At 33.6% G+C, this 60,948-nt stretch overlaps 6 protein-coding genes, 1 long non-coding RNA gene and 1 other non-coding gene across 14 annotated transcripts; 4 read left to right on the top strand and 4 right to left on the bottom strand.

Moving 5' to 3' along the window:
• Positions 1-2,031: 2,031 nt before the first annotated feature.
• Positions 2,032-4,094, bottom strand: LOC118057087 (probable 6-phosphogluconolactonase 4, chloroplastic). The gene is made up of 3 exons (XM_035069542.2): positions 3,770-4,094; positions 3,350-3,485; positions 2,032-2,682 (listed from the first exon to the last, which is right to left on the bottom strand). Exons 1-3 carry the CDS (start codon positions 3,931-3,933, stop codon positions 2,212-2,214), a joined length of 771 nt encoding a protein of 256 aa, XP_034925433.1. The 5' UTR covers positions 3,934-4,094; the 3' UTR covers positions 2,032-2,211.
• A 958-nt stretch (positions 4,095-5,052) lies between these two features.
• LOC118057086 (6-phosphogluconolactonase 3, chloroplastic) lies at positions 5,053-9,799 on the bottom strand. Of its 5 annotated transcripts, XR_012168026.1 has the most exons (6): positions 9,352-9,799; positions 9,100-9,235; positions 7,996-8,629; positions 7,747-7,841; positions 6,681-7,632; positions 5,053-5,821 (listed from the first exon to the last, which is right to left on the bottom strand). XR_012168026.1 is itself a non-coding variant. In XM_035069541.2 (3 exons), the coding sequence occupies exons 1-3, from the start codon at positions 9,702-9,704 to the stop codon at positions 8,165-8,167; spliced, it is 954 nt and encodes a 317-aa protein (XP_034925432.1). In that variant the 5' UTR covers positions 9,705-9,799; the 3' UTR covers positions 7,946-8,164. The 5 variants fall into 5 exon arrangements, 1 of the variants encoding a protein (XP_034925432.1); XR_012168023.1 differs by lacking the exon at positions 5,053-5,821 and having other exon boundaries at positions 6,253-7,632; XR_012168025.1 differs by lacking the exon at positions 5,053-5,821 and having other exon boundaries at positions 6,253-6,812.
• Positions 9,800-13,062: 3,263 nt separating this feature from the next.
• On the top strand, positions 13,063-15,011 carry LOC118057084 (ubiquitin-ribosomal protein eL40 fusion protein). The gene is made up of 4 exons (XM_035069540.2): positions 13,063-13,276; positions 14,225-14,327; positions 14,653-14,719; positions 14,806-15,011. The coding sequence occupies exons 1-4, from the start codon at positions 13,087-13,089 to the stop codon at positions 14,830-14,832; spliced, it is 387 nt and encodes a 128-aa protein (XP_034925431.1). The 5' UTR covers positions 13,063-13,086; the 3' UTR covers positions 14,833-15,011.
• A 3,002-nt stretch (positions 15,012-18,013) lies between these two features.
• Positions 18,014-18,932, top strand: LOC118057156 (NAC domain-containing protein 41). The gene is made up of 3 exons (XM_035069663.1): positions 18,014-18,185; positions 18,506-18,783; positions 18,861-18,932. Exons 1-3 carry the CDS (start codon positions 18,014-18,016, stop codon positions 18,930-18,932), a joined length of 522 nt encoding a protein of 173 aa, XP_034925554.1.
• A 1,289-nt stretch (positions 18,933-20,221) lies between these two features.
• Positions 20,222-23,442, bottom strand: LOC118057083 (pyridoxal reductase, chloroplastic). 2 transcript variants are annotated; one of them, XM_035069538.2, is made up of 8 exons: positions 22,949-23,441; positions 22,522-22,612; positions 22,249-22,372; positions 21,713-21,814; positions 21,444-21,595; positions 21,255-21,348; positions 20,634-20,815; positions 20,222-20,550 (listed from the first exon to the last, which is right to left on the bottom strand). In XM_035069538.2, the coding sequence occupies exons 1-8, from the start codon at positions 23,298-23,300 to the stop codon at positions 20,547-20,549; spliced, it is 1,101 nt and encodes a 366-aa protein (XP_034925429.1). In that variant the 5' UTR covers positions 23,301-23,441; the 3' UTR covers positions 20,222-20,546. The 2 variants fall into 2 exon arrangements, with proteins under 2 accessions (XP_034925429.1, XP_034925430.1); XM_035069539.2 differs by lacking the exon at positions 20,222-20,550 and having other exon boundaries at positions 20,630-20,815; positions 22,949-23,442.
• Positions 23,443-23,702: 260 nt separating this feature from the next.
• TRNAL-UAG (transfer RNA leucine (anticodon UAG)) lies at positions 23,703-23,782 on the bottom strand. The gene has a single exon. It is a non-coding gene; the product is annotated as a tRNA-Leu (tRNA).
• A 30,261-nt stretch (positions 23,783-54,043) lies between these two features.
• LOC140954593 (uncharacterized) lies at positions 54,044-54,732 on the top strand. 2 transcript variants are annotated; one of them, XR_012167980.1, is made up of 3 exons: positions 54,044-54,151; positions 54,317-54,518; positions 54,611-54,732. It is a non-coding gene; the product is annotated as an uncharacterized lncRNA (long non-coding RNA). The 2 variants fall into 2 exon arrangements; XR_012167981.1 differs by having other exon boundaries at positions 54,047-54,165.
• Positions 54,733-56,316, top strand: LOC118057152 (uncharacterized). Its single transcript, XM_073404992.1, has 6 exons — positions 54,733-54,823; positions 54,899-55,170; positions 55,441-55,671; positions 55,745-55,820; positions 55,932-55,968; positions 56,103-56,316. The coding sequence occupies exons 1-4, from the start codon at positions 54,733-54,735 to the stop codon at positions 55,748-55,750; spliced, it is 600 nt and encodes a 199-aa protein (XP_073261093.1). The 3' UTR covers positions 55,751-55,820; positions 55,932-55,968; positions 56,103-56,316.
• The last annotated feature ends 4,632 nt before the right edge of the window (positions 56,317-60,948 follow it).

The raw sequence follows: 60,948 nt of genomic DNA, 5'->3' as shown, positions 1-60,948 counted from the left end.
CCCAATTGTTCCTTTGTGCCATCATCCTGCTAGTCTTCAACAGTTTCATTACAAACTGTTACATATATAAAAATAGTACTGTGTGGATGATCCTTCAACTAAGCAAGTTCCCAGGAAAGATTTGGAGGGGTCACAACGGTCCCGCTTAAAACCCAATCTCCTAGACAGAACTTCTTAGAATGTATCTATCCACCGTACTGCCTTTTTGTATATACAACCATTTGCTAGCTTTGTTGCGGCTTTCCTTTACAAGTGATCTGGGGTATCCCGGTTTTATACCTGACTTCTCAACATCTGGCGAGACTACCAGTGCTTAGATTCGACAAGATTGGTCTTCATCAGTTTTCACTCTACACCTCAAATCGTCCACATCTCGGGTGTCCTGAGTGTCCCAATTTTGCCTTCCATCAAGGCATTAAAATTTTCCCATTTAACAGTTCAGCACATGTAATTGGGTAAACATGTGCACCTTCTTCTTCTTCATCTCCATCGACCACCAGGATGACCTTCAGATGCCTCCTGATCGGGCAATCTCTCTTCAATAATTCACCACTGCCATTTTCGGTCTCAAATCTCAACGATCGGACCGTACCATTGCATCCGGAATGATCAAATTAGCTGGAAACATGTCTTGAATCGTCCAAATCGCACATCAGACGGCTACGATTTGATCAAAACAATTCTGGCCTAATTAACGGCTCAGATTCAATCTTAGATCCGGTTGCACGTAGGATCAGCTACACTGGATCCTATCCCTCGGCTCACGGCTCGGCTCGGCTCCAATTCGGCTCGGCTCGTGGCTGATGACGTGGCAGGTGGGCCCCCTATGCTGACATGTCCGTTGACTAGTCAATGCTTTTGCTGACTGTGTATGCTGATTTCATCCTTACATCATGCTGATGTCATCCTTTACATGGCACGTCACTGTTCATGTCTACTGTTCACATGGGTCGGGTCAACTGGTATTCGGGTCGGGTCAACTCATCCGGGCGAAGAAGACGCGTGGGGCGCGTCTGCGCGCGTGGCCCGCCACCTCACCGGAGAGTGATGGAGAGTGCGGCCATGTCCGACGTCCGATTTTGACGCCGTTTTCACCAGTGGCTTCGTATCGTCCTCCTCTACACGATGGTATGGTCAAAACATAATTTTGACAACTTTCATTTTTGAGCAAAAATCAAACACCACTTCAAACCATATGCTCTGATACCAATTGTTGGGAATTCCGACCGGTGATGTTCTGATATTTGCCCATTGGAGGCTAAGCACACTGACACAATATTTAACGTGGTTCGGCAAACCGCCTACATCCACGGGAGAAGCCATTTGATTATATAGGGAGAGAACAAGATTTACAACAATAGAGGAGGAGGAATCATCCCCTCTTTGGCAACTCTCAACCTCACTCTATTTCTCTCTTCTTAGTGCTGCAATGGCAGCTACTGTTGGCTGACTTGGCAGCCCACTCTCTCCTACATTTCTCACATCTTTCTTTCTCTCAACTCTCTCTCATTTTGCTCTCTACACTTAGTGCCTATTTATAGCAGGAATGGTGGCTTCTCTTCTTCATTTTCCAGCAGCTGCAGCTGCAGTCAATGGTGGCTGCCATCTTCTTCAACAAAGGCTGCTGGTCAATGGTAATGTTAGGCACATTAAATGGCAACACACCTAACAAACCTAACATTTGGTTCAATCTTTAATACTGAACAGGCAAGAATCCTGGAGGACTTTCCCGTTCAAATATTAGCATCCCGGCGGTCTCGTTGCAATCAGCAGTGATGGGTCTATGCATAAACAGAATCGGATACTGATCAGTTCCAAAAAGAAGCAATGCATGCTACAAAATCGTCCCCATCCCGAGATCAGGGCATTGCAGAAATCTTAAAATGGGGAAGAACTACCCCGGTAAAAGAGCAAAATGGTAATCTTGAATTCGTTAGGGAGGAAAAGGAATCGGATGAATGCCGACAAATGGAGAAAAGGCAAGAAAAATGAGAACTAGAGAAGATTCTTTTAGCTAAAAACACATCAAGCTAGCTTCAAACGATATTTCATCATTTTTTTTTATTAAGGCCACCAAGAAGACATCCCCAGTACTGTTCCTCAACAGTTACTGAGATTTTATTACAATAGCCATTAGTAAACATACTGATCACAGTCAGCGAAGCATACACAAGATGCTAGTCTTATTGTAAATAAAGCTAGGGAATCATTTCACTCCTGCAGCTTTGAAGCTGCAACTTTGTCCAAAAACCACCTCAATTCTTCTTCTGGTGTCACCCTCTGAACAGGCAGCAATTCGGGATTTGCAGTCTTTCCCAATGCTTTGTAAACCGCATCAACTTCACCAGGACCGCACACCACCATGGCTATATATGCAGATGAATTGATGACAGGAAAGGTAAAGGTAATTCTCTGTGGAGGTAGTTTTGGTGAGTCCATAATGTGAGTAACCCATTTCACATTTTCCTTTAGAAGTGGATGCCCAGGGAACAGAGAAGCTACATGTCCATCCGGACCCATCCCCAGAAGCATGAGATCAAACTTTGGGAATCCAGTCACCGATGATTTGGCTAACACCCCGGTATCAACCAAATGCTTGAGAACGGTTTGGTAATCCTCAGCTGCACCTTCAGCTGACAGGGCATCGTTGATGGCATAAACCTGACCGGCGGGGATCGGTACCTACGAAAAACCGGGAAGAAGTCAGGGTTTTTCTGATTAAAAAACGACAGGAACCAGCAACATTAGGAGTGGAATAAGCATGAGGAATACTCTGAGCCTTTAAGGTTTTATATACCACCATTTCAACATCAACTGCATAAAAATTGAAGGACTCTGCGCCTTCGAGACATCGCTGTTACTGTGCTCATAAAAATTAGAGTGTTCTCTCTCGTACGCACCAGAAGAAATCGATGATGATAACATCACAGCTAAAGAACATTCAAGAAAATGAGCAATAACAATCTTTCCAATTCAGCTTCAATCAGTTCAGTAACAAGATCAATCCACTTTAAGAAGGCCATTTTTCAAAATTATTTGACTGGTTAAATATTTTTGTTCACTTATCAATCATCATTATTTCTCTTCTCTATGCAAAATAACTAAAACAATAACCAGACAAGCCTTTCCCCTTTCACTCAATATCTCCATTTTAGATTGTTTCCTTGGGACTTTTTCTGTTAACAAATTTGCCTTTACTTTTGCAGAACCAAGAGTTATAACATGGAAGCTCATTCATCACAATATTCACATTGATTCCTCAGTTAATATTTAGGCAAAAACCATCAAATGTATGATTCCACAGCAAAATGTTAATAAATTTGAGAGAAAACCAGCAGAATGTTATTACCTTGGAGAGAAAACCATCAAAGGCAAGTTTATAGTTACTGTCAACATGATTCCTAGGAACAACTCTCTCATCCACCCAGAAAACATGCCATTTTGACCACTCTACCGAATCAACATAAGGCGGCTCTGTCAATTTCCTGAAAACAAAAATCCCAACCCATTAAACACCATGATCAATTGCCAAAATTTTAAAAAACTTCAAACCCACCAGTCACCAGCTAGCTAGATCAAACTCAACTCACACATGAAATCGCATAAATTAAAATTCTCATAAATCCCCTAATCCTAACATTAAATCCTAGTCTTTTGACCATACAGGAAACTTGTACCGAAACTAGCTCTCACGAAAAAACTAGATCACATATATTCAACATTTCCAAATAAGAATATGATCAAATCAAGTGAATGATCAGTAACTAACCTGATGTTGTCAATGAGATAACCTCCAGACAAAACAACAGTGAAAGACCCTCTCTCTTTAGCAAATTTAGCCGACAAATCGGCAACATATTTGGCCAAGGAAACAGCCACATCCTGTTCCGTGTCATACACCTTCACCACCTTCTTGTTATTCTGATCAGCCATGAATGATGATGATGAAGACTTTGCTTTGCAGCAGCAGACAAATCTCTTGAACAGTTGAACTCTGTGCCAGTAACCACAGAAACAGTCCTGCGCTTATTGGTTTCTTGGAAAGAAATACAACGTAGTGTTTTGTTATTATAATGGGAATATTTAACGAGGTTTTTGTCTGAAGAATGTGGAGAAAGTTTGTGATGAGGTTGCCGCCATGGAACCACGTGGTGCTTGTTTTTATCTCTAGCCGTCGAACTTTGATCAATGGTTGAATCTTCTTATTAACAAGATTGGACCAAAAAAATACAGGGTTTGGTCCTACATTCTTGAACGTTGAAACATTTTGGCCAAAAATGCATCAATGGCGGACATTTCAATGATTGATATCTTCTTTTTTGGTAAAAATCTATGATATAATTTTTTAGTGAGATTATTTGTAATGATTATCCATGTCTATGTTTATATTAAAAAAATTATTGTTAATAATTGTTAAAAAGTTGCTAACCCGATCTTACGTTGAGAAAATTCTTGCACTATATGATAGTATTCTTTTTTCTTTTTTTTTTTGATGCCTTTCACATCCGACTTATAGATGAATGACACATCAAGTAAAAAATACTACAAGTTTCACATCCACGCATATATGAAGGGACAGGGACTCCCCCACACTTGTATCAAGATGAAAAATCCACTCACACCTATGTCCAAATAAAAGTTAAGATATATATCACATTTTCAAAATGCCATGATAGAAATTGAATTTAAGACATTCAAAACAATTCCTTTTCATCATCATGGTAAGGGCATTATTACAAACACATTCGTTGTCTGAATTGATGGGTGAACTAATTTGAGGAATAACGTGTTTATTTGTGCAGTTGAATTGTGTTTTTTAAATTTTTTGATTTTTTTTAATTTTGAATTAATTTTTTTTTATGGTTTGGATATACTAATATTAAAAATAAATAAATAAATATTATTTTAATATATTTTCAAATAAAAAATACATTGAAAAAACTCAATAATTGCTTCACCTGAATATTTCCTCATGTTCCAGTATCCAATTCCCTCATGAAAACCTGGAAGGACTTGGTTAATATGAAAATTTTCAGAGTCTGAAAACAACTATTTAACATCTAAATAGATGAGAATATTTCCTTTTTTTCCATGGTTGTTTAGAGTTTTGATTCAAAGCACATCAAATTTGAAATGTAACAGAGATGTCTCTTGCTTAATCCAATCTCTTTGTTTTTTCGTTTTGATGAAATTTCTCTGTTTTATCCATGGTCAACCTGTAGATAAGCAGTGCGTATACTTCTCTTCTGAGGAAGAGCCGGCAAATTCTCTTCCTCGGCGGCCAACAACCTTGAATCTTCTCTTCTTTCATTCATTATAATTCAGGTCAAACCTCTTCTGTTCTACTATCAACTTTGGCTGCAACAAAGAAGTACCAAACACTTGTGTATAAGAATCATAATTCTGGAATTTTAACATAACCATCAAGAAATTATAATAATTTTATTTATTTTTAAGATAAAGTTATTCTTGGACTAGCTTTCGGATACCGAGAACACGGTCAGTTCTGCAGTTGGCCGTGTTCCCGAACAAAGCATCTATCCCTCAAGCTATCCACATCCAGATTGATGCATTCACACTTTCTTCAAGTCTTCCCTGGAAGCATGAATCTTGAGAGGATGTAGAATGAGGCGTAAAGCTAATAGTGACACTTGAAGAAAAGGAATAAATGAAAATCACGCATATAAAGCAGAAGTAAGGAGAATAGCATCAACCAATAGGGCATCTATATAGTTGCAAATGCATCACCGTTCTTTGTTTCACTTGAATGCAACCGTGGAAAAATGACTTGAAACTTGACCTAAAAACAATAACAGAGAACCTGCCAAGATAATAATAGTAGTATAAGAACGAGGAAAACGAAGCATAAAAAAGATAAAGAGATGGAAGCATGAAGCATAAAGTGTGAAGCTGATTACAAACAAAGATAAAGCACGAAGCACAAAGCTAACACAACTGACCAGACAAATCACTATCGAATAGATACCAAGGCCACAATCAGGTGGGTCAAGATTATTTTAGAATATCAAAAATCAATACACGGCAGTCCAGCTACATACTAAGTTCTGCGGTTGATAGGGTATGATGATAGTAATTTGTGCGGCATCTAAGAACTATAAAGAGCTCATTCTTGCAATAAGAAGATCTGGAAGTCCAGGAAGTGTATAATATCAGAAGAACCAGTTCATAATTACAGGGAAAAAAGATAGAAGAGGATATCATCACAACTTAATCTTCGTGGACACCAAGCTCAGAAATTGAAGGCACATCCACGTTTCTTCAACAGATTTTCAATAATCCTTCGATCATATCCAAAAGAATGTTAAACAAGATACTAAAAATCACTTGCTCATAATACTAAGACGTTTTCATTCTACAGCTTTGAAGGTGCATCCTTGCCTAAAAATCACTTTAATTCCCCTTCAGGTTAAACATTTGTACAGGCAGCACAATAGAATTTTGACTATTTCTCCATGCTGTTTGCACTGCACCAGCTTTACTAGCATTGCACACAGCAAGGGCAATGCATGAAGATGAGTTGATGACTGGGAAGGTAAAGTAATTCTCTGGAGGTGGTTCCGGTGAGCCTTTAATGTGAGAAACCCATTTCTGATTCTCTTTGAGAAGTGGATTCCTAGGGAAAAGTGAAGCTACATGTCAAACTTTGGGAAACCACTCACTGATGATTCGTCTTCACCCCAGCATTAACCAAGTGTTTGAGACAGGTTTCATGACTATCAGCAGTCAGCTGCTTCCTCGGCTGACAGTGCATTGTTGATGGCACACATGTTTCCGGTGAGAATTCTTACCTGCTGAAAATTTAAAAGTTTATCTAGTTGAAGGACATAAACTAGCATCAGAAGTCTTAATATTCACAAAGAAAAGGACATAAGCTCCCAAATTAAAACACAAACACCATGTTTTGTGAGTCAGTTACTTGGACATACAAGTTTCAACAAGAGATTAAGATTGTTATGGCGATAAAAGGAAGTTCTCTCATATCCATAACAAAAGAAATAAACCTGCCTCAATTTTCAACATATTTACTTTCAACATCAAAATATTAGCATTAACAATGACTAAAAATTCAACATCAATCAGAGGCAGCTTCAATTTTAAGGGTTTCATTTGTTGCGCTGGAAGATAGATTTGTAAGACCATTTTTACTTTCATGTCAGAATCTTTTCATAGCTTTTCCATTTGTCAGAGGAACACCTCTCCGTTGTCCAATACTTTAATGTCAAACAAATAATTACCTGAAAACATGACTTTTCTAGACTACCCAGCAAACTCAACTGGAGCCTAACAAAGAAATCATTCAAATTGGCAACAGACATCTGTCCAGACATGAAGTAGACAATTCCAAATTGAAAAGATTAAAATCCTAAGCCCAAGAACAAGGTAACTTGAAGAAATGATCACGTGACATGAATTGATGATATCAATATTATCTTTCAGGTACACAGACCATGTTATTACTAAAAAAGAAAGAGATATCCCTTTGAGAGAACCATCAAAAGCAAGTTTGTAGTTAATGCCAGCATTATCTTTAGGAAGACCTCTCTCATCCACCCAAAACATATGCCATTTGACATATTCATTGAATCCGCAAAAGGTGATTCCACTAATATCCTAAAATGAACAAAAGATTACAATAAACCAACAAGAACCCGTCGTCCTCAATTCAAGGCAAGCAAAAAATGATAGAACTTTACAAATTTAATTAAGTGGGAGAGAGCGACAGACCTGAATGCCTTAATTAGAGAACCAGAAATCTAATCCTCAAGAATGAAATGCCAGGATTTGCCTTGAGAATAAAGTGCCATGACCTCTGGCTCTTTCTGCATAGACAGGTATTTATCAGGAAAAAAATTATTAGAACTCGACAGAAACTATAGAATCAACAAGTTCAATAATAAAAATCTGTGAAATACAAGCATGATCGTATCCGCAAAAAAAATTCTCTTTAAAAAGCTGCTTAACAACATTCCATACAATGTAAGTCTTTTGATTGACCAAGTACAAGAACAAAATCCCCACTGATCCAAAACTATCACTGAGATTACAACAACGAGTAGCACATCTACTGATCAACAACATAGCAGAAACAATCATGCAGCTCGTGACTCTTATTTGTTGAACTCATAAAGTTACATTCGCTCTCCTACAGCTTTGAAGCTGCATCTTTGTCCAAAAACCACTTCAACTCCCCTTCAGGTGAAACCATTTGAACAGGAAACACCTCAGAGTCTTGACTCTTTCCCAATGCTGTCTGCACTATGCTAGCTTTACCAGCACCGCACACCACAAGAGCAATTTGTGCAGATGAGTTGATGACAGGGAAGGTAAAGGTAATTCTCTCTGGGGGTGGTTTTGGAGAATCTGTGATGTGAGTAACCCATTTCTGGTTTTCCTTGAGGAGTGGATGGCCGGGGAACAGAGAGGCTACATGTCCATCTGGACCCATTCCCACAAGCATGAGATCAAACTTTGGGAACCCGCTCAGTGAAGATATATTTATCACACCAGTATGAACCAGATGTTTGAGACAAGTTTCATAATCATCCGCAGCACCCTCAGAAGACAGGGCATCGTTGATAGCATAAACATTACCTGGGGGTATTGGTACCTGCAAAAAATTAAGGAGAAAAAAGGCGTATCTGGTTAAATTAGGACACAAACTAGCATCAAAAGTCTGATATTTATGACAAAAAGGAACTAGATTTGCAAGAGCATTCCTACTTTCATGATCAGATATTTTCAGCATTTCTCCATTTGGTGGAATACCTATCTCCAATGTCTAATAATATAATATAAAACAAATAAAAAAAATGACTTTTTTAGACTTCTCAGAAAAATCAATTGGGCCACCTAAATGATCTATACTCATATTTCTAAACTTATGATAAAAAACAGAAATGACACCATTCAAACTGACAATAGACAATCAAACCATCATCAATAATTTCCTAAGGGAAGATCATGATACTAAGAACAACATAGCTTGAAGTGTGACCACATAACATGAACTGATGATATCAATGTAATGTTTTCAGCCAAAAAACCACAATGTTACAAAACAAGTAAAGATAAATATACCTTTGAGAGGAAACCATCAAAAGCAAGTTTGTAGTTACTGTCTGGATGATCTTTAGGAACAACTCTCTCATCCACCCAAAACACTTGCCATTTTGACCAATCTATTGAATCCACATAAGGTGCCTCCACCAATTTCCTGAACCCCGCAATAAAATCACAAACCATCAAGAACCCATCATCATCAATCCATTAATGAACATCAAATTTATGAACTTGACTGGTTTAATCAAGCAAGACTACAGTGACAAATACCTGAGGGACTTAATGAGAGAACCACCAGATACAACAACAGTGAAAGCCCCTCTTTCTTTAGCAAACTTATCAGATAAATCCGCAGTGTATTTTGCAAGAGACACAGCCAAATCCTCCTCCGTATCAAACACTTCCACTACCTTCTTGTTATTCTGATCAATGGTGGTGATCCCAGAAGAAGCCATGGATGATGCCCTTGTTGTTGTTCTTTTTGATATCTTTAAAGAAGAACTGATAGAGAGTTTCTTGAAATAGACTGATACTTGTGGTGGTGGGGTTATAGAAATGGAGTAGGGTCTGCAAAATTTTGGCAGGGAAGTGGAGAAGGTGAGAGATGAAGAAGCAGTAGCCATGGAAAGTGTGAGTTATTTATTTCTAGCCGTTAGATTGTTTGAAGCACTTGTGATTCTCTGATGATCTGGATTGATGGTAGGTGAAGGATACAGTTTGGGATTTTGGGTTTTTTTTTTTTTATGAGATGGCGTTACAAACTATGCGGAGAAAGGTACACGTGTATCATTGCAATGTGTGGGTCTCGCTGTGAGAGCTTGGAAAGCCGTGATTGGTTGTTTCTTTTACAAGTCCACACGTATAGAGTGTTTGTTTTTTAATTTAGCATGATTTTTAAATTATTTTTTTATTTAAAATTTTTGATATTCACATGTTGAAACAATTAAAAATATCTAAAAAAAATAATTTAATATTTTATTATATAGATACAAATTTTAAAAACATATTGAAACACCGTTACTAAACAGAGCTTTAAAAATTAAATAAATGAACTCCAGAAACTATATAAGATGGTGAGATGAGAAACTCTTAACTTATGCTCTGTTTGTTTCAAGGAAAACGAATTCCTGGAATTCGTTTTCCTTACTTTCCATGTTTGGTAACAAACTGAAACAGTAAGTCAACGGAAACTTAATTCCAATCAACATACAATCACTGCTTTGAGAAAGGAAAGTGTTTTCCTTCGGTTAAAGAAAGGAAAACACTTTCATTTGGCGTGCAAGTGAATTATAATTCACTTAGCAGCGAATTATAATTCACTTCTACAGTTTCACTGCTACTAGCAGCGAATTATAATTCACTGCTACTGTAGCAGTGAATTAAAATGCAAAGATGACGAATTATAATTCACCACTACAGTTCACAGTTACTGTAGCAGCGAATTATAATTCATTGCTACTGTAGCAGTGAATTAAAATGCAAAAGTTATTTTATTTAAGTCCCAGGTTTTTTATTAATTAAGTCCTTAATTCTTTAATTAAACTCTTGATTTCATTAATTAAAATAATCTAAAATTTAATTAAATCAATTTCCAATTAAACCCTTGATTTAATTAATTAACCTAGTCAAGAGTTTAATTAAATCTTTAAACTTCCAATCATGTTGCCCTTAACCCAAATTTTAATTCATCCTTCATTTATTTTATTTTTATTTTTTATTATTTTTTTAAATAATAAAAATAAAAAAGGTCAAAATTGGGTTATGACAATTGTAAGTGATTAAATATTTTATATTAAATATTTTATATATATTAGATAAACTTGAAAAAAAATTTAATTCATTATTAAATTATTTTCCAGTTCATTTTCCATAACACAACCAAACACTGGAAAGTGTTTTCCAGTTCATTTTCCATAACACTACCAAACATCGGAAAATACTTTCCCGGAATTCACTTTCCAGGAATTCACTTTCCCTGGAATTCACTTTCTAAAAGGAAACCACTTTCCTGCAAACAAACGGCAAAATGTATTTGTTTAACGAGAATGTATCTGTGTTTTGTTTAAAGCGCAAATACAACTTATTTAGTAAAGAAAAATACATAATTTATTACATATGGACCCTACATGTTGCATATGAGATGCAGGAAAAGAAAAGCAAAATGATGCTTTTCTTGCACTGTTTATTTTAATTGCATTGTTAATATATGAACGGTACCATTACCATGAACAATGCAAGATAATTAAATTGTATTTAAAAAACAATAAACGGTGCAATTGTTCACATGAACATTTTTTTTTTTTAGTGTGTTAATTTTTTTAGCAGTTTTTTTTTTTAAATACAATCAAGTAAATTCACTCGCATTGTAGTATCAATTTTATACTTGATAATATTTTATCTAATTTTATTACACACTCAAAAAATTTTGAAAACTATAGTTTTTATCTGGTGAATTTTTACTTAATGGAATTATAAATAGTTTAATGGAATAATAAAAAATATTTTATATAAAATATTATTTATTTCATGATGTAATATGAGTAATTAATTCTATAATATTTAAATTTAAAACCATCAATATTAATATATATTTAAAAAATAATAATTTATAACCTCAATTTCAAAAAATATTTTTAACTAAACACGTTAAACTATTTTTTCTTCAACTTCAATTTCAACCACAGTTTTAACCAAACATCTATTTTTTCAAACCAACCTCAACTAAAAATACTTTTTATAAAATATTTTTTTTCAAATCACCGCCACAACAGCTACCGCAATATCATCTAGTCAAACGTGAAGTATAAGGTTTACATCAGCAAATTTAATCGACAAGGAGCTATATGAAACACTCGGAATAGTTGAGGGATCAACTAAAAAGGTAATTTGACCTTGGGTTTCTGATGAGGTGGACAGACCATGCTGAGGAAGGATAAAAGTGTGCCGCAAGGTTCGGGTCCCATAAAAGAGTTTTTTTTTTTTTTGTATAATTTTAAAATCCGGGCTGGTTCAACGAGTTGACTCCAGACCTGGCTGATCGGGGGGCTGGAACTAGACCGGGTTAAAAAATGAAGGAAAAAAAATTCAATATGACCTGGTTGATCCAATAAAAAACATGTTGCAACCTGCTGGTCAATTCTTTTTTAAAAAAAACAACGTCGTTTTGATTTTTGAAAAAAATTGACACGGATGATCCGGTTAAAATTTGAAACCTAGACCTTAAACTGGACCGATTACCGGGCCAGATCTAAAAATTATAGTTTTCTTCAGCCGTGATTTTTTTTTCAATCCTTTCTCACTTGCCTAACCTAAATGAGTTTTATTTTAAACTATTTTTGGCATTGTTTGACTAACCAGGAACCATACGACTTGGATGGCTCGGTTTAAATAAAATCGAATTTTAATTGCTCAAAACTAAGAAATTTTAAAAAAATTAAATTAATATTATTTTAAATAAAAATAATAAATTTAAATTGAACCAATAATCTGCTTATTGATTAGATAATTTTAATAATTCAAATTATAAATCAAGTTGAATCTTTATGGTTTTTATTATTTAAAATAATTACTTTTATACTTTTTAACAAAAAAATTATATTAATCCCTGGTGAGAAATATTTTTTACAAGACTTCTAGCTCGATAATAGTTCTAAATATAGAAATATTTTAATACCTACCTCTACATTTTTTCATTGACCATCCAAATAAACAATGGGAAAGAAAATCTCACATTTGTTGATATTATTTACTCAAAAAAATTAAAAATTAATATATATATTAAAAAATTAATTAACCAATGCCTATCCAAAAATTGAGATCTGCATGAATTAACTAAACGCGGATGACATCATCACGACTTTAAAAAATTTAGGCCTATTCTCGTTCAGCATACCACAATCCTAAAATACAAACACCACCTCAAAACAGAAGTGAAACCCTAGCTGCCACTGACCGTCACACTATATAAAGAAAGCGGGCTCAGACGGTTGCCTCACATTTGGCAGAATGCAGATCTTTGTGAAAACCCTAACTGGCAAGACCATCACTCTTGAGGTCGAATCTAGTGATACTATTGACAATGTCAAAGCCAAAATCCAGGACAAGGAAGGGATTCCTCCTGATCAGCAGAGACTGATCTTTGCTGGGAAGCAGCTTGAAGATGGCCGTACCCTTGCTGATTACAATATCCAGAAGGGTTAGTTTCTTGAATAACAATTTTACTTTTTTTTGTTTAGTTCTTGCTCCTGCTCAATTATGGTAAAATTGAAGTTTTTTTATTCAAGGGCTGATTTAGCAGTAGATTAGTTGTTGTAGTGGCCATATTTTGGAGAGTTTAAATGGTAAAAGAGAAAGGTTTGCAATTTTAGACCCAGTAGTCCTAGCCGTAAATGATGGATACTGGGCGCTGTGCGTATCGACCGGTTCAGTGCTGTAGCTAACGCGTTAAGTATCCCTCCTTGGTAGTACGTTCGCAAGAATGAAACTCAGAGGAAATGACTGGGGCACGCACAAGCAGTGGAGTATGTGGTTTAATTCGATGCAACGTGAAGAATCGTACCAGGTGTTGACGTGCCGGGAATCCTCTTGCAAGAGAGGCGTGACTTTGGGAATGCTGAATCTTTGCAGAAAATTTAATTGAAAATAAACAATAGTCAATTTGATTCTTTCATTTACCTTTAAATGAAAGGTTTGCAATTCAAAGAGTCGGTTTTTTTTGAATAATTATAACTATGATGATTGTATTGTATAGAATCTTAATGATAAAAAGAAAAGTATATAGTTTTGCTAAAAAAACATTAAAACTTTAGATAGGCTTGGTGTTTTTATTAATTTGGCTTCTGGCTTTTTTTGAATTATGTTTAAATGAACCTCTTGTGATTCAAAAGGTATAACTCTGCTGATGTATTATAATTTTCATGGTCCCATCGTAGAAAATCTTAAGCATTGGTTAAAAAAGTTGCCCTGTCAAATAACATTGCATTAAATAGATAGATGTGAAATGTTGTGATAAAAAACTTTTAACTTGGTGGTTTTTTTCTCCTAGACCAATCAAATGAATGTGAATACAGTCCTGAATTGGATATTTGCTTTGTGTGATGGGGTTGTAATGGATGTTTGATTTTAAATCTGTGTATTTGTGCAGAGTCAACACTGCATCTGGTTCTGAGGCTTCGTGGTGGCATTATTGAGCCATCTTTGATGGCTTTGGCCAGGAAATATAACCAGGAAAAGATGATTTGCCGCAAGTAAGTTAAATTGTCCTATAACTCTTCATTTATTTCTACCCTAACGATGTTGATCAATAGCTAGAAGTTCTTATGCTCATCTAAACCATTTCCCATTTAAGATACCTAACACCTAGAATGCTTTTAAGTAGTGAACAAGCTGGTAAAAATTTCATAAGAAGTTCTGTACATCCTTACTACTATCAGGCATGCAGCATGTTAAGCAGTTGTGATATTGAATGTCTTGGCCTCAAAATTTTATCTTTATCTGCGGATATGTGAATGCACTTCGTGTTATGTGGTGATAGCAGGCATAATTCTGACTGTTGAATAATGTGCTGTACAGATGTTATGCACGCCTGCATCCTCGTGCTGTCAACTGCAGGAAGAAGAAGTGTGGCCACAGCAACCAGGTAAAATCATCTCAGCACATATGTCAATTGCCTTACATGTTTTATTTTCAAAATAGTTAACACGATTATCTTGTTTTATCTTGCAGTTGAGGCCAAAGAAGAAGATTAAGTAGACTATTGATCACGAGGCGTGGTTACTGCATTTCTTATTAGGTTTTTGGATGTTTGTCTTTGATTGTGTTGGTATCAAATATTTTTCTGGTTAGGGTTCAAGACTTTCATGTTATTTGGTTTTAGAATACTTTTGTACTGTGATCTTTATTTTGAATGCTTGATCCAAACTTGACACAAATCTTTTAGATAATGTGGCAGATATCACTTAATCTGATTACAGGGAATATTCTGTTGAGTGGTATGTTTATAGAAAATGAATTTAGGTGACTTGACTTTGTAGCTACTTGGTCCTTGAGATCCGAGTTTCATCAGACAATGATAGCTTTGTAGTTACCATGCTCTCACCAGCAGCTTTGTCCATTTCAGTTTTCATATTTTTATGTTTTTATCCGTTATATGTAACATGTTCTTCAAAGTGTTTTAAATTGTTTTTTGCTTAAAAGAAACTTTAAATTTATAATTTTAGGTTTTTTTTTTTTAAGAAAAATGTATTGATGTTAGAAATGAAAAAAAAAAACTTGAAAAAAACATAATTTGTCCAAGTTTGCTATTAATGCTACTTCAGATTCGATGCACTTTCCCGTTGTTGACTGGTTTATTCTTTCGGCCTAAATTGATAATTTTAGGTTTTTTTTTTTTTAAGAAAAATGTATTGATGTTAGAAATGAAAAAAAAAACTTGAAAAAAACATAATTTGTCCAAGTTTGCGATTAATGCTACTTCAGATTCGATGCACTTTCTCATTGTTGACTGGTTTATTCTTTCGGCCTAGAATACGATTATTCCAGCATTCCTGACCTGCCATGCAGAACCGGTGGTTTTTTAGTTATGTCTAGCAAAATTTGAAGTTCCATTGAAGAGCTTTTCCACTGGATAAAATCTTTTTAGAAAAAATAAGATTTTAATGAGGCTAATCTTGAGCCGCATTCCTGAATGCTTTCATTTAAAAGAATGTTGTCAATGTAGAAAGTCTCAAAATCAGAACTAGACCAGCTCCACTGTACAGATTTTCTTAAAAACAAATTTATGGGCGTTGGGGTTCAAAAGTAGACCAGCTACTCCAAGATCGCTCGTCTTCTCGAACTATACAAGGGAGCTGCTGTATTCACGGGATATCTTGTGTTCATAATGTTATGCATGGATTTCTTCAGCAATAAGGTCCATTGATTTTCAATTAATTTCTGTTCATCTTATTTCTTCTATTGTAAATGCATGTTGACTAGCGTGTTTCCTATGGTCTATCTCACTTTCTGAAGCAACTTAATTGAACTTTACAATGCATCTCATTCTCAGTGTTTCATTGATTGTTGTCCGACATGAAGCTTGAAGTTTTGCTCTTGGTGCTCTTCTCCTCTGCTTCAATGGGCACACAACGCTTTCCTGTTTTCAGATTTTAACATAATTGTCTGAGTTTCATAATGATACATACTTTTCTGACTTCCGCACCGTCACCGCAGCCATTTTTCTCCTCTTGAGCGTGTGATTAGAGGAGACACACCTGGGTATTTGATCGTCCTTGGATTCAATTTTATCCTCTGAAAGTTGATTTATACCGACAAACTACACTTCACAAAAGGACTTGTGACTCCACCAAAGGACTTGTGCCCAACCAGAACCTAAAAGTTTAAGTTGATAAGTAAAGCTACATGAATGATTTATATTGTTCTTGAGGAAGACTCGTGGACATTCCATCTACCTTTGAGGTGTAATGATTTGTTAACCTGCATAACTGCACATACCTGTGCTAGAGAAACTCTCAGGTTGAAGAAAGTAAATATCTACAATCAACACATGAAGCATTTATGGTGCTCTATTCGTGCAAAGGTGGTCGGCTTGTGACTTCCTCAAAGCTCATTAATGCTCCATGAAAATGTAGTCTCCTGTGACAATTTGCAGAAGCTGGTCCTGGTGCTTGCGTCTGCATTGTAAGCAGTCAATTGGAATGCCGCATATTGCTTGATAATACCCTGTGCATACCTGCTGCATTGCCTCACAGAATTCCGGCAAGCTAGTGCTGTTGTTCAGTATGAAGAATTTTCAACTTCTTTCTGGAGTTGATAGATTCGGTATGAGCAGAGCAGTCTCCCATCAGTTGGCAAATAAATTTGTAAAATGCAAACTCTAAAAAATGTTAGAAAAACTAGTTGCCCAGGTCTTCTGTCCTCATGGGTTGTAAGAATCTTGAGCCTGAGCGACACTGGAGACCTGGCAACCCGAGACAGACTGCAGACCAGCCTGATTTGCTCCAGAAACTTAAGGTACATTGCATGTTTTGAGTCTCAACTTTACCTGAGCATGCTGTGAAGAAAGGACTGAGGATTTCAAGATAATTTCATCTAGTCTACAATACGAAAATCACAACTTAACATCTTATCTTTTTTTTTTTTTTACCTGCTTTGGTCCCGAAAACAGCCTACTTGAATTGAATAAGGTAGAGTCGGAGTCATAGGCATTTAAGTTCTTCAAAATCTGAACCACTAGTGCTGTTTTCCACTTTTATGATAGAATCCTGGTGCACAGGAAGAAGCACAAAAGACAACAAGAAGCACAAAAAAAACAACAGGATTTTATGAACAAAACGGGTTACAACTCTAAATTCGTAGTTTTATCCTCTAAAATAAAGTCTAATCAAGCTTTTGTTTTTCTAATGAGATTTACTTACTTTAAAGAGACCAGAAAATCGACTTCTAATAGGAAATAGAATCAAAATCCTAAAAAATTAAGGAAAATAATAAAAAACCCAAAATCAAACAAATATAAAAAAAAGTATCAAAATCAAACAAGATCCTTAAAGTCTAATTTGAGAAAATCGAAAATCTGTGTACCAGATATCCTAACAAAGCATACATGGAACTGGATCTCAAAAATCTCTCGTAAATTAAGCATGATTTAATGATTGAATCGAAAATGATGACTTTAGTTTATACACTACATCTATTTATAACATATCCATATAATCCTTTAGTTTCTACAAGTCCAACAACATCAAATCCTTGTTAGCACTGGTTGAGTTTTAATAGGAAAAGCACTGATTGAGTTTTGTAAATAGGAAAAATACTAAATTGTAGCATCAGGATTTACCATCACAAATTAGACTTGATTCAATTTCCAATCTCTCTCTCTCTCTCTCTATACACACACATTACAGTTGTTCTCTATACAGTTTGTCTAAATATCAGTATGGCCAGTGGTGCGCAAGCTTCGAATGTGCTTACTGGCTACAGATTTAGCCCTAATGATGATGATCTAATAGTTCATTATTTGAAGAAAAAAATTCTGGGTCAGCAACTTCCTGCCGATGTTATTCCCTCCACTGATGTATATGCATCAAGCCCTGATAAACTCCCCTTAGGTTTGTCTCTTTCATATTTTTTTTGACACATGAACATCTTTTTTTTTCTCTAACTTTTCTTCCATTACACCACATGTTTCCACTGTTAATTAGTTGCAACATCGGCATTGTGGCAGCCGAATCTTAGGAATAGAAATCAAATAATTTCCAGAAGAAGAAGAAGGGATCACAATGACTCTTGTGAGGTCATCTAGTCGAAATACATAAATATTAGGCCATCCACGAGATCCTAATACAATCCATCAAAACCTCCTGCATCAAGCATGAATAAAGTCGACATTATTTGTATTACTTGAAAATCTAACTTTTGTAATTACTAGACGATTTTAAAGGCGGGGTGGCCAACGAGTGGTTTTTCTTTTCGACTAGGAGCAAGGACGCTGACATTATCTTAACAGAGAATGGCTACTATGCGGTTGACACCGAAGGCACAGCCCCGATCACATGGAAGGATAAAATTGTTGGTTATGCAAAGACTCTGAATTTCTATCAAGGAAGCCCACCCAATGGATCTGAAACTGATTGGATGGTAGAAGAATTCAGCGTTAATGCTGAGTTTGTTCCAATTAACAAAGATGACCATAGCACTCAAGAAAAGGTGATGTAATTCACATCAATGCATACGTTTTAGGAATCACACTTTGTCTGATGATACTTTATGTTGTTGATGTTCAGATAGCCAACCTTGTTGTATGCAAAATTTCTCGAGTACAAACAGAACCTGAATGGGATGAGCAGTTCAAATAAGAAGAAAAAACAAAGAAGCACAAGAGAGGAAAATTTCGAATCCCAGCACTCTTGTTAAAGGAAGGCTCTCTAATTAGTTTAGGAACATCCTTATATCTTTTTTTATGATTAGTTTTCGGATACATTGGTCTAAAGCCAGCAATGCTGCGGAATTTTGACGGTAGTTTCTTCCCATGTCTGATTTAAAGAAACTGTTGTGCTTTTCATGTCATCAACCTTCTTTTTTTTAGGAAAGTTTTTGATTAATCTCTGGATGGACTGACCATTAGCATGTCTGCAAGCATTGATTACTGGCAAACAGATGGCATTTCATACACAAGTTACAGCTAGAACTTTTGCTCTTGGTGCTCTTCTCCTTTGTTTCAGCGGGCACTTAGAGCTTCTCTGTTACGACATTTCAACATGATTTTCTGAGTTTCATAACGATGCATCCTTTCCTATTTCTCAGTTGTGCTTTTCATGTCATCAACCTTCTTTTTTTTAGGAAAGTTTTTGATTAATCTCTGGATGGACTGACCATTAGCCTGTCTGCAAGCATTGATTACTGGCAAACAGATGGCTTTTCATACACAAGTTACAGCTAGAACTTTTGCTCTTGGTGCTCTTCTCCTTTGTTTCAGCGGGCACTTAGAGCTTTCCTGTTACGACATTTCAACATGATTTTCTGAGTTTCATAACGATGCATCCTTTCCTATTTCTCAGTAGCATAGGCATTGAAAGTTTCCGCTTCCGTTTCTCTACTCCTGAGCATGTGTGTGGAGGAGGTACTCGGGCTTTCGGTCAATCCAATTTGGCCTCTGAAAGTGCATTTATACTGAAGCTGTATTTCATAGACCTGAGGACATGTTGACAGGAAGAAACTTGAGGCATGTAGACTCTTTGAAAAGGCCAGTTAGTCTCGTATCCTTGATACTACAGTTAAATCATTATGTCCTCTTTCGAATTTTATTGCTCCTGGTAGTTTTCTGTTCCTCAGTGGCATTCAATAACTAGATTGGGCCCGAGCACTCTGCGCAATTTAACAACTTGGCTACGAGGCGAGATTCTTGAGGTGTGAACTCATTCATAGACATTATTGGCTTTTATATACCAAACCATCTCCTCATTACCCTGTAACTTTGGTTCATCTCCATTCAAATATTTCCATCAAGGTTGGGATCGATAACCTGACGATTAAGATTGGAGGCTCTGGCATATCCCAAATCCTTGAAGCCAAAGCGAAGCAGTCTTGCATTCAGATTTTCAGATAACTGGAAATTGTAAGGATTATAACGGTTTCTCTCAAAATATGTGCTCCGGAATGAATTGGTCAATCTTCTATCAATCACTAAAAGATACATGTTCATTGGAAATACCGAAGATCACTGAGACTAACAAATCTTGTTGAATTGTAATTATCAACATCAACATCGTCTAATGAGGGATAAAGGTCAAGCAGGAGATGCAGCTTATTGTTTTTTCTCCATTTAGTCTCTTTGCAACCCATGTCAACTTTCTCTCATGTTTTGAGTACTAATAACAGAGGATTTCTACCTGGTTTTCAACTTCTGCCTTGTCCGTGCCTTCAATTCTTGTCACAGGGACTTCCAGTACATAGATTTCTTTATCCCCAAGTCATCTGTGGTTACTCATGATTTGGTCAATAGAACTCCTTTCAAGAAAAATTTAAACAAAAATACTGAGGTTCTATACAATGCTTACCTTGTCTGAAAAATGTTTTGGATCATTTTCTGAGGAGACTCACTTGCTGCATATTCCAATTGAAGCAACTCGTCTGAACTCAAGCGCCAACCAAGGGCACCCAAGTTTTCCTCAGCTTGTTTTACTGTCTTGATTCCAGGAATTGGAATAGCACCTTTGCAAATGCACCAGTTTATAGCAACCTGCTAACATAATATCCTAAATTAGTAACACATTGTTGCTTACTATTGTTGCTTTGGAATGTCTGCCGCTAAAAGCCAAACTCAACTGACAGAAAAACATCTGGAACTACAATATATGCCTAATATAAGAGACTTAAGAGGCATTCTTTACTTAAATAAGCAGCTTGTGGATCGCCCTCTTATCCCATAATTTATTTATTTTTTTCATTTGTGCTCTCAATAACATGTGCACTACTGAAACTTGAAACAAAGCGAGATTATCTTGCTTTATTAATGCATTGGAGTCTGGCCTTCTCTGAAAGAAGTTCATGTTTCGTAAACCTGCATAGATATTATTCTCTACCCATAGCTTACTCACCTATGGTCTTTCAGACAAGAAACAATGTAAATTTTTCAATAGGCACAATCAAGAAGCAATCACTAAAAATTTGAACTTCACCTGTGATAGAGTTTTACCCCTTCTCTGTGCAATTTCTCCAAGGGAATTCAACAAAGGTTCCAGTCCTGGAAGAATTTGCCTGAATAAGAAGGCCCTACAGAAGAAAAGATCACTATTATGGGACAAGCAGTCAATAAGCAACCTCCTCTTATCACACATTTAAAGTAGCAAGTTCACAAATCTTAGTACCGAGGCCCAAGTGGAAGTCTGGACTTTGTATATTTCCCGGTAAGCATTCCGAGTCCTAAAGGACTATAAGCAATCAACCGGATTCCCAGAGAATCACAAACCTTCTTGATCTCCATCTGATCTTCTCCCATGCTTAGCAAAGAAAATTGTACCTAGTGGTTGGTTTCGTGTCAATATGAGATTGATGGTGCTAGATATAGCTGAAAAAATTGCTGTTTATGCAGCTAACCTGCTCTGCTAATGTCATGACATATTGTGCATGTAAATACCTGTGCTGAGCAAAGAGGCACTCCACGGGCTTTAAGGTAATCATGGATCTTTATGAGCTGCTTTGGGCCATAATTGCTCACTCCAACAGCACGAACTAAACCCTACATAACACCTTTCGTGAGTTTAACCATTTGGATTTATAAAGGAAATCTCAACAGATAAAGAAATTATAGAGACTTTGTGTACATAAAAAAACCAAAGAAAGGAAAAACTGATTACTTAATATTGATGAAGATGGGTAAAAAAGAAAGAAGGATAACATTGTTGTCATCTCCTCTTTAAATTTTGTGCAGTAAAAAAGCACGTTGATTCTTCAGAAAGTTCTTTCGCAAATATTGGTTCTTGAATGAAAATAAACATATCAATGTTTATGCATATCGTGTGATAATTACTAGTAATGTTCATGTCTTGCATAGGGACTAAAAAACATTTGCTTCAATATTATTCAGAATTCAACTGCGATCCTGGACAGGTTCTTGCAAGTCAACACGCATTTCTAGTAGCTGAAATCCCTTTGAAAATAAGTAATGGTAACCTGCTCATACATTGCAACTAAACCATCCCAGAGAGCTAACTCTTGTGGGGGAGCATAGTTTGCAGTAGACCAGTGTAGTTGACCTATGCCTATCTGCTCAACTTGCAGCCTTTCCAACGACGCCCTGAAAAAACATTCAAAGCCATTTCAGTTCATATTGAACATGATAAAGCTAAGTGTCTTCAGGGAAGCATACAGTCAAGTTTTTGAAAAAAAAAAAAGAGAAAGCATGCACTACATGAGACAGAAAACAGAATAGTTAGAGATGTTTACTTGCAAGCTTTCACAAACAGCCCCGGTGTCAGACGCCACGGGTATGCTGCAAACTTGGTAGCAATCACAATGTCATTTCGCATCTGTTGTCCTGAGAATTAAGGCACGAATGCACTTAGTGACAACCAAAACACATTCTTTCCCTGTCTTTATGCAAGGATGACGCTCACAAAGGTGGGGCAATGGTTAAGATTTAGCAGTATTTCTTCATCAAGTCCAGCGATCAAGTGGATATTGAAATCATACTTCATGTCTATTAACAGAAATCATGCATTCATTATGCCACATTGATCATCAAATTAATCACTACAAACTGGATTAAATCCTGTGTCAGTAATTAAGCAAAAAGGGCCAGTATCATTGTTGATTAAATCCTGCATAATTCAGTCAATACAAGGAAGTAAATGAAACCAAGAAAGATACCAACCTGGAAATTCTTGTATGAACTTGCCAAGAAGCTTTTCACTTTGGCCATTTAACCTGCCAGTCCCATAAGAATCAGCAGTATCAAAGAGATTGATGCCATTCTCAACAGCCAGGTTAAAAGTTTGTTGAAGATCAGTGTCCATCGATTCTTGGTACCCCCATAAAAGCTGGTTGCCCCAAGCCCAGGTTCCAAAACCCATAGGAGAGACAGTAAGTGGGCCCATCTTCACCTTCTGCCAAGGCCAGAATGGAGGGAATTTGAGTGGCTTGAAAGGCAAAGATGGAAGGGAAGATTGGTTTGAAGAGTTAAAACAGCTGAAATAGGCTGTTGGTGTGGAGATTGAGATTGCCATGTTGCTCTCTTTTTAGGCTGCTTTCTTGCAGAGATCAGTGGCAAGAAGGGAAGAAGGAACACTTGAAAGAGTTGTGTAATAGTTGGTTGCTAGTTATGTACTTGCTTTTTTGTGGTCATTATTCAATGTTGGTGTGGATAATCAGATGCTATACTCTCTATATATATATAATTCATGAATTTTTATGTTTTTATTGAAAAAAATCTCAGTTTCTTATATTGAATAACCCCTCATATATATAATTATGAAGAATGTCTTCTCTTTTTATGAGAAATGCTAAAATTAATCGGAAACGGAAAGAGGGATCAAATCTCAAGAAAGTTTTCAATACAAGGATGGATTTAGAAGACAAAAAAGAGAGTTAAAGGACCACATTAAAAAAACAAAATAGGATGTGAAAAGTGACAGCTGTGGGATTTGAACCCACGCCCTTTCGGACCAGAGCCTAAATCTGGCGCCTTAGACCACTCGGCCAAACTGTCCTTTGTGAATGAACAACTGTAGTTTTACTATAATATCCACAACCTACTCTCCAAATTTGAAGATTTGAAGGTTCAAATAAGAATCCTTGAAGAAGCTAGGAATGAAGTGTTATTTGTGTCATCTCCAGACATCTCCAAGGAGGAAATCACGAGAGAAAAATAAGGCTACCTTTATTCTGACTTGCTTAATCAAACTATATGTGGACTGCTTAATTTGTTTTGGAGGCCTCGGATCTTCCTTTTCCTTTTCCTTTTCTTTTTTCATGTGTTTGCTTCCATTCATTTTTCTTTCTTACCTGCCGACACTCATAAACTCTAAATTCATCTTTACGTGACACTAGTTTGTTTATTTATGTGACTAACTGGATATTAAAAAATCAATTTAATTTAAAAATTTAAGTTGTTAGGTGAAATCTTAATAAATAATTTATATTATTATCTAACACACTCCTTTAAGTGAAAGTTTTTTAAGCTTGAAACTTATACAGATTCACGTTACCTTGTTCTTAATTTTTATCGAATACATAGGGATAGTGAGATTTGAACTCATGACCGCTTGGTTATCAAACTCTGATACTATGTCAAAAAACCAATTCAACCTAAAAGCTTAAGCTGTTAGGTAAGGCTCCAAGATATAATTTTATATTATTCTCTAATACTGGACCTAAATAAACATAATAAATAAGTTTTTGGGAATTAGTAACTACTTTTGTCTCTTGATGTATTTTAAAAATAAATTTTATTTTTAAAAAAATTGAATTGTTGTTTTTTTTTAGTGTTTCATTATCAATTTTAATTTGTAGATATTAAAATTTTAAAAAAAATATAGATTTTAATATAATTTTTAAAAAAAAACACAAAGCATATAACCCTAGATAAATTTTACTTAACAAAGGAGCCATAAGTACCACGCCAGAATAGAATAATGATGGCGTCTATGGGGAAAAAAGCCAGCAACCGAGGCAAATGGTCATGCTGAGCAGGACAAAAACTAACTGTCAAAATCAAGGAAAGCTCCCTCCCTCCCTCCCCTGTCTTCAAAGAAAATCATTAATTCTTGCATCAAATCCTGTCTCTGAGACTGATACAGTGCTTTTTGTCTTTGAACGGCCATGATTACCCACTAAGGTAAAGTCATGCATGTACTTGCTTGCGTGACCCGTCAAAACCAGAACCCTCCTCCTCCTCCTCCTCCTCCTCCTTTATCACTGCATGTCAAAGAACTCATTCTTGCATCTTTCTTTTGTTATGTATCTATTTCTTTTGGTACTATATTTGCTTGCTGTTAACGACACTTTGCAAGTGGAAGATGAGTTCGGGGTGGTGAAATGGGATTATGTTGTGATTCTGATTGTCAATTTCATGAATTATTGCTCCTCTTTTTTCTTTTTTTCTGTTTTTAAAAAAGGTTTCCATGAAGAAATTGCTTAGATATGTGTTGAACATTACACTAGAAACATTTCACGCTATCTTTTTTTTATTATTATTATTAATATGGTTATTCAGGTTAGCTTATGTGTATCTTAAATTTTCACAAACTTTAAAATTAACGATCATATAAATCTTTAGTCATCATCATATTAACCATTATTGCAATTTAGATAATTAAGTTGATAATTGCACAAGATTTTGGCTTTACAACAGTAAAACAAGTTATATACATGTTTAGTAGAAGAGGGGAAAAAATAAAGATAGAGAATGAAAATGTATTTGAATAAGTTTTGGAGTGGATTTTATATCAAAAAATATTATCCATTCTCTTTGGTTTTTTTATTGATTCAAAAACAGTAATTAAATGCTATCTAAATGCTGGACTAAAACAATATATTTTTTAATTAAATCGCAATAATTAATATGAAGTGCAAGGCAAAGATAAAAAAAATCTTGGCAATATGAACAACTAGAGCTCACATAAAGCACATGTTAAGAGAGAGAGAGAGAGAGAGAGAAAAGAAATCACATAATTCTTGGAGGTTCGAAATGCTTGTTTCCTAAGAAGTAAATCTTAATTTTAAGATTAAAAAGAAAATGGTAAGTATTTATAATTTCTATGACACTTTGAATTAAAAGGATTTATTAAGTTAAAAGAGAAAAGAGTGCTAAGATTGGGCCGGGCCATATTTGTGTATTCTTACTATCCGGCCCAATAAATACAAATTTATAAAGCGGGCACCCACTCCACCTGGCCTAACCTAACAATTATCTATTATAAACGTCCAATGATGGAGGGTGAGGTAAGAAAAGGATACACGCTCGTTAATATGTTTTCCGGGTATCAGCGCCCACTTGCTAATTTGAAAACAAATTATTATTCTAAGCACTTGATTGCACAAACTTTATACTTTGGAGACTTTTTTTTTACTTTGAAGACATAAAACTTCAAAATAAAATTATACCAAAATAACTTTTATAAGAAATCATACGAATTAAGATAAAAAAAAAACGTATAAATGTTCTATATATATAATATTAATTATTCATTAAATAAGATAATTAATCTAAAAAAATCATCCATTCATGCCAGTTCTATTGGAATTCAGATTTTAATTGACACTCCTACAAAACTTCGAAATAAAAGATTAATTAAATTGTAACAAAGAAATAATTTTAAAGATGAAAATAACTTTTTAAAATGATAAAATGGATTAGAATAAAAAAAAAATTGGCAAATTGTTTCTTAGCGAGTATTAAATGAGTGGGCAAACCGAGTACGAGCCAAATATGAGTTTAGAGGGTACCTTTTTAACTAGTATATGCAAGACATTTTTTGTAATGTGTTTTTTAACAATAGAGCCAAATATTTTTTGTGTTTTTTTATTATTTATGTGTTGATTTAAAAAAATAAAAAATACATATTATTTTTATATTTTTAAATAAAAAATATTTTAAAAAACAATCATTACCACAATATATAAAACACTACAATAATCACATTTCAATACCATTTCTGTTGGATTTCGGGTACAAATTTGTTAATTTATTTAATCAGATTTTAGAAAAAGTATATATATCCGGAATATTATTCGTGCATTAAAGATGGATTATTTTCTTTTGATCTCTCCTTCAATTCCAAATCACAAGGCAATAAAACCCACCAGCCGTAAGGGAAAAAAAACAAGGAAATATGAATTAATTTCTTGTAGATGGAATTCATGTTGTAATACCTGTCACTACATGGAATCTGATTCATGGTACAAAACATGACTGAAACAGGCAGTCATGAACAGTCTTATGTATGCTTTGATTTTCATTTTACCTTTTTTTTATTATTTATTTCCTAAAATTAAAGAAGCACATATATATATATATATATTTATACAGAGAAAGAGACGTAGAGGGTGTGCGTGTTTGATAGTGTGATAGTGGTTGCTTTTTAAATAGTTTTTCATGTTGAAATACATGCCAATAATATTTTTTTATTTTTTTAAAAATTATTTTTGACATCAGTGCACATCAAAACAATCCAAAAAATACAAACCACATTTAATTTTAACAACAACAAAAAAATTTTAAAATTTCTCAAAACACAGGTAAAAACAGCCCCAAACATCCATGAGTCATGATGGCCAAAATCTAAGGGTAGAAGTCGAAGGGATTCTGTTGCCAAATATATTCTTATTGTTTTGTTGTATTATTTATGAGACAGCAGACTAAAGGGAGAAACCAAATTTTTATACAGCTGGGTTCAAGAAAAATGACCATAACTCATGGACGGCCAGACCCCATTTTCTCTCCCTTCTCTCTCCTTTGGGGCCCTTTTTTTCTTTCCAATAAAACTAAATGATTATTTTCATCATCATGTTTGTTGTTTTGTCCATGGTATTTAGCACAAAACCCTTATTCATTCCCTTCTGTTTCGTCCCTTTATAGCTACAATATTTCTGGAGAGCTTGTTCATCATCAAGAAAAGAGAAAAGCTTGCCAAGAACTTAGAGAAGATGGTAGCTAGCTAGGAAGCTTAACTTTTGTGGTGAATGTTGTCTGGTTCAAGGCCTGGCCACCACATCTCTTGGTGAATATGTCCTCGGACCAGGCTTCATTCCCCTCAATTACTGCTTCCATACATGCATGAGTTCTTCAGCTATATATATTGCTTGATTGATCATCATCAATTTCAAGATATGGAGGTGATGTGTAGTGTTTTTTCTCTTTTTTTTCTTTTATTTGATCTCGGTAATTTATCAGGTTTTCTCTAATTGGATTCTATGTTTTAGTAAATTTCACATAGATCAAGGTTGTTGACTAACTTGTAGCAGATTGGTGTAATGATGAGCCATTTTGACTGTCTTGAGATCACATGGGTAGACACATAAATTTCTATCATTACTTCGTGTTATAAGTATGAATGATCCAAATTACTATTCAATTATTACTTATGTTTTTCAACTTAGGTTATCATGGGGCTATGAGATTTTGTCAGTTCTCCTCTTTTTCTCCCTTTTCCAATTAACCTTTTTGTGTTTTATCATCATTGGATACATGGATTTTCACATGTTCAAATGTTGTTTCGAAGGGAATGGGTGTGTGCCTGCAACTCTCTTCTCGAGCAGTAGCTAGGGTTAGTCTCTCTCTCTTTCTCTCCATATGTACCAATATATTATTCTTTTTATGTTATCTTTTCAGCCTTCTCTCCCTTTTTTTTAATTAGGTTTAGTGCAGTAATGGCAGGCATGTGATGATCAACTTTCTTCACTCTTGCAGAGAGGTTCTAAAAGAAACGATAAAAGAAATTTTGTCAAAAACTTAGCCTGCAGAACTTGAAAGAACAAAACCCTTTTGAACATCAAGGCATGCATTCTCTTTTTTTATATCTTATTTCTTGATGGGAGTAACTGGATCTGCAGAGTTATGTAGATAGATTATAGATATATCGCTGCTCTCTTACCTTTACCAATGTTTAATTTCCAGTTCATTATATATTTATTATAAACTCAACATCATAGAATATATCCATTGACATTTTAGTGGAAGACAAGCAGCTGCACTGAAGATTTGAAGCTGAGTATAGCATGCAGTGGATATATTCTCTCCTATTTGATTCCCATGGCCACACTTTCTTTACTAAAAGAGAGGTATCTTTCTACTTCTATCTTTTCACATCCTTTCTTCTTGTTGACGCAATCAAATTACTTGATTATCTTCTACGCATTTTATTCCCTTTCCAGATCATAGATTTATACCATGTTTACGGCTAAAACCTTGATTAATTGATGTGTTCAAGTTGGTTTTATCCTTTGGAAAAACACAGGACTTGAGCTACAAATGGCACTGTACACCTTTCAAATCCCTACAAATGCAGCATGAAGAAGCTCTGTAGCAAATCTTGTTTAATTGTGTTTTGTTTCTTGTGAAATAGACAAATGAGAAAGCACTGGGATCTAACTCTAGAATATAATGATGTCGACACATTATCGTGGAAGATTTTGATATCTTTGATCATCAGTTACAACTAGAGTTATTGATTTGTTCTGTGCACCTCTAGGGTGAAAACAGTTGCATGGAAAAGGAAAGGTGGTCATGGAGATTCAAGCCATGTCATGCAACATTTACTTTCTTTCATTACTATGCATGATTTCACTACTTGATCATGAGAATGATGATGCATTCAAAAGGACTGTGATGATGATAATGATGAATGGCCTCTGTAAGCGTCAAAATCTTTTACTCTGTTGGGTTTTTTTAACTTTTTTCTGAACAATTTCTCAACATACGTCATGAACACCAGCTAAATTCAGATAAAGGCATCTGTCAAGTTCCTGTTCTTGGCAAAAACCCCATGACAAAATGTCCAGTTCCAAACTCCAAGGCCTTGTCTTTTAATTGCAAGAACTCTCCTTAGTTACCAGTGATTCCTATGTTTAAACAATCACCTTCTACTTTGTGGACTGGTGGTGGCATGTTTGAATCTGATTTTTCAATTTCTTTGTCGATTTTTATCATATAATTGACATATTTCTTATTTTATGTTAACTCTATTTCTTTTAAAGTTTGTTCAATAATATGGAAGTAGGTTTTAAAAGTATTTTTTGTTTGAAAATGTATTTAAATAATAGTTTTTATTTTTTAAAATTTATTTGACATCAACACATCAAAACAATTTAAAAATTAAAAAAAAAATTGAAGTAAACAATTTAATTTTTTTTAAAAGCAAAAACAAATAATATCATAGCACAAATTACTCACATTCTTTTGGATCTGGAAGATTTTAAATTTTGGTGCTAAAATGACATGGTGAATTTTGCTTTGTTTAATGAAAATAGAAAACAAAATTTGTATGCAGATTTAACATAATTTGGTTTTATACTTGAAATGGAGATAGAATTAATCTCGGGTTTGAATTCAAGAAGAGATCATAATCATTAATTTTTTTTATATAGATGAATGCTATAACTTAGTCTAAGATCATCCCGATGAAAGAAAAAAATGATCTTGAGGGGTAATTAGAGATGACTCGAATGTTTATTATTATTATTATTAAAAACAATAGTATTTATTATTACAGGAAAGCTCATTGATTATCGGGTTATATACAGTAGAGATCGATCAGGGTGTTAAATCTAAGATTTTCAACTTGAAATTAATTTCTCAATTTAATAACTAGGCTACCCCTTTGAGCAAGATATTTTTTCCTTATTGTAGCTTGCAAAGATTAATGAAATTTGGGTCTCCAGCTCCCAAAACCTCACCTTGAAGCTCGGTTTTTGTTTATTTTTATGGTGCGGTTTATTTAATTTTTATTCAAAATATATATATATATATATATATGAAAGTGTTTCTTTAGTTGTAATTTTACATAAAATCTATTGAAAACTCTATCTTAAAATATTGGTTAAATCAAACAAATGATTTATATATTTATTCTTAAACCTATTTTTAAAAAAAAAATTAACAGCAAAAAACTACACAATTGAGGTATTCTCAAAATAAAACAGGCTATGTACATCAAAGAGCAATGTTTCAAGATCAAGAAAATGCACTCTCCCCTTCTGGGACATCCGATAAAAAAAATAAATAAATAAAACAATGCACTCTCTCATGGATTTTAGTATTATTGTATTGTTTGGACCACAGGGGCTTGGTACTGTAGACTAAATATCTCAACAAATTTGTAAAGCACTTACAATTATATATATATATATATATATATATATATATATATATATATATATATATATATATATAGTGGGTGGCAGGTGTGCAATGCAGGAAGACAAAGGTAAAAGAGAGAGAGGCTTTCACTTTTATATAAATTGGTCCAACAGAAAGGGATCAATGGAAATGCCATGCCCTTGAACCACTTTTCTGCTTTTTAGTGTAGTAAAATGTAAAATATCAGCAGAAACAAAAATATATATATATATATATATATATATATATTAAAGTAATGTCAACTGACTGCTTAGTTTTAATCTTATTCGATTAACGTGTTATCAATTATATAACATGATGCTATCCATGTTAGCATGCAAAGTCCCGACTCCCTCTGCTGCCATTCTACCGGTTCTTCTTGTTCTCGGCAATCATATTATATATATTACTTCCTAGGTTTTAGAAAATTATTCTTTAATCCCTGGGTTACCTTTGTGTTTGTATATATATAAATATATTAGTTCTTGGAGAATTATATGGTGTTTGTTTAGTATTTCAAAATAAAAAAAGATCGATTGATCAGATGTATTTGATCGGGAAAAAAAAATATATTTTTAAATAATTTTGAAGTGGGTTTTTGTATTCTTTAATTATAAAACATTATTATTGACGTGAAATACACCATTTAACATTTTAAGTTCTTAAAGAAAATTAAATTAATGTTTTAAAGTAGTTTTGAAGTGAGTTTCTATGCTCTTGATGTATAAAACATGAAGTATAAGAAAATATATTCTCATTATTGACGTAAAATGCACCGTTTAATATTTTAAGTTCTTAAAGAAAAAATCGGTGTTTTAAATAGACAATGATGAACAAGCTAACTTTGTGTATTGGTTTACAAACATGAAATACGATTATAAGTACTTATAACAGCCGCGTCTCGTGGCTCAAATGACACCTATATATCGAATACTTTATAGGGATTTCGGAACATAAAGTAAAGCATTTAAATTTATAGTATTTGTAGTAGTGATTATTTTTTAAAGTATTTTTTATTTAAAATCGAGTCAAACTAAAAAAAACAAAGCAAAAAATAAGTCATACTAAAAAAACTAAATCAAATCAATTTGAACTGATTTTTATCTTAAAAAATCCAACCAAACCAAATTGAAAATAATTATTTCTAGCCAAGAGTATTCATTAATTTGTGTTTACTAGAATATGATTCTTTATATATAACTTATCTTTTAGAGTTTATTCATTATGGATTATATGTTCTGTGAATAAATTTTAAATTTTAAATGTTATTTAATTTAAAATCTAAATGATGACATATAAATATTAACGTATTTTGCAACAATATATACTATCTATTTAAACAAGATTTTCTTGTGGAAGATTTTAACCGCAATAGAATCATGAGGTTGCCGATTTAATTAATCTAGAATCTTAGATCAATATCAAGGGCCTTAGCAAATAGACTTCAAAAAAAATCCGTACATGTGGAAACTTTAATTATTAATCGTGTAATAAACTCGTCATACATTAAAAATAAATTATCCTTAAATATTACAGCTCATAAGTCAAAACAAATCATTCAATTGATATATTTATTTGATAATAAAAATACTGTAAGATCAATTATGCGTTGATTGAGATTAAGATTAAAGGACGTATCCTCACATCGATTTAATGTAATTCAAAATTTTCAATTTGTTTTTTCTTTACATGGACTCCAAATTTTGAATTTATAAAAAAAAAAAACATAATATTTATAACTGAGGAAGGTGTTAAAATCATATATACTAGTACGTGGGATAAATTTTTTTAGTAGCTGGATTATGAGTTAATTTGAATAGCTCTTTTTTTCCGGTATATATCTATATATAAACTATCTTGATGAATGTCTATGAAGTTCCTACAGATTTTTTTTATTATTAATGTTTGAGGACTTTTGATAATAAAATTAGTAAATTTATATAGAAAAAATATAATAAATAGGCTAAAGAACATTAAATTCTTAGAATTGAGTTGTTCATGTGTTAAGTCTATCTTTTCATGTAGAAAAGTTTAAATATTTTACTTGGTAGTTTAAGAACGTGTTTGGGATTGTGGTGGTAGTGGGGTTCAAAGCGTTTTTCGCTTATAAATACATCAAAATAAAAAAATTTTATTTTTTAAAAATTATTTTTGATATTAACACATCAAAACGATTTCAAAAAAATTTTAGAACATGTTTTTTGGTTTTAAAAAATTATCAATAGCTAACAAGAGACATCTTTTAAAGCTGAGCTCTAGTGATGCGCCTATAAAAAAATACACATGTCTAGAACTTGAGCTTGAGCAACAAAAGGTGTTAGGTAGACACCCCCACACCCCCGGGCTCGAGTTTCCTCACTCGAGCCTACAATAAGGTGTTTGACGTGTCCAACACTTGAACATCACCTAGAGCCCACATTAATATACGGGTTTAGGTGTTTTACTCAAGCCCATAAAAAAATGTATGAAAATGAGTCAAAAATTAAGACAATAGACATTAAGTGTTTTGTGCTCAAAGGAATATATATCTTAATCCACTAATAACTCTCCAGATCATATTTATATTAAAGAAGTTTGTTTCTATATATAGTTTTTATTTTTATTTTTATTTGGAGAAAAAAAAAAGAATGATTTATATCCATGGAATTAGCAAATCTTCTGCTGGCTGGATTTTTTTGTTTTGGTCCATGACATCTTTAGTCGTTGCATGCCATTACGACCTAGACAACTTTAATGCTTTGTGCAGATATTGAAGTCAAAACACAGCCCCCACTCTCATCTAGGTGACCATTTTGTCTCAAGATCATTTGCCTTTATTTTCTAGTACCAGACAACAATATAGCTGTAATTTTTTCATTCGAGATATTATATTCTTTTATCAAATATTGAAGGGTTTTTTTATATAAAAAATGTCTGTTGACTCGATGTTCATATGAATATTTCAAAAAAAATAAAAATAAAAATCATTCTTACCTAAAATTAACAAAAGTTTTTGGCACCTACATTCATATAACAAAACAATCTCATCACCTAACCATGCAAACCCGAAATCAAATCAACCATTTATATACTCTTATCTGCCCTCTGTTTTTCCTTTCTCAGCTGTTTTCCTTCCTTTTGTAGCTTTCCACCGGCCTGGTTTCAGCCTATTGGGAACAGGGGAGAAAAAAGTACCGTTTATTTCTTTGATCCCTGCCATATCCCCCTTCCGATCATCAAATCTTTGATTTCTATGCATTTTCCAACCCTAATTTATCTTAAACCAGCACCACCACCCCCACCTTTACCTAGTAATCTTCAACGTAATCATTATCAATGCCATTAATTATCAATAATATCATCATGAGCAACACCATCTGTTATAGCAATTCAGTTGATTATTAGGTTATGCCACGTTGAACATTTCTTCTACCTTTGATCCATTCCATGACACCACCTTTGACTTGGCGATTTAATTTCCAATCCATCATTGCCCTCTTCTTGCTTTCCCTGATCTTCTCGCTTCTCCTTTGTCTTTCATCTGCGATTCAAATCACAAAATTCCCATCATTTACAAAGATTCAACTCCCTCTGGTCCGTCCGATTCCTTCTTGTCTTTATCATTATTCTATGGGGTCTTAGCGAGCTTTTTCGCTTACCCTTTTTTCCCTTCTTTAACAATATCACGGCAAGAAAGCAGATGCAAATTCCGCGTTGCTTTCTCATTGGGGTTGCTAGGACCTGGTTTCTTGGTGATCTTCCTTTTTCTTGTGAACATCTCAATCAAGAGAAGGGTATATTGGTAATCAGACCAGTCATCGATTCGTTGGCTGCCGAAGGATATATACACATGCCGGTTGCCGGAGAAGCAGGAAGCTGGCCAGAGGGATGTGTTTGTGATTGTGATAATAGTTATGGGTCTCTCTTCCCATTCGAGGACTTCAAGCCCAAATGGCTAGAGCTCAATAAGTGGTCGCTGTAAAGATTAGCCCAATTGGCTCAGACAAGCATTTGTTACCCAGTTGCTGCTTTGTTATTAAGGGTAATAATTATTTTTTAAAATATTTTTTATTTATAAATATATTAAAATAATATTTTTTATTTTTAAAAATTATTAAAAATAAGAAGAAAAAAAATTTAAGAATTTTCAATTTTTTTTTAAATTAAAAAATAAATACACTCTAAAGTGTTTTTTTTCTTGAAAAAATTTAATATTTTTTAGGTAATTATAAATAGTTTTGATATAGTGATATAAACATTAAAAAATAATATTTTAATTTATTTTTAATTGAAAAATATTTCTTCAAAATATCTTGCATCGCCTCACCAAACACATAATAAATATGAGTTGTTAGCTTTTATATATAAAAAAGAGGGGGGGAAATAAGACAAATATCCATATGATTTGTTTTTGCAATGTATATGATTTGTGGAGATGGAGGCTGTGAATGAGATTTGTTTGTGTTTGGTAAGGTGGATAGGATATAGATTTTATTCCCATTTTTGTTTAATAATAAGATATAAAACGGGACAAAATACAGAAAATATAAGATTTATATTTATAATACAATGTTTTTGTACATGTCATGCTTAATAGATATATTTCCTCCACTAAATAATTAATAATATATTTTAGTTTCAAATAAAAACATATACATTAATTTGTGCGTTATCTTTAGATTCATGGAATGGTAGACAAGAATATAATTTGCCAGGAAAGTGGAGTGGTACTGCTATATTATTATTGAATAAGCTTCCACATGGTTGCCACGTAATTTATATGAAAATTATGTATGATTTGTCTGTATCTATGGTATTGCAAAAAAAAACAAAAAACAAAAAAAAACAAAAAGCAAGGTGCTATGCATCTGAAATTGCATTGTCGAAGTTGTCACTTCAAATATTTTATTATAAAAAAGATGATGGGAAATATTTATTTTTTACTTGACAAATATATACACAGAAACTATATATATTTAACAAATCATGGAACGCGTCTAGAAAATAACATATTGAAGGTCTCATGTCTCTTTCCCCTGAACTTCTATGTCTGCTACAAATTTAACTACTAATTGTTTGCTAAATATGTTTATGTTTATGATCAATTCCTCTCAATAAAGATTAAAATGCTCATATTAACTGACTAGTTGATAAATACATAGATGGTGGCTTAGTAATAATAGCTTGAAACTAGAAGGTTTATTTTTTCTGTAATTTCAGATTCGAGTCATGTGGTTGTTAATATAATAATCATTGGAGGCTTACATGATCGTTAATTTTAGAATTTGTTACACTAGTAAAAATACGCACAAATTAGCTCGAATACCAGTATTAATAAAAAAAAATTGATATTTCTGATTTAATTCTTTTTTAATGGTTTGAGAATTGATATTTATAAATTATGATTATGGACATAAGGTTTGGTTGTATTCTTGATTTGATTTTTATTTATCTAAATTGTATTGTTTTTTGTTAGATTCTAAGCAAGCTGCTCATATTTTTTTTAATTCGTTAATAAAAATATATTTAAATTAGCTTACACTTCAACAAAAACTAAATCCTAATATAAATTATTTTAATAATATTTTCTCGATGTAAGCTTAAATAATAACGTGAGAAACAAAAACATTTACAATACTTATATGTTTGGAAACACGCTTATTAATACTTTTTTAATTGATGATGTTACCATCATCAATGTTATTATAATATCTCAAAACATCAACCCCCAATTTTTAATCCCGAATCAAACATAATCTAAGAAAAAAGATCCAGGAACATTCGAAGGAGTTAATTAATACTGGATTTTTAAGTTTTTAAACGGTCCATATAATTTTATTATAATATCTCAAAACGGTTTTAGTGATTTATCTTTTTATAAAAACTAGAACATCAGTGTATACATGGATCAAGTCAAGCTTCACGTAGATATTGATCATAAATTTGTAGGTAGCTATTAATTAATTAACTAATCAGGGGTTTCGCATTATCCAGCCACCAACTTTCCCTCCACCTGAAACAAATCATAATTAATCACTCCAACGAGACTATATATATATATATATATATATATAGTGGAAGAATGAAAAGCAAAGGCCATGATCACATCACTCACAAGGATTACAAACTCAAGCTTGTTTGAGGTTCTAGAAGTTATTATTACATTATTGCTGCTATCTTTTTTTTTTTTTTATTATTATTATTAATGTAGTTATTTGAGTCGACTTGTATGTATTTTGAATAATTTTATGAGTTTTAAAATTAATAACTATATAAATTTCTAATAATTCTAAAAAATATTAAATTTATAATTATTAAAAAATAAATTTAAAATTTAACCGGTTAAACTAAACCTCAGAGGTGTTATTATCGGTGTTACCTTGCTATCTCTGATCATCAGCATCTCGCAAATGGGGATGTTTCATCTTAAAACGGACGATTAAATCAACGTCTAATATCGTTGCTGATGTCACTTGAGAATGGCTCACGGCCTAATTTTATATCTGCTGGTTATCCTGCCTGTCCATGTGGGGCCCTGGAAAGTGATAGAAAATCATAGAAGAAGACCAGATAGCTAGAAGGGTCCCGCCTGTTGCTTTCTTCCCCACTGTGCCTGGAAGTCACCATCAGAGAGGAAGGTTAATCTTGTCAAAGCTTAAATGTTAATTATATCTTTTGCGATTGTTACCTTTAACTAGTAAAAAAAATAACTAAGAAAATGCGCAATACGGTTTGTACAAGTAATCAAGACAGCGACTGTCATATAGTTGTTGCTGGAATGGTGTGCGGCGCAATGTCACGGGCTGCATTGATGTTTTTAATATAAAAAAATGTTTAGTTAAATAAAAAAATATTTTAAAAAAAAAACAAAGTTGTTAAATTTTATAATATTAATGATCCAGTTTGTGAGTTTGACGAGACAATCTTAATTATCTTGGTTTGAGAGTTTAGTGAGATATTTTTTTTATTTTTTTTTTCAATTAAACTTGATTATGTGATTGTTAATTTTGCTTTTTTATCATATAGTTAAAAAATTTAGTTTCATAAAAAAAAAATGTTATTAAATTTTTAAAAGTCTATGAGCTTGTTGACGGGTTTAGCGAGTTTAACTTTTTTTTTTTAGTTCATTTTTTTCATCTCTTGATATTTGAGTAATTGATAATTGAGTTTTATAATTTGTTTTATTTTGTTTTCTATAAGATTATCGTAATTTTTTTTAAAAAATCTCAGTGCTGGTTTGACATTTGATTTTAGAATCGTCTATTTTTGTTATTGTATAGTTAAATAAACAGTAGTTTAGAAAAAAAAATATTAATCCCAATAAAGTCCATTATCCTATTTGTGGGTTTGATGTAGTGACTCGGCTTACCCGATTCACTGGTTTATCCATCAAACTTGATATTTTTTTTTTAGTTTTTAGTCCTTTAATATTTCTATTTGTTTTATTTCACTCTTTTTCAATATTATTTGGGAAATAGAGTTCATGCTTTATTTTTTCTACTTTCTATAAGGTCATCATGATATTAAATAAACATTATTTTTTGGGTCGGTGTATATTCTACAAGCATCTAATTTTATCATAAAAATTAAATAAAAATAATTTAGAAAAACAATAAAGTTATTAAACTTATTGAAGTCTATGACTCAGGTCGCAGGGTAGCAAAAATCAATCTAATTTCACATCGTTTTGATATTAAAAATATTGTCATCTTAAAGTTTTTTTAAAAATATTTTATGTTTTTGCTAATCATTTAAATTGTTTTTAAATCCGTTAAATTGAATGTTTCATTTTAAATTAACTCTCATTTTATTTAATTTAAAATTTGAATAAGGTAAGGATTTAGTTAGCATGTTTCAAAATCAAAACACTTGTATTTAATGATGCTGTAAATAAAAAATTTACAAACTTTTAATATTTTTTTTAAAAAGAATAGTTTCACCTAAACTAGATCATCTGTCTGTTTGTTCTCCAATTGGAGGGCAGTGAGCCCAGGCACCAAGATTTCCAATTATCATGCTTGGCATTAATGATGATTGGTAATGAAGAAGCTTTTGCAATGAAAGCCGGCAAAAGATCCGGTCCTTGATTGGACCTTTACTGAGGTCCCCCCTCCCTATAGATGTTTAATTCGTATACAATTTTGCAAAAATAAGTAATTAGTAAGTAACTAATTAATCATATTGGTTCTCATTTAAATATATGAACTTTGATAGCATTTAGTTATATACGTATTGATTAAAAAATAAATATATAAAAATAATTTTATTTTCAAAATAATTTTTTAAAGTTTTAAAGTGAATTTTTAAATTTTCAAAATATAATGTATATGTTTTCATAGATAATATTTATTATTTATAAAATATCCCTATAAAAATTCTTAATTACAAATTTATTCAAATGTAAAATAATAGTTTTAAAACATAACATACAACAAGCCTCAAGTTATGAGTTTCAAGAGTATACGGGACCCAAGTCAACCCAATTTTTTTAAAAAGGGATCAAAATGAAGTTTTTCATATATTTTTTAAAAATACAATAAGTTTTAAATTGGATTTTATTTCAAATCATGAGTCAACCATGTTTTTAATTTGATAAAACTAAGTCAATTATTTTTTATATTTGTTTTGTTAAATTCAAGCCTTGATCTGTCTAAATCTTAGGTTAAATTGTCAACATGCTTTGAGTTTTATAATTAGAGTTATTATACTATTATTAATTTTAACATTCAATTTAAACTAAAATAAAAAATAATATATAATTACTTTTTAAAAAATGTAAGCTTGCCCAAAGATAAAATATTTAAAAAAAAAAAATTATGATTTTTATTTATTATTTACTAAATAAAATACAAAAACAATTATTTTACCATATATATATATATATATCACAATCAAATATAATTATATTTTTATTTTGTATTTTTTTTTTGTCTTTTCTATGTTTGACTCTTCATCTTCTTTTTTTTTCCTGGAAAAATAATCTTATGCTATTCGGATGTCAAGTTGGATATTTTCGAGGCTTGCTATTCAGCTACTGGCTGTTCCCTTCATGCTGACATGTACAGGGCACCTCGTTACCTGTCAGGATTTCAATTCACGGGTCCCACTTTCTTACGTGGATAACGTTTTACCTCTCGTCATTATCCACGTGTCTTGTCAGGTAAGCAAACTTTGAGATGACAATAATAATAGTGGTGATTGCTATTTGCAATTTATTTTCTCCTAATTCCAAAATCATCGGCTTTTGAATTTATGAACAGTCCATTACAACCATGGAGATGGTCTTGATTTATTGGCCAAAAAATAATATATATATATATATATATATATTATTGGCCAAAATAATTTTTCTACATCATATCATCTCCAACTTAAAAATAAAAACCTCTATAACAATAATTTTATCTATAAATTTTTTTTACAATTTCCTTTTCTAATCCAAATCTATTGTGTTTATTTTCATATTATGTTTGGTTAGTATTCCAAGATAAAAATAATTAACATGTACGGAAGACACAAAAACATATTTAATTAAAGAGATGAAAATATAAACTAAATTTATTTTTATATTAATTTTAAAATAATTTTTTGTAATTTCAAAACATGAAATACAACAAAGTATGTTTTATCTTTTCAGTATCTTTATCTTTTTTTATATTAAAATAATAACCAACACACCATTTAAACATCAGTTAGTTTTAGACTTTGTTTGGTTTCATATTTTTTAAAAAATTTTAAATTTTTTTAAACTTAAAGATTAATTTTTTATTGATTTGAAGCAATCATATGAAGCATAGCTCTTACATCAGCAAAGTCATACCAACATATATATTTTTTTTTCACCGTCTACCGCCCGACAAATAAAGGCTACTAATTTATTTCTTAAAGCTCAAGGGATCTTTTCCTTGTTCAAAAAGTCAAATATTTCAACCAAATTACCTGTAAATGTATAGCGTGTTTCGATCCCAGCTGTGAAATCATTTTTATGTATCATTACCTTCTCTTTAATTTCCTTGTTCAAAGGATGTGAACTCCTTGCAACTCTAGCTGTTTTCTGTCTCTTCAATAACCTTTTTGTGTGTATGGTCTGAGCAAATCTTACTCCTATATATATATATATATATAAACCAATCTCCACAGCACAATTAATGACCTCTCAATCTTTCTTTCTTGTGCTTATGTTGTTCTTCTTTGATTCTCATATATCATGAGCAACATACCAAGATCTCTCACAGACTCTTCTTTTACCCTCTTCAAGCTTGCCATTTCTGCCTCTGACCCTTGGCCTTTCTCTCTCGTTTTCTTGTAGCCAATATCCAAGAATTTAGTGTGCAAGAACAAGAAAAGAAAGCAAGCTTGGGCTCTGAAGTTTCTTTTGCTGTTTCTTTCATTTTCTCTTTTGTTTTCTGGGTTGTGGAGAAATGGGGAGTGGGGATAAACTCCATTTGAATTTCCATATTCACTTGCCAAGCCACCACCACCACCACCAGGGGAAGAAAGAGCTGAAAGATATCCCGAAAGGGTGTCTTGCTGTCATGGTAGGTCAAGGCGAGGAGCAACAAAGGTTTGTGATTCCTGTGATTTATATAAATCATCCACTCTTCATGCACCTGTTGAAAGAAGCCGAGGAAGAGTTTGGGTTTCATCAACAAGGCCCCATCACTATTCCTTGTCATGTTGAGGAGTTTCGCAATGTTCGGGGCATGATCGAAGAGGAGAATTCTCAATATCACCACCACCACTATCATGTTTGGTGCTTTAGGGTTTGATTTATTTACGGAATTGTGTAAAAATTATAACTCGTTTCTTTTCTCTATTTTCCTTTGTCTGCTGGATGAGTTATAATCAGCGAGTTCAATATTGTAAATTTTGATGATCAAGGACAAAATGAATGGAAAAACACTGTTTTTTGCTTAGAGAAAATTAGTTAAAAAAGAAATGTAATGTTTTTTTGATATTTACGTCTTGGAAATATATAATTGTACGTATTTTTAGTTTGCTTATTTAATTTCATATTTTCTGGTTAATGGGAACACAAGAAATTAAGAGTTGACTTCTGAACAAGTAGTAAGAGAAAGGAAGAGGAGAGGCAACCGTACAAGACACGGCTGGAGCTTGGAAGGGGGCAGAGGGTTTGCTTAGGTCCATTGAATTTGATTCCTTCTCTGTGATTTCACAAACCCTTTTGTGTCTTTCACTTTTTTTTTTTTTTTTTTTTCATTTTGTAATTAATATTAATTGGAATATATTCCATTCATGTCGATCACGCCTGTAGAGATAAGCATCAAGTTCCTTCAGCAAGCCAGGTTTTGTTTAATTCTTCAGTTAATATTTTACATGAAAGTATACAGAAAAGGAATTATGTTATCGAACCACATGGCTTCTGAATTAGAGCCGATCGAGTCAAAATCTCTCTACAATATCTTGTGAAAATGCAAAATCACTTGAAAAAGTTATATGTACATGGAAAAAAACCCCAGACAGTGTCTCTTTTCATCATGAACAGTGCGTCTGAAACACTCAGCCAGAGGTTGCTTGGTGACTGTTCGTGACTTCATGGGATGCATGTTTGGTACACCACTGTTAAAGTTATTGAGATCAAACACAAAAAGGAGGCTAGAATTCTGAATAATCTGTATATTATGAATGCATTAACTTAACCTAATTACAAATAAAGTATATATAGGTTAAACTGAAAGTACTATTCTACCCTTAATAAATAAGACAACATAAATATTATTTAACATCTCCCCTCAAACTCACGATGCGGCAGCTACAAGCATCGAGAGTTTGCCAACTAGAAAACGAAAACGAGATATGGAATGCGCCTTGGTAAAGAAATCTGCAATCTGCAATGAAGAAGGAACAAAAGGCAAAGTAATGGTTCCATGCTTGAGATGATGACGAGTAAGATGACAATCGATTTCAATGTGCTTAGTCCGCTCATGAAAAACCGAGTTGTGAGCAATCTGAATAGAACTCTGGTTGTCACAATACATAGGAGTAGGATGAGAAAAGGAAACTCCCATATCAGCAAGTAACCAACGTAACCAAATAATCTCTTTGGTAGTAGATGCCATGGCACGATATTCTGCTTCGGTGGATGATTGAGAAACAATAAATTGTTTCTTGCTCTTCCAAGAAATAAGAGAATCACCTAAAAAGATACAAAACCCGGTAATAGACTTGCGATCCGTGGGATCACTACCATGATCAGCATCAGAGTATGCACGCAACTCCAAGGAAGAGGTGGATGAAAGTAAAAGACTTTGAAAAACTGTACCCTGAAGATATCGCAAAATACGAAGAACAGCTGCCCAATGAACAGTAGTAGGAAAAGCAACAAACTGACTAACAACATGAACAACATATGCAATATCTGGACGAGTAATGGTGAGATATACCAAACTCCCAACAATAGTGCGGTATAAAGTAGGATCTATCAAAGGTAAACCATCAGAAGAAGAGTACCTTGCGTTAACCTCAATAGGAGTATCCACAGTCTTGTTATCAGTAAGTCTAGCCCGCTCAAGAATATCTGCAACATATTTCGACTGAGAAAGAAGGTAACCTCTAGGTGAGTATGCTACCTCAATACCCAGGAAATATCGAAGATAACCCAAATCCTTCATCTCAAATCGTCTAGCCAACTCTGTCTTCAAAACTGAAATACCATCAATGTCATCACCAGTAATAATCATGTCATCAACATATAAAGACAGAATGATACGACCTGCATCAGTGCACTTAATAAAAAGAGCAGAATCATGACTGCTAGAAACAAAGCCAAGTGACGAGATCACAATAGAGAATTTCTCAAACCAAGCACGGGGTGCTTGTTTGAGACCATATAATGCTTTCTTAAGCTTACAAACATATCCAGAGTCATGTGAAATACGAGGAGGGGGTGCCATATAAACTTCTTCTTGAAGATCTCCATTCAAGAAGGCATTTTTAACATCAAGTTGAGAAATATGCCATTGGCGAATCGAAGTTATGGCAATAAGAGTACGAATAGTAGTCATTTTTGCAACCGGAGCAAATGTTTCCTCATAGTCCATACCATACTGCTGAGAATATCCTTTGGCAACCAACCTAGCTTTATATCGCTCAATAGACCCATCAGAATTAGTCTTGATCTTATACACCCAACGACAACCAACAACACTCTTACCAGGAGGTAGAGGAACCAGATCCCAAGTATCTGTCTTATGCAATGCAGAAAGTTCCTCATCCATAGCTTGCTGCCAAAGCGGATCAAGAATTGCCTCTTTATAGGAAGAGGGCTCAACAAGACAATGAATAGAGGCTAAAAAGGAAGTAAATGATGAAGAATAACAAGAATAAGCAAAATCTGGTAGTTTTGTGGACTTACGAATACGGATGGACTGACGTGGAGGTGGATCCACAATCTCAGATGAAGCTTGAGGGGCTGTAGATGAGAATGGAGCTTCAGGTGTGCCAGAGAGTAAAGTACCAGTACCTGCAGAGTTATGAGTACAAATTGATCGAACATGGGCAGAGCTATCATTACCAGAATCCTCAGAAAATGGATCTATACTAATAAGATCAGACTTAGTCAGGTTATGAGTAGTGGATGGAATAGAAAAGAAAGGTATATGCTCAAAGAAAACAACATGACGAGACACATAAAGTTTCTGAGTTATTGGATCAAAACAACGATAACCCTTTTTACCTTCACCATAGCCCAAAAAATACACAAATAGCGGATCGAGAGGATAGCTTTACTTCGTTCTACATGAGGACGAAGAACGAAACAAGTACAACCAAAGACCTCTAAATGAGGAATAATCAGGGACAGACCCATATAACTTTTCAAAAAGGAGATAGACCCGAACTATGAGAAGATGGAATTGTATTAATCAAGCTTTACAGCAGTAAGAACAGCTTCTCCCCAAAACTCACTAGGAACAAAAGCCAGACAACAAGAGAGAACGGTAGTTTCGACAATGTGCCTATGTCCCTTTCTTTCAGCAACACCATTTTGCTCAGGAGTATCTGTACATGAAGTTTGGTGGATGGTTCCATCTAGGGCAAGCAATTGGCAAAATTTATTAGAAGTGTATTCCCACCTAAATCACACCTAAAACATTTGATCACAGTAGAATATTGAGTTTTGATAAGAGCTCGAAAAGCTTGCATATATCTCAAAGAATTCAGAACGATGTTTCATTAAATAAACCCAACAATAACGAGTATGATCATCAATAAAAGAGACATAATATCGAGACCCTCCTTTTGTGGCAAACAGGAGAAGGTCCCCATACATCAGAATGAATCAAATCAAATGGTGAAGAAGAAACAGAAATACTTCGATTAAAACGTAAGGCGGAAAATTTTGCCAATTTACATCCACTACAATCAGAAATGTCACAAAGTTTTCTAAATTTCCTAAAGCTCCTGTGGATGCCAAAAATCTCAAACGAGAAGACGAAACATGACCTAGACGGGAATGCCATAAATAAAAACTAGAAGATGAAATACTCAAACGAAAGGAAGACAAATCAACTGTAAGTAGCAGCAGCGCAACAAGCAGCAACTGGCACTTTTTAACTCATCCAAAATATATAGTCCATTCTCCCTACGGCCTGTCCCAATCAGCTTCTGAGACTGCAGATGCTGTATACAACAAAAAGAACCAGAAAACATGACTAAATAATCACCAGAATCACATATTTGACCAACAGACGCAAGATTCAATTTGAGTTGTGGAATAAGATAAACATTAGGGAGAGACATATGAGGTGTGACAACAGAACCAACACCTGCTAAGGGCATTTGAGTGCCATCAGCAGTCATAACAGGAATGGAGGACAAAGGGGATACAGAGGTGAAAGATGAGGAATCTGGAGACATATGATGAGAAGCACCAGAATCCAAGACCCATTCAGAATGTGACATACCTGAGGAACTATGAGGCAACTGACCTATGGAAGAAGAAGCGGACATTGCTTGTGGCTGCAAGGAGAGAAACTTCTGAAATTGCTCAGCCAAAATATTAGGATCGGTAATAGAACTCGAGGAAGCTACTGCTGCAGTATTGTGGTGTTGTGGTTTATAACCCTGAGGTGGTCTATGAGCATTAGATTGTGACTGATTGCCAGGCTTCCAAGCTTGATTCTGATGTCTCAACTTAGGACACTGAGCCTTCCAATGACCTTTCTGCTTACAGAAGCTGCACTCATCGAAGCCAACCCTTGTGTGAGACTTATTCTGATGATTAGAGAATGACCTAGAAGGTACTGCTAGTACAGAAGGATTTGAAGCAGAAAGAATTCCTTTTTCAGAATAAGACTGAAAGCGTATTTCTTCAGCCAATAACTCACTAACAACAGAGTCAGCAGAAGGCAGTGGAGAACGATGCAGAATTGAACCTCTAAGTCCTTCGAAATCACTGTGAAGTGCTGTTAAAAACTGTACCCAATCTTTTGCTGCTCTCTTACGCTCAATATAGGCACCACATGCCTTTAATTTCTGTCGATTCTGTAAGAGCCAATTGATCCCCAAAGATCTGTCATAGCAGAATAAAACTCTTGAATACTCATTATTCTTTCTGATGAAGAGCTCGTATGTCATTCTCTAATTGATACTGTTTTGCAAAATTTGATTGTGTGAATAACCTTTGCAGATGATCCCAAACCTCTTTTGTTGTCTCATATTTCGCCAACTGCGTACCTATTGAATAATCAACAGAATTGTTGATCCAAGTAATGATCTTTGCATTATTTGCTTCCCATGTATCTATCAAACCAGCATCCCCCTCCTCAATATTCTTAGGTATCACATAAGTTCCACTAACATACCCCCAACATCTTCTTACCCTTAAGGAAATTTCTCATTACATAACCTCCAATATGAATAGTTCTTTCCCATCCAACCTCACACTCACAGACTGAAGCGAATCATCTCTTTCAGTAGCCATAATCAACAATCACAGATAACCAGAATGCAAAAGCAGCGGAAGACAAATACTCAATTGCAGGAAACTAAACAAATATCTTCTCGAAATTATACGATTACTCCCAAAACACAAAACAAATTTGCAAAAACTGAACGCAGATACAAATTGCAGAAGCTGAAGGGAAGACGAAATACCCAAAATAATTGCAAGAAACTGTCGAAATACCAAAATAATTAACAGAGATTGTCGAAATACCTAATTTTGCAGAAGCGGAAGACAAAATATCACTAAAAAAAAATTGAATCCGCGAAGCTGTATTTGGGATTAAGCTTCGTTTCATAAAATCAGCTCTGATACCATGTTAAAGTTATTGAGATCAAACACAAAAAGGAGGCTAGAATTCTGAATAATCTGTATTATTATTGAATGCATTAACTTACCTAATTACAAATAAAGTATATATAGGTTAAACTGAAAGTACTATTCTACCCTTAATAAATAAGACAACATAAATATTATTTAACAACCACCACCCCACCACCACCACCACCCACCTGGCCCTTCACTTTTTAAATTCAAAATCATTTTAATTTCTCAAATCCCTGGGAACTATAAGCATAATTTGTCCCGTCCTTATTTTATGTTTTTTTTTCTTTTAACGAGGGTATTTGAAAATGCAAGTACCGATTATTTTTTAAATGTTTTTTATCTAAAAATATCATTAAAATAATAATTTTTTTATTTTTAAAAAATTATTATTTACATCAGCACGTCAAAACGATCTAAAAATAAGATACTTGAGGTATAGTAACAATTGCTTTTTAAAGTATTTTTATTTAGAATTGTATTAAAATAATATATATTATATATATATATATATAATTATTTTTGATATTAACACATCAAACAATCTAAAACATTAAAATAAATTAAATATAAACAAAAATTATAAAATTTTATGAAATGTAATTTACATCATATTTCCAAACGTTATTTAAGTCATGAGCATGCATAAGGGTGGTTTGCAATCATGCTTGCTTTTAGCTCCCTAGCTAAGCCATCAATTCTCGACAAAGATATTGAATTCAAAATAATTTTTTAATTTAATTTAATAAATAATTGAATTTATTTGTTTTTAAAAAATAAAAATTAACTTCATTGTATTTTCTATAATACCCATCGCTTCATTTTATTCCTTCTAATGTCTTAAAAAAGACAGGAAAATGGTATTTAAGAGAGGCTATTCCCAACGTTAATTTATTATTTTTAGTATAGTAAATCAGAGATGTTTGTTCTCTGATTTATTTTCTTGTGTGTACATTTTTTCAAGGGATTGAGCAGAAATGTTTCTTACTCTTGTAAAATTTAAATTCTACAATATTTAATAGATAATGTCTTTACAATAATACAGGATTTTCATTTCTTTCAGGTTATAAACACTATGTATTTTGAAAGTTTAATACATCAAGAAGGTGTCGAAATTCATGAAGTCATTGGTAGCGCGCCCAAAATTCATGGAAAAGAAAATCAACACCAAAATGCCCAAAAACTTGCTGACTAGGTAAAACCGCGATCGACATTTGTTTTTTTTATTCAGTTATATTTAACGTGGTGGGTCTGTCGCGTGGCACGGTATTGCCCCACGCACTCAGGGGACTGGAAGTGTGCCCACGTGGCTCGAACTGAGGACAACATCTGCGAAAGCCGCAGGTGAACAATAGTAGGAGAGCCTTTGCACCACGGCGTCATTGCTTAGGGTGATCAGTGCATTGAGTGCTTACGAATGAATTTTGTAATTCCACCCCCCCCCGGATGCAGAGGAAGCACGACCCACACAGTCCATCAACGCGCACTCACATCCCTTGATAAAAGCTCACAGATGTAGGAGACTTTTTCGCAGCCAATCTTGGCTCAGGATTAACAGGACATTCTATCTTGTAATTCTGCTGAGGGGACCACATTTTAGAGCATGTTTCATTATCCATCGTTCTTCCTCTCTGAGGGTGGTGGATGATTTAAAGAAGGTTAGCCGAGATTTACCAAGTCTCCGACGTTTAGTTTAATTTAACTTTTTTGTACTTTTTTTTTTATAACCCGGTATGTCCGGGCGAGCTTACGCGTATTATGACTAATCCCGAACGTTACTGAATATCTTGCAAGCTCAGCAGACAATTAAAATACGCATAAGGATAACAAATATTACACACAAAAGCTTTGAACCTAAGGTACAGAGACAAAAAATTCTTGTCAGAACAGCTAGGTTATGACTCGTGTAAAATTTTTTGTACTCTTTAGTTACTAGCCATAGCTTTTGTATTTTTTTTTATATAATCATCAAAGACAATCGGTTTCACTTTTTTATTTTAGAAAAATACTTTTATAAAAACTAAATAAATATTTTTTGTTAATACAAATTATTTAATGTCAAAAAGTTTTGAAAGTAATTTTTTTAAAATATTTTTTATAAAATAAGCAGGGCTTTTGAATAAAAACTTAAAATGAAATAATATTTTACTCTACCATAATAATTGAGTTTGATTTTATTTTTTCAATGAAAATTTAATTTCTTAATTACTTTACATGAACAACGTATTTTAACACATATGTAAATAGATTTTCATATTGCAATTTAATTTATTAACTATAAGTACTATACCACTATATCAATCATGTGGTTTTATAAAATCAACCATAAATAGATTTGGGCTTATTTTCTGGCTGGGTTCGATTTTGCTTTGAACACTAGTAACTTAATGGGCTTAAGCTGTTCCCTTCATCAATGCATCAATGGGCTAATTGTGAGCTGTTGCAGCCATGGGTTTAGTGCTCATAAGCACTTGGGCTTTCTACTCCATCTCCATGCAGGGCGCACGATGAGCACATGCACCCTGGGTATTGCATGCCCCACCTTTGACCAGTGGTCATAGTTCACAGTACGTGTATATTTATCTTAATTATTATTTTAATAATTTTGGCTGTTTGTTTATGTTTTGATTTCATTATATGTTTATTTGATTTTTTGTGTTTTCATAAATATCATAATATTCGTATTGCACTCCTTAAGAGGATTTAATTTAATATTGATTTAATATTGTAGAGGTTTTATTTTTAAAATATTTTTTATTTTTTTTAAAAATAAATTGAAGAGTTTATTTATTTTACACACCAAACTACAAAACGAAGCAAAACTAACCTTTTTTTAGATCAAGATTAGAATAACTAAAAACAACAATTAACTAATTAATCCAACCAATCCTTTCCATTTTCTCACCTAAAATTTAATTTCATCCCATTTTCTCACCTTAACAACCCATTTTCTTACCAAACAAACACACGAAAAAAACATCTAAAAGGACTCTCAACCTGACCAAAAAGACCAAATGGTAATAAAACCCAAAAAACGTTTCGTCTCCTTTTGTCCTATAAATGGCGAGTCCCTCGTTAGTCGTTTCCCATCAACCCCCTCCTCTCTCTCCCCATCACTAGTTCACTACTGACACTGCAAGCCCTCTCAAAACCCTAAAAAAAAATAATTCCCAAATCCTAATTCTTTCACTTAGACCACTCCTCAATTTGTTTTTTTCACTCAAGGCAATTCTTGTTCTTCTCTCTCATTTCAAATTCCTTCTTTTACAAAATTTTGTAATTCTAGGTTTCTTTTTTTAATTATTTTTGAAAATTAGGTTTTTTTTCGTTGTTGGGTTTCGTGCTCGAATTGGAGTGGTATCGGATTTGTTGAGTAAAATGGAGGCGACGGCCGGAGTAGCGGCAGCCTCACGAGGTGGTTCGTTGTCGAGGAAGGAGTGGCGAGCGGTTACGGAGCAGCAGCATCGGAATGGTGGTGGTGGAGATGAGGTATTGAGTGATTGCTTTTTTGGTTGATGAGAAAATGTGAGGAAAAAGAGAAAAAAATGGTTTTATTTTTTGGGTTTTATGGAAATGATGTGGTATTTTTTTCTAATCATGTTTTGAGTGCAATCAGGGAATTAGGGTTCATTTCCAGTTTGCGTGTGTTAAAAAATTTACTTATCTAGGATATGTAAAAATTATAGGCCACACCCGTGCTGCGTAATGCTTGGTTTCCTTTGGTGGGAGATTGAACAAAGCTGATAATTCGTTTCTGTTTCGTTTAATGTTTTGTTGTGTGTTTGCATATGGACATTTAAATGCAAATTAAAGCAACTTTTTTTCTCGACTTTTCAGTATATACCAGACAACCAATGTGGGTATTAGATTTTTCAGTATTTCTTAAAAATATGGTTTAGATGTTTGGGTCACTAAGTGTGGGAGTTGTTGATCACAGAACTTGGAACAGTCAAAGCTGGGGCAATCAGATGAGAGAACGATATACGAGGTAAATATTGTGATTTCTGGGCTGGACATTTGGTTAAAGGACCACTTAAGTTAACTTGGTTTGATGTTTATCAAGGTGCAGCATGGAAGAGGCCTTGATGTGGACTTTTGTTCGATCACAGTGGATGAGGGTTTAGATGATGACATTTTGCAGCAGCGAATTCACAGCATTGCTAGACAAAGAGAAGAGTTGCAACAGCTGGGACTGAGCTCAGAGCTCAAGTGATTGCGAGGTCGAGATAATGGAAATGCAGACAGATTCCATGCTCAAATCCAAGAACATGAAGATGCTACCGCAAAGCTTCAGTTTGGATTTTTTTTTTTATCTGTGGGGTCTCTGCTTTCTTCTCCCCCTATGTAAATTGTCATAATCTGTAATTGCATTAAAAAATTTTACGCTAGTTGTGATAGAAGTTGTAAAATTGCTACTGTGTATATTTGATCAGGTACAATTTCGTGTCATGAAAGAAAGCTATTTGTGTGTTGCAATTACAGTGATATCACCTGAAATCCTTAAGATCAGATCCATGAATTTTGTTGCATGTCTTAACTTTAACCCATATATCTGTTTTTAGACAATGGATAGTGACAATTTCTCATTTCTGCGACTTCCATCTTAAATGCAAGCTTACTTTGTTGTGCAGGAACACTGCATGAAAGGGGACAGACCATACATGACTTTGGACAGGAGAATGGAAGAAAGACAGGGAACTGCATGCTATTAAATTAGATAATGAAGCGGTTTGTTCATCTCTGTGCTGTACTTTTGAACAAAGTATTTGTGGCAAGCCATGCATTATGTGCTGTCTCTTGTCTCATTTTTTTGCAGGCCTGGCTAAAGAACCTTCTCAGAGAACAAAATAAAGAACTGGCTACATTCAGGCATTGTGTTCATTGTTTTGACACTGGTTTATGCCTTTAAACCTTAGTTTGATGATAGCAACAACATTTCTAATCTCATGCAAGGTTTCCATATGATGTGCACATGAAAAAATTCATAGAACTTCATACATTTAGGTCTGATGACGTTTTTAAAATATGTTGAGGTTTTATCTCCGTATTAGTTTTTTCCATTTGTCTTTAAGGTTAGGCTGGGTTATTTAAGTCTGGATGGACTAATTTAGATGTCTATTCCTTTATGCAGAAGAGAGCGTGATCATTCTGAAGCTGAAAGAGCACAGCATATACAGCAATTGCGTGACCTTCAAGAACATATTCAAGACAAGGAAAGGCAGATTTCTGGAGTTGCAGGAACAGGTCTGTTCATCTATTCAGTGCTGATCTGTTCTTCTGGTTCTGACCAGTGTTGTTTATTGAAAATGAAAGTTTCGTTTATAAGATTGTCAAACAAGAATTTGTAAAACAAAAAGTAACATTGTCATGTTACCACTTAAAAGCAGGAGCGAAAAGAATTAGTAAAACATTGTTTTTGTAGGGAGTCTAATATTGATCTTTATCTTTCAGCATAGCTGATCAGGAGACCATTTATTTGAAGGATGAACAATTGAAAGTTTGGATTGCACGTGTTCAGGAGATGGATGCCTTGCAATCTAATGCCAAACCATTCCTTACAAGCTGAATTGAGAGAACGCACAGAACAGTACAATCAGCTTTGGCTTGGTTGTCAAAGACAGGTCACTTGCTTGTTTCATCCTTTGCACTTCTTTTTGGTCTTGGTTTATATTACTTGGGCTTGGGTGTGTGCATGCGAGCGCTTGTGTTTGCTTGTATGCATTTGTACACTTGTATCTCTGTCTGTTATGATATTTTCCTGTAATTATTCAACTGAGTAACCAATTTCTACATTACAATAAATGAAATTTTATTATAGCCATTCCTTGGCTGTTTTGTTGTTTACTACTCATCACAGAACATTATTACCATCCACCAAGGTTAAGATCTTGGATTGACTATTTTGTCCCTCTCTCCTGGTTTACTGATATCAGTTTGCAGAGATGGAGAAGAATTCATATGCATACCATACAACAAGTTCAGTTGGAGCTAGCTGATGCCAGAGGAAGGATGTGGATCTTACACAGATGAGTCACATCTTACCTCAATCAAACCCAAAGGATGTGTCAAGCTTTACCCAGAACAATGGAAGGCAACTAGATGTAAATGGAACTACTGCCTCCAATGCTAATAATGGAGTATTGCAAAATGGGAATGCAGATAATGCCCTGTCTTTTGCGTCAACTGTAAATGTACCAAATCAGGTAGGATTCCTTGTTACTATGTTTTTTTTTCTCTCCCATTAATCTTAATATATACCATCCTGTTCTTTTCCAAGTTATCAATGCGAACTGTAAATACGGCATCTCTTCTATTCTATGGCATTGCTGGTCAGCTGCAATTCAGTATATGCCACATTTTGTGGCATCATATTCCCTGTTCCCCTCACACTCTTGCCTCCATTATTCTAGCTTAGTTTTGAGTCTTTCATCCCTTTCAGGTGGCTGGTTCCATACTATACCCCTGGAGTTGAGATCCGAGGTCATACCTATTGTGATAAGAGCAATCAAAAGATTCATACCATAAAAAAAGATCTAGTAATGATGAGATTATTAATTACAAATTGACAGGAAAAAAAATAAAACCATAGGCCATACAGATAGAATATTTATAGGGTTTCCAAGTGTTTGCCCCTAGAAAACTATTTTTTTTTCTGTAATGCAGTACGTGATTGAAACATACTTTTTAGTAGGAAGGAAAATTAACTGTTCAAATCCTGTATCCATGACTTCCAATATTCTGTTCTGTTGATCAATAGACCAGCCATGCCGCTGGTGTTCCAATGGCTCCAACTTCTTTACTCGGGATGCCAAACCTACCTTCCACCTGGGCAGGTGGCTGCACTCCACCCGTTTCATTCTGCATCAAACAGGGCATTCACCATTCTATGACATCACATGCTCCCCAATCTCATGCTGGGCATTTTTCACTCAATACCAGCAATGTCATCTCTCCCACAGTGGCAGAATCAAGAGGTAACTATCAAAATGTAAACTTCTTCTGTCCTCATTGTAGTTGCATATCGTTGTAAATAAGAAGTGTGCTTATTTCTATCTGTATTAATAAAAAAACATATTTTCTAATCTAGCTGTCCATGATAACAATTTGTATTCTTTTTTGTTTTTTTTAATCTTCTTCAGGCTGTAACAGAGAGTGCACAATTATCTACGCAGAATCAACTTGCATCATCTCAAAATGATCATAATCCTATGAGTCAGATGTAAAGTATGACTATGAAAGGCCTGTTAACGGCCACAACTTCCATCCAGACTATCTAGATGTTCATATCAGTCAAGGAGCAGAGCCTATCCTGCAATCTTATCATCCACAGGGGAATCCCAGGTTATGCATGTTAAGCTGTTGCAACTCCATGGTAATGAACATGTTTTCATGATGGTTATGACTGGATTCGCAAAAAAATTAATCTCCTGCAGGTTCTGGAGTCAATAGATAGAAGTTACTTGGTCACTCCTCAACCTGAGCAGAGCCTGCAAGAGAATTTCTTCCCAATTTAGTGATGCCTTGAGATTGAATACTCTTGAACAGACCATTGAAAATGAAGTCTGTGCTTATTTTTTGCTCAATGTTCCTCTGCTTTTCTGGGTGCCATTGGTTAAACTTCTTTTTAACTCCATTAGAACCAGCTGGCAATTAGGGCAGGGACTAAAATCAGTTAAATTTGAACTGGTGTAGGATCAACATGTTTTGAACTCAATAACCAGGGCTAGAGGACCAAGCTTTGACAGAAGAGCAGGCGAGTTCTGCTGCCAGTGCATCACTCTCTGAAACATCTGTGCACTCAGTTAATGTCAGTGAAACCACAATCAACAAGGGCACTGGTGCTGTAGCATCTGAAGCATTTATCTCATCTGACCAGACAAATGTGGTCACCGGAGGAAAAACTTCAGACACTCCTCTCCTTGATGAACGATCTCTCTTGGCTTGCATAGTTCGCACTATTCCAACTGGTGGTAGAATTCGGATCAATTCAACGGTCAGTAGTTAAAAAATTATTTTCTTCTCATCTTAGCACATTTTAAAAACCATTATGAAGCAATGATAATTATCATTGTGTCAATAACAGCTACCAATAGACTTGCAAGATGCTTTCTCCTTTGCATTGGCATGATTACAAGAGAAAATATGGAAAGCTAGATGACTTTGTGGGTGGTCCACCCAGAAGTTGAGTTTTTGGGATCCTAATTTACATATTTGCATGCATAGACTGTATCACTATATCTGAGCCTTTAAGTTGTGATTTCAGTTGTTTTTGATTGAGGGTGACTATATCCAGCTTCGGGAAGGAGCTCAAGAAATGATATCTGCTACAGCAGCTGTTGCTAAAGTTGCTGCTGCTGCAGCAGCAGCAGCATCTCCCTACTCGTCATTTTTGCCTTCTGTGGCAGTTACTCCCATGGCACAATCTCATCGACTTAAGAAGGCTCCGTCAATTGAATCCAAATCTTCAAATGATGTAATTTTGCGGTTGCTAAAGCATCTCCAATGTTAAAATTCTGAGCATATCGAAAGATTCTCATGAGCTGAATAGGCAGATTTTGATAGATCAGGCGTAAGCAGTACTCAAAGCAAGGACTCAGTTCATGGGACAGCTAACTCAATTTATTCTGGAAAACAGCAGAGCAGGTATGGTTAAATCCTACTAAATATTGCAGACTTTGTTATATATGTTGGATAATGTGTTAATCTGTACCAGTGGTTAAGGCTCATTGAGTTTTATTTGACTGAATGTTTCAGGACAACCGGGCTGCATTAACTTCTAGAAGATAGTATGGTAATAATAATGATTATTTTTTAGAGGAGCATTTGCATTTTATGCCAGTTCTTGGTTTAGTTGACCATGGTTTCTTGTCTTTGATTTGTGTGATTTGCCATCGATAAGTAATCAATTTTAATTTGTTTTTGCAGGAGGCAGTGATCAATGTATAAATGAACTTATGGAGTTAATTGGTGTGCAGATCGGCATACATGGGAGTGATCTGCAGTAGAATGGTGCTCTTGCTTTAACTGCCAGCCATCTTTTGCTTCTTATAGAATCCAGCATGGACTTGGCTGATTTTTTTAAAAATCCTTTTGCTTTTGGAAAAACTGCTTCTCTTTTAAGTGTGTTTATGATACCAAAGATACACATTCAACTTTCTGCATTTGATATTCATGCACACAATTGCATCTGTGCATTTGATAGCCTATACTTCCTTGTCAGTCCCTTGTCTTTGTGAGTTTTTTCCAAGTTGGTCATCCTTGCACCTCTTTGTTCCCTTTTTAATTTCTTTGCTTGGCAAGATTTTTAATGAAGGCATTATTTCAGCAGCAAATGAATGCTTCAAAAAAAAAAAAAAAAAAAAAACTTTTGATGTTGAATGTTATGGTCAGTGCTCGGTCATCATGCATTGTTAAAATGGTTTAAATGAGATAAATCACTGGCTTGAAATTTGTGACTTTACATATAGTGTGAGAGCTACTTTGATCTCTTGATTGTAATCGATAATGTAAAGATTGCTCAGGTGAAATCTTCAGGATGTGAACTATCTACTCCTCGATGGGGACCAAGCTCTTCGGCTGGAATCTACAGTAGTGGCTGTCTGGTACCCCCTCGATCCAAAAATAAGTGGCAATCACACACAAAGGGTTTAATTTAATTTAATTTTAAAATTATAATAAATTATATTTTCCTATAAAAAGCATATATTTTCTAATTTTATGAGTGGACTATTTATTCTTCCTTCTAATTCTGAATATATATTATAGTAATTTTATTCCTTTTGATACTGAGGCATTACATAGGCTATGCTTTATATATATATATAAAGGGTATCATCTGATATTAATATTGTTTACAAATGATGTTAAGGATATATACTTGTATCTTTTGGTATATCTGATTTACCTTTCGGTATATTCAAGACAATAAAATCTCTCGAATACTAACTTTAAAAATTTAAGAAATATATACCGTGAAATGTTCAAAAATTGTTAGTATCTTACCCCTCAATAAATATATATAGTCTGCAACCTAAATCTTCACTTTCCATTCATCTCCTTGTCAAGTTCACCCGAGTATCTAGAATTGATGTCCTCGGTCGTGAAAAAACGTGATTGTTTTAGGAAATTTACTGTATACATAGATTTAATACTATTATTACAATAAATTCCTCTGCTTAAAAAATCTTCTCATGACACAATTATCTTTAATAAATTAATAAGTTAGATTGGTTATTTTTCATTTTTTTTACCATATTATTAATTTAATCCTGAAATATAATAATATAATGCCTATTATTTAGGGGTGTTTTGGTTTTTTGATTTTTTTTCAAAATATTGTAATTATTTGATACTCTTAAAGATAAAATTAATATAACTCTCGAGCAAGTGTTTTTTTGTCATTTTATATTGGGTTTTGCTGTAAATTTACAGGATATTCTAGGGTATTATTATAATATACATGGGTTAAATATTATTAAAAACACTTGCTGGAGCATATGGACAACCTTTACATTGTTTGGGTAGTGCATGTAGAGACTAGAGACGTTTGACCGTAAAACATAACCTTCCAGGATGATATATGAAAGATCTCAACGCTTTTAATGTAATGAGGTGATATGTGACCTGAATGCTCCTTGGATTTGGCCGCTCACAATTGTTTCTTTGTATTTTTTTTCTCTCCCTGCCTCGAATTTAGTGCCTGGTCCCTTCATAAAATCAGATTATTATTTCTCCTTCACATTTAATCCCTACTTTTTAATTGTTATTTTTATTTATATAATTTTAAATAATATATAAAATTATAATTATTTTTCAATTTCATTCATATTTTTTTTAATCTATAAATAATCTGTCAAATTGAAAATATTTTTAATTTAAACCACCCAATGAGTTTTTTTAATCTTTTAAATTTAGTTTTTATTTTTTTATTGCTATTTTTTATTTGAAATAATTTTTAAATTTAATTTTTTACCAATTTCATCTATCAATCTTTTATCTTTATTTTTTTTGCTATATTTTTTTCTTTTGCAATTATTTTTTATTAATATTTTGTTTTATGATTTTATTATTTAAAATTAAATTAGTTGAAAATTAAACTTTTTAATTGATTCCAAATTCAAGATTTCACGGGTTGCAAGTTTTAAAATTTAAGTTAGATTATTTTTAAAGAAAAATTAATTTATTTTAATTTCATCATTTATTTTTTTATTTTTTTTATAAAATTATCTTAATCTTATGCTTTATGATCATAAAATTACAAGTTCAACCTGATTAAATCATTTTTTTTTAAAACGTATTCTCATAGTTTTTGGCTTCAACATTCTTCAATAATAATCCAAATAGACTTAGATATATATTTTTTTAATTTTTTGTTAGTTTATTTTTTTTGTTTTTGTATTTTTTCTTTATATTATTTTAAATTACTAATTAAACCAATAACTTCCGCCTAGGATTTTTTTATCCATTCTCTTTTTACATAAAAAAATTTATCCAATTGGAGCTAAGTTCAAAAAAATATCCCAAAAACTTTGATTTTTTTTTTACTTAAAATAAAATATCTTTATATATATATATATATATTTAGATTATTTGATGTGATGATGTTTAAAATAATTTTTTAAAATAAATTTTTTTTTATTTTAATGTATTTTAAGTGAAAAATATTTTAAAACGGCCACAACTACTACAATACCAAACAAATATGTAAAGTATGGAGGATTGACACTTGCTGTGAAGTAGTCTACAATTACACATCCCCATCTTAAAAACACATAAAGAGTAAAAACAATTGATCAAAGTTCATCTCCACACTAAAACAGTCCTCTGTCTTCACCTTTGAAGGGAAACCCAATTTTCAGTCTGCAATTATATGGATATCATCCAAGTTCCAATCAAACAATATGCACCAGAGTGGCCATGGTCATACTGACTGCTTCTCTGAAGCTTGACATTGTTTGAATGGGATTTACAAATTCTTATTTTATCTAGTATTTTGCACCTTTTGAACATGAATGCCTGCATTGTTCTAACTTGTAAGAAGCTGCCTTTCACTGGAAGCTTTCCATTCAATGCAAAATAAAAATAAAAATAAAAAAGCATTTGGGTTTCACCTCTGCAGATTTACCTGAAACATCCATGAAAGTAAAAGATAAAGGTACTTTAATATGCTCACAAGAGATGTTAACTAGACAGCCCGCATAAAAAAGAATGAAGTTAAATGGGTGTAGTTGTACTAGTTCTCCATGAAGTCCTTAAACTATAAGCATTCAAGGCAATGAGCACCAGCTGGTTTCATGCATCAGAATCTCCATCAGTGGTACTCAGCAAGATCATTGTTGTTGCTCTCGCATTCATTCTCTATGCCCACTTTCTGAGAGCTTATGTCAATTATAAATGTTTTGATAAACTGATATTTTTAACAAATCATCAATAAGAAGTAGAGCCAGATGTGAGATTTTTTTGTCGATTTTGAGAAATCTCCACATTAGCTTCCAGTTGACATGTATATTTGGTTATGCTGTCTTTGTTTCCAATGCCATGTTCAAAACACTGTACCCAAAAAAGGCCCAGCAAAAAAATAAAAATAAATATGAAATGTGGGGAAAAAACTGCTTTACATTTTGGATATCAGAATTAGTCAAAACATCAAGCTCTCAGCAAAAATATCTGAGCTAGAAATTATGCAGATCACACCATTTTAGTTCCATAAAGGAAAAAAAGAGAGAAGAAAATGGCATTGCAGTTAGTTTGTCACTCACGGGGCACATTCAGAAAAAAATCCCTTGTTATGATCACACCATCGTTTGTCTTTTCCAGAGAAAAAAACCATTTGTGCTCATTGATATTTGAGGATAACTCCTACTTGACACATATGCTTCAATGTAAGTACTAGTGCACGATTTACAATGAAAAACCAACACCATGGTATTATCTTATGTAATTACCTCAACAAATGTAACCATTTGTGCTCATTGATTATTTGAGGATAAATTGAAAAATTAGCACATAAAATTAAAATAAATGATGAAAATGACACTAAAGTAAAAGGTTTTGATAAAAATAACATATTTTTTAGATGTTATAATTGGAAACCACGACAAAATTTTAATTAATGTCACGGTTCTCAACTGCAATATCTATTAATTTTCCATGAGTGACTTCATTTTCTTCTGATATCGTTTTTTCAATGATTAAAGAGGAGAATGGATAATTGACTTTGCACAGTGTATGTTTTCATGTAAGATTATACGCTTTTTTTTCTACACTGATAGCACATAGATAAAAAAAAAAAAACTTTTGTTGCAAAACTAGAATCAAGGAATTAGTGGGATTGAAAATTGAGTAATTATCCATCCTCTCATGATGTAATTCTATATCTCCCATGGAAAATTAATAAATATCATAATTGTGAACTGTTATATCCAAAAAATATGCTATTTCACCGAAACTTTTTGCTTCTTTGTCATCTCACCATTTATTTTAATTTTGTGTGCTGATTTTCTAATTTATCCATTATCTGATCATAAAATGACAGTCAAAATGCTCTACAGTAACAAATAATCCCTTATTTTGTTTTCAAAAGAGCATCAAATATTAGAGAATATGAACAATTCCAAACAAACAACATGTAAAACATTCTCAAGCAAAGAACTAAACTTTAAATAAACCCCATCAAATACATTCCAACCAGAAACAAAAAAGGAAAATCTACCACCACAAAAACACAACAAGATATAAAAAAGAACTCAATTAAACTATGTTTTAAAACTCA

This window comes from Populus alba, chromosome 15, assembly GCF_005239225.2.
Source record: "Populus alba chromosome 15, ASM523922v2, whole genome shotgun sequence".
NCBI classification, from domain to species: Eukaryota; Viridiplantae; Streptophyta; class Magnoliopsida; order Malpighiales; family Salicaceae; genus Populus; species Populus alba.
This window is presented reverse-complemented; position numbering and strand designations above follow the sequence as displayed.

What these genes read in the sequence shown, in the direction of transcription:
- LOC118057087 (XM_035069542.2), bottom strand. Translation starts at nt 3,933, where the DNA reads ATGGCTGATCAGAATAACAAGAAGGTGGTGAAGGTGTATGACACGGAA. An exon ending in TATCTCATTGACAACATCAG is followed by an intron (nt 3,486 to 3,769) that starts GTTAGTTACTGA and finishes TTTTGTTTTCAG; the next exon opens with GAAATTGACAGAGCCGCCTT. An exon ending in TTGATGGTTTTCTCTCCAAG is followed by an intron (nt 2,683 to 3,349) that starts GTAATAACATTC and finishes GGTTTTTCGTAG; the next exon opens with GTACCGATCCCCGCCGGTCA.
- LOC118057152 (XM_073404992.1), top strand. Translation starts at nt 54,733, where the DNA reads ATGAAGTCTGTGCTTATTTTTTGCTCAATGTTCCTCTGCTTTTCTGGG. An exon ending in AACTCCATTAGAACCAGCTG is followed by an intron (nt 54,824 to 54,898) that starts GCAATTAGGGCA and finishes CTCAATAACCAG; the next exon opens with GGCTAGAGGACCAAGCTTTG. An exon ending in GAATTCGGATCAATTCAACG is followed by an intron (nt 55,171 to 55,440) that starts GTCAGTAGTTAA and finishes TTGTGATTTCAG; the next exon opens with TTGTTTTTGATTGAGGGTGA.
- LOC118057156 (XM_035069663.1), top strand. Translation starts at nt 18,014, where the DNA reads ATGGCCAGTGGTGCGCAAGCTTCGAATGTGCTTACTGGCTACAGATTT. An exon ending in CCCTGATAAACTCCCCTTAG is followed by an intron (nt 18,186 to 18,505) that starts GTTTGTCTCTTT and finishes TGTAATTACTAG; the next exon opens with ACGATTTTAAAGGCGGGGTG. An exon ending in ACCATAGCACTCAAGAAAAG is followed by an intron (nt 18,784 to 18,860) that starts GTGATGTAATTC and finishes GTTGATGTTCAG; the next exon opens with ATAGCCAACCTTGTTGTATG.
- LOC118057083 (XM_035069539.2), bottom strand. Translation starts at nt 23,300, where the DNA reads ATGGCAATCTCAATCTCCACACCAACAGCCTATTTCAGCTGTTTTAAC. An exon ending in CTGTTTGTGAAAGCTTGCAA is followed by an intron (nt 22,373 to 22,521) that starts GTAAACATCTCT and finishes ATGTTTTTTCAG; the next exon opens with GGCGTCGTTGGAAAGGCTGC. An exon ending in TGCCTCTTTGCTCAGCACAG is followed by an intron (nt 21,596 to 21,712) that starts GTATTTACATGC and finishes ACCAACCACTAG; the next exon opens with GTACAATTTTCTTTGCTAAG.
- LOC118057084 (XM_035069540.2), top strand. Translation starts at nt 13,087, where the DNA reads ATGCAGATCTTTGTGAAAACCCTAACTGGCAAGACCATCACTCTTGAG. An exon ending in GAAAAGATGATTTGCCGCAA is followed by an intron (nt 14,328 to 14,652) that starts GTAAGTTAAATT and finishes TGTGCTGTACAG; the next exon opens with ATGTTATGCACGCCTGCATC. An exon ending in AGTGTGGCCACAGCAACCAG is followed by an intron (nt 14,720 to 14,805) that starts GTAAAATCATCT and finishes TTTATCTTGCAG; the next exon opens with TTGAGGCCAAAGAAGAAGAT.
- LOC118057086 (XM_035069541.2), bottom strand. Translation starts at nt 9,704, where the DNA reads ATGGCTACTGCTTCTTCATCTCTCACCTTCTCCACTTCCCTGCCAAAA. An exon ending in TCTCTCATTAAGTCCCTCAG is followed by an intron (nt 9,236 to 9,351) that starts GTATTTGTCACT and finishes TGCGGGGTTCAG; the next exon opens with GAAATTGGTGGAGGCACCTT. An exon ending in TTGATGGTTTCCTCTCAAAG is followed by an intron (nt 8,630 to 9,099) that starts GTATATTTATCT and finishes AATTTTTTGCAG; the next exon opens with GTACCAATACCCCCAGGTAA.